The sequence below is a fragment of the Watersipora subatra genome, chromosome 9, assembly GCF_963576615.1.
Source record: "Watersipora subatra chromosome 9, tzWatSuba1.1, whole genome shotgun sequence".
Taxonomy (NCBI): Eukaryota; Metazoa; Bryozoa; class Gymnolaemata; order Cheilostomatida; family Watersiporidae; genus Watersipora; species Watersipora subatra.
Genome location: NC_088716.1, coordinates 15,815,259 through 15,876,740, shown reverse-complemented (window position 1 = coordinate 15,876,740; position 61,482 = coordinate 15,815,259). Strand labels below are relative to the sequence as shown.

The 61,482-nt window shown below is 34.9% G+C and overlaps 3 protein-coding genes and 1 long non-coding RNA gene across 6 annotated transcripts; all 4 read left to right on the top strand.

Annotated features, from left to right (window-relative positions):
* Positions 1-16,592: 16,592 nt before the first annotated feature.
* Positions 16,593-50,704, top strand: LOC137404698 (uncharacterized). Its single transcript, XR_010979737.1, has 3 exons — positions 16,593-16,634; positions 29,445-29,601; positions 50,545-50,704. It is a non-coding gene; the product is annotated as an uncharacterized lncRNA (long non-coding RNA).
* LOC137403692 (uncharacterized) lies at positions 33,233-38,652 on the top strand. 3 transcript variants are annotated; one of them, XR_010979609.1, is made up of 6 exons: positions 33,233-35,376; positions 35,524-35,583; positions 35,720-35,809; positions 36,335-36,417; positions 37,286-38,187; positions 38,325-38,651. XR_010979609.1 is itself a non-coding variant. In XM_068089699.1 (5 exons), exons 1-5 carry the CDS (start codon positions 35,195-35,197, stop codon positions 37,792-37,794), a joined length of 924 nt encoding a protein of 307 aa, XP_067945800.1. In that variant the 5' UTR covers positions 33,233-35,194; the 3' UTR covers positions 37,795-38,652. The 3 variants fall into 3 exon arrangements, 2 of the variants coding, with proteins under 2 accessions (XP_067945800.1, XP_067945799.1); XM_068089699.1 differs by having other exon boundaries at positions 37,286-38,652; XM_068089698.1 differs by lacking the exons at positions 37,286-38,187; positions 38,325-38,651 and having other exon boundaries at positions 36,335-37,204.
* LOC137403691 (uncharacterized) lies at positions 39,722-42,442 on the top strand. Its single transcript, XM_068089696.1, has 2 exons — positions 39,722-41,509; positions 41,619-42,442. The coding sequence occupies exons 1-2, from the start codon at positions 39,739-39,741 to the stop codon at positions 42,440-42,442; spliced, it is 2,595 nt and encodes an 864-aa protein (XP_067945797.1). The 5' UTR covers positions 39,722-39,738.
* LOC137404048 (uncharacterized protein F54H12.2-like) lies at positions 47,157-48,467 on the top strand. Its single transcript, XM_068090204.1, has one exon. The coding sequence runs from the start codon at positions 47,157-47,159 to the stop codon at positions 48,465-48,467; it is 1,311 nt and encodes a 436-aa protein (XP_067946305.1).
* Positions 50,705-61,482: the final 10,778 nt, after the last annotated feature.

Here is a 61,482-nt window from a genome sequence, read left to right as displayed (position 1 = left end):
CTGATTTGTGGTGTCTTTGCATATTCAGTTAGTCATACTTACTGCTTTTGGCAAGTCTGTTAATGACTTATCTATAGTGTTGCTTGACTTGTCTCATTTGTGGTGTTTTCGCATATTCAGTTACTCATAGTTGCTGTTTTTGGCAAGTCTGTTAATGACTTATCTGTAGTGTTGCTTGACTAGTCTGATTTGTGGTGTCTTTGCATATTCAGGTACTCATAGTTACTGTTTTTGGCAAGTCTGTTAATGACTTATCTATAGTGTTACTTGACTTGTCTGATTTGTGGTGTCTTTGCATATTCAGTTAGTCATACTTACTGCTTTTGGCAAGTCGGTTTATGGCTAGTGTTTGATTTTTTTGAGTAAGTCTGTCAGTGACTCTATACATTTCCCAGGAAAGAAAGGTCAGTAAGTGTGGACAGGTGGAGATGATGCGGAGGCCTTGTCACGAGGAGTGTACAATACGTATACAAGTAGGAATCTGCGATATTCACGAGTAAACTATTAGTTCATGACTTATCGTCATGGAAACATGGGCTTTTAATATAATCCTACCTTAGTTATAGCAATAATGGTTCAACATTAGGTCAGTCGAGTTTTGTTGTGATGACTTCTATATGTACCAGTTTAGAATCGTTTTAGGACGATTCAAAATACGATGATTTGAATCAAAACGCAATTTAGAACAAATTGTGTTAGAACAAGTTTATAAATTGAAGGTTTTTGCTGATGATTAGATTATGATGCAATGTAATGTTATTGCATTAGCTTTTTGCAATATACACTGCGTTTTCATGTCTCAATTCAAAAACCAATTTTGCAAATGTTCATAATTGGCTCCGTAATTTTGTCTTTGCAGATATTTTTCAAACCACAAGGATAAACCAGCGAATATTGTCAAACACTAAATTTTTTTGGCCAAAAAACCTTTATTACACAAGCGACTATGTCGTATTTTCACAACTATTTCTATTGAGAGTCTTTAATATCTAATCCCGGCTCATGAAAAGAGAGTCGATGGAATATATGTCAGAAAAAAGTGACACGTCGGCTTTTAGTGTAGAACACCTGCCAGGGAGTGACAAGACTATATTTAGATGTATATTATTGGTAGGCTTTGAAAAAGATCACATCTGAGGGTATATTTCTTGAAAAGCTTGAAACAGACATTTAAAATATATGCCTGATGTTACCTCACAGTCCCTCAGCTCTGATGTTGTGAAAGCAAAGATGCCCTATATCTATTTACTTCTATTTGTCATTAAACATATTGAGAGTCTGCAGTTATTAAGATATCATTGGGTATTGTTTGGTTTGAAGTAACTTCTTGTCGATCAATGGATATTAAATTCATAAAACTTTTGTTAAACAGAAAACCAAATTTAGTTAATACCAACAGATTTGGCTCAGCAGCTTTCCACAGCACTGACGCTTGCACAACATTTGTTATCTCCTCCTGCATGACCATGCTAATTGTAAGGTACTGCACACTTGAGTATTTCTATAAACACAACAATAAGATTTAGAATCAGATTTGATGATTGTGTTTGTTTTTGAAAAATTGTCCCAGAATATGATATTTGAGTAGAAGATCATATTTCATTGAATAATCATTGATTGATCAGAGTAATCTGCAGCTAAAATAATCATTCTAGCTGCAGATTACTCTTTGCGATTTGAGCATCTCTGCATGCGGTGTATCTATCTATATATATAGATATCAATCATATGTCTGGTTATAGCATTAAAGTTTTAGGACCAAAAATTCCACTTTTCACTGGATGTGAACTCTGAACTTAATGGTTTGCAGACGGACAGTCTATCCACTAAACCACACGGACTTCGTGGGTAGTTTATTGTTCTTACGCGTCTGTTTTATCGTCATAGTAATGCTGTCACTTTTAGCACTGATATCTTATAACTTACCGTGAAAATTTGTTAAACTTTTTAACCTTAGCTCGACGGAGTACATATCATTGTCTGATAATCATGACGAGCCTGTGTGTCACCTGTGATAATGGAAAAGCGCTGCAAAAATTATTGGCGAACTATTCGCTCACATGATCAGATTACGACTTGACGATTAGATAATGCCGAAACAAAACTGTAAAGTAGCGAGCATCTATATTTGATACAGAGTCTTCAGTAAAACCCGAAGTGTTTATCATAAACTAGTGTTATGATAAGTTTTATATTGAGCTTTTTATTGGCCTTTCAATGCACGTGAGAACATCACTTGACAAGACGATAACCAAACTGTAAGGAATACGTGAGAGAATTAAAGAGATTCCAATCTACAGTGGCTTTTCGTTTTTGAGCTTTTAGAGCACATAAATTACATAATTGTTTTATTATATATTTCAATACATCAGAGTCTTGGCTTTCGAATGAGCCTATATTCAATACACAAAGAATAATAGAACTATGAGAAACAGTGAGTCAAAAGTACATCCTGCGAAAAAAACACTTGGTTCAGGTTCTCAAAATGTGATGTCGCATTTATGATTTAGCCTTAGGTAGTCGATCCCTTCCGCTGCTATTGAGGCTGCGTTTTTCTGTGACAATCGGTGCTGTTAAACCCAGAGAGCGCTATTAATGAACTAGGATTCTAGATAATCAACAATGTCCGGGGATCGACCAATACAAACACATGTTATGTGTTAATTAATTATGCTTCAATAAATATGCTGTCGTTGATAAAGGTAATGAAATCACATCGATTAAATTGTGACCTGCAGTTGCTTGGCACTAGGATGATATGTCAATCGCACTTTCGCGAGATCACCCAATGCTTGAAATTAATTAGCCTCAGTCGTGACCCTCAACATCACAATAAAATAAGAGGGCTAGTGCATAATATCATCGGGAAAACATAGTATGGTGCTTGGAATCTGAGTTATTTATCATAGAAATAATCTGTACATAGAGAAATAATGACACTGATTCTTTTGTCATTTTTATTGGTTCTCTGGAGTTGTCCTATCTTCGCCTGACATAAGCGTAATTATCGTAGTTGATAAATATAAGCGGTAAGCAATGAAATAAGCGGTAAGAGCACACAACACCGCATAAGAAAATTGTCACGTCACAATTTCCGAGCCTATGCCGGTAAACATTTCTGCGGTAGAGCTCTGGGGAAATGCTATAAACACCAACCAATGTCTGTCTCATCATGGCAAACAATAGCTCATTCGAAAGCCAAGACTCTGATGTATTGAAATATACAATAAAAAATTATGTAATTGATGTGTTTTAAGAGCTTGTAATCACATTTCCACATATTTGGCACCTACAATACAACAGAGTAAGACATGGTGAGTCTTTTGATACCAAATAACTGTAATGTGAATTTTGTTGCAAGTCAACCTTTAAGTTAGTCAAATTTGCAAAGTTTTTCATTGGCAAATTATTGAACTTAGCCAATGGCAACTACATTCCCTGCCACTGTTTATAAGCTGGTTTTTATTACTGGCACAATGCTGGGCATTCATCCAGGATATGTATAAAACCGTGTCATACACTCAATGCAACAACTACAGATCATCTCTGATTAGAATATTTTTTTGTCTCTAGATCAACCTAAACAAGCCCATGTCTGAGATACTCTCTGATCTGAGCAAACATCCTGTCAAGACCAAGTTGAGTTTAACAGGAACTTTAGTGGTAGCCCGAGATATTGCTCATGCCAAGCTTAAGGAGAGGTTAGACAATGGAGAGGGCATGCCTGATTATATGCTGAAGTACCCAGTCTATTATGCAGGACCTGCTAAGACACCAGAGGTAGTTAATCTAGCCTAGTTTACAGAAAACATATAAATACGTCTGTAGACTGGGTTGGTAAAGATATCAGAAGTTTGGTTAGACTGAAATCACTCTCTGGAAACTCTTCTGGTAGTCTATTAAGTTATGTATGAATAATTTGTTTTTGTTTGTCTGTCTGTTTGTCCTCTCTAGAAATCTGCATGTGGTTTACTTTGATACTCCTTCAGGTTTTAGACACAAAAAGTTGTTTTAAAGAAAATAATGCTGAACGTAATTTCGCAAAAATTTTCTACACATATTTCTGGTGTACGTATTTTAAAAAAATTGCGCATGATTTATGTTATAATTATAAATACAAATCAAATTATATTTGCTATTGATACAAACGTGATATTCGTATTTGTGATTCAGGCTCGCTTTAGAAGGGGTCATAGGTCAAAAGCCCCAATCCAGTTAGATTCTTTAGAAACTCAGCTATATATTAACTGACCAGTTTTTGTCATAAGTAATGAGCAGCGAAGGTTTGCAGGGACCGAACAATAGAAGTGTTGGGTGTTCACCACCCCCTCCCCAATTAAAAATATTACCCCAATTCTTGGCTACATTAAAATAATATTTGTTTAACAACTGCAAGACAAGACTGTTCAAATTTAATTATCAATATCATTGCGGTGTCTAGTTTTATAATCTGTATAGTATATAATTTTATATTTTATAGTTGTATGCATATAGTTTTATAGTACAAAATGTATATATAAATGAATATAAAATATATGTTTTCGTTCACAGGCTGATGTCTTGTCTCACAGGCTAATATTTTTGCTCACAGGCTAATATCTTGTCTTACAGGTAATGAAGGCCTGTAAGATAATTGGAGGGCTCTATTTAGGGTCAATAGGAGGCACTGCAGCAGTCTTGGCTCAGAACAACATTAAGAAGGTAGAGGTGCTGGAGTGTCCAGAACTCGGTAGGTTTTTCTACACAAACAGTTTTCTAGGTGTTTGTATGTAGCACCATCCTTCCTATTGTCTTAGTTCGTTGTAGTACAGACTCTCCCCAGTTTACAGATGAGGTGCGTTTCAGACAGTCATTCGTTAAGCTAATTTGTTCGTAAGTTGTCTCAGACTATAACTTGTGCAGGGAGCCTGGGCTAAAGGGTTATCATTATTTTTTGCAAGAGGTTCTTCAAATAGAAGGGCGTAAGAGTTTTGCTCTGCTAAAATAATTGTTTAGACACTAATATCGACTAATTCAGCAGTGCAGAAAAGTTCAGGTTAGCACACACTATTTAAGATTTTGAACAGCTAGAAGATAAAATTCTTCCAAATAAAGCGACAATCAGAATGAAACCTGCCAAGCAAATGATGCAGAGATTTTTGGTTCAAAAAGTTTCATTTAGGTTTCTGCGTGTACTATAATGATTGGCTGTTTATGTCACTTGTTTTTGAATATATAGCATTTGATAGATTATCTATATGTGTATAACTTGTAAGCTTGCGGGTCTATAGCATGTTATTTGATTGCATCCTTGCGGTTACGTACACTTGGCTACAATGGATCGATGCTCCTAACTCATTTTCTATTGCAACTAAAAAGCCTGAACGGATGAAAACTGTAGCAAACATATCACTGAGTGTGATGAGCTTTAATGCAACACTGTTTAATATAGCTATGAAGGATTATAAGGTGGCGTGTGTATGATCAACACAATTGGTATCTACCATAGTTTGTAACACAAATGGTTATGTGTAGGATAGCATCTGTTAGTGCTGTAGGACCAATTTTGTAACCCTGTTAGTCCCCGATGTGTTTAACCATGTTAGTCCCAGAAGTGTTTAACCCTGTTAATCCCAGATGTGTTTAACCTTGTTAATCCCGGATGTGTTTGACCTTGTTAATCCCAGATGTATTTAACCATGTTAGTCCCAGATGTGTTTGACCTTGTTAATCCCAGATGTGTTTAACCTTGTTAATCCCAGATGTGTTTAACCTTGTTAATCCCAGATGTGTTTAACCATGTTAGTCCCAGATGTGTTTGACCTTGTTAATCCCAGATGTGTTCAACTCTGTTAATCTCAGATGTGTTTGACCTTGTTAATCTCAGATGTGTTTAACCATGTTAATCTCAGATGTGTTTGACCTTGTTAATCCCAGATATGTTTAACCCTGTTAATCTATGAGATTCATTTAGTATCTGACTCTAAGTACAGGTGTGCCCAGCAGTGAAATTATATTATGCTAATCCAAGTGTCAAGCTTTTTGACATGTATTCTCAAATTCTCTATACCGTTTTGTGCGTGGGGAATTTGTGCACATCTTTAGAGCTTCTGGCAAGTCTGTTAATAGCTCATATAAAAAGTCAACTTATTTTATATATACATTTCTCAAAGTTGGTTTGTCTGTGTAATTTCGTTCATTCGTTTTGTAATTTTTAAATGTATCGTTTCAATTGTGCCGGCACACTACTATTTCCAGTTTTTCTGAAGGCTTGACTGCTAAATCTGTGAAAACTAAATATTTTTCACATTGATAATTGCGTTACCTCGAGTAGGAATAACTTCTACATTCTCTCTGCAGTTAGAGTTGAGGGAAATTTGAGGTTTGGTAAATTTGAGGTTTTTGCTGATGATTAGATTATGATGTAATGTAATGTTATTAATTTAGCTTTTTGCAATATACACTGCGCTTTCTACACTTTTTATGTCTCAATTCAAAAACAAATTTTGCAAATGTTCATAATTGGCTCCGTAATTTTGTTTTTGCAAATATTTTTCAAACAACAAGAATACACCAGCGAATATTGTCAAACACTAAATTTGTTTTGCCAAAAAACCTTTAATACACAAGCGACTATGTTGTATTTTCACAACTATTTCTATTGAGAGTCTTTAATATCTAATCCCGGCTCATGGAAAGAGAGTCGATGGAATATGTCGGAAAAAAGTGACACGTAGGATTTTAGTGTAGAACACCTGCCAGGGAGTGGCAAGACTATATTTAGATGTATATTATTGGTAGGCTTTGGGAAAGATCACATCTGAGGGTATATTTCTTAAAAAGTTTGAAACAGACATTTAAAATATATGCCTGATGTTACCTCACAGTCCCTCAGCTCTGATGTTGTGAAGGTAATAATGTCTTTTATCTATTTACTTAGACTTGTCATTAAACATACTGAGAATGTGCAGTTGTTAAGACATCATTGGATTTTGTTCGGTTTGAAATAACTTCCTGTTGATCAATGAAAATGGAATTCATAAAACGATGTTATACAGAAGACCAAATTTAGTTGATACCAACAGATTTGGCTCAGCATCTTTCCACAGCACTGACGCTTGCTCAACTTTTGTTATCTCCTCCTGCATGACCATGCTAATTGTAATGTCCTGCATACTTGAGTACTTCTATAAACACAATAATAAGATTTAGAATCAGATTTGATGATTGTGTTTGTTTTTGAAAAATTGTCCCAGAATATGATATTTGAGTAGAAGATCATATTTCATTGAATAATCATTGATTGATCAGAGTAATCTGCAGCTAAAATAATCATTCTAGCTGCAGATTACTCTTTGCGATTTGAGCATCTCTGCATGCGGTGTATCTATCTATATATATATATAGATATCAATCATATGTCTGGTTATAGCAATAAAGTTTTAGGACCAAAAAATCCACTTTTCACTGGATGTGAACTCTGAACCTAATGGTTTGCAGACGGACAGTCTGTCCACTAAGCCACACAGGCTTCATGGGTAGTTTATTGTTCTTACGCGTCTGTTTTATCGTCATTGTAATGCTGTCACTTTTAGCACTGATATCTTATAACTTACCGTGAAAATTTGTTAAACTTTTTAACCTTAGCTCGAAGGAGTACGTATCATTGTCTGATAATCATGACGAGCCTGTTGGTCACCTGTGGTAATCGAAAAGTGCTGCAAAAATTATTGGCGAACTATTCGGTCACATGATCAGATTACAACTTGACGATTAGATAATGCCGAAACAAAACTGTAAAGTAGCGAGCATCTATATTTGATACAGGGTCTTCAGTAAAACCCGAAGTGTTTGTCATAAACTAGTGCTACAATAAGTTTTATATTGAGCTTTTTATTGGCCTTTCGATTCACGTGAGAACATCACTTGACAAGACGATAACCAAACTGTAATGAATACGTCAGAGAAATAAAGAGATTCCAATCTACGGCGGCTTTTCGTTTTTGAGCTTTTAGAGCACATAAATTACATAATTGTTTTATTATATAGTTCAATACATCAGAGTCTTGGCTTTCGAATGAGCCTATATTCAATACACAAAGAATAATAGAACTATGAAAAATAGGGAGTCAAAAGTACGTCCTGCGACAAAAAACATTTGGTTCAGGTTCTCAAAATGTGATGTCACAATTATTATTTAGCCTTAGGTAGTCGATCCCTTTCGCTGCTATTGAGGCTGCTATTTTCTGTGACAATCGGTGTTGTTAAACCCAGAGAGCGCTATTAATAAACTAGGATTCTAAATAATCAACAATCTCCGGGGATCGACCAATACAAACACATGTTCTGTGTTATTTAATTATGCTTCAATAAGAATGCTGTCGTTAATAAAGGTAATGAAATCACATCGATTAAATTGTGACCTGCAGTTGCGTGGCTCTAGGATGATATGTCAATCGCACGTTCGCGAGATCACGCAATGCTTGAAATTAATTAGTCTCAGTCGTAACCCTCAACATCACAATAAAATGAGAGGGCTAGTGCATAATATCATCGGGAAAACATAGTATGGTGCTTGGAATCTGAGTTATTTATCATAGAAATAATCTGTACATAGAGAAATAATGACACTGATTCTTTTGTCATCTTTATTGGTTCTCTGGAGTTGTCCTATCTTCACCTGACATTAGCGTCATTATCGTAGTTGATAAATATAAGCGGTAAGCAATAAAATAGGCGATAAGAGCACACAACACCGCATAAGAAAATTGTGATGTCACAATTTCCGAGCCTATGCCGGTAAACATTTCTGCGGTAGAGCTCTGGGGAAATGCTATAAACACCAACCAATGTCTGTCTCACCATGGCAAACAATAGCTCATTCGAAAGCCAAGACTCTGAGGTATTGAAATATACAATAAAAAATTATGTAATTGATGTGCTTTAAGAGCTTGTAATCACATTTCCACATATTTTGCACCTACAGCACAACAGAGTAAGACATGGTGAATCTTTTGATACCAAATAACTGTAATGTGAATTTGGTTGCAAGTCAACCTTTAAGTTAGTCAAATTTGCAAAGTTTTTCATTGGCAAATTAGTGAACCTAGCCAATGGCAACTACATAACCTGCCACTGTTTATAAGCAGGTTTTATTACTCGTGCAATGCCGGACATTCAGCCAGGATATGTAGAAAACTGTGTCATACACTCAATGCAACAACTACAGATCGTCTTTTATTAGAATATTTTTTTGTCTGCAGATCAACCTAAACAAGCCCATGTCTGAGATACTCTCCGATCTGAGCAAACATCCTGTCAAGACCAGGTTGAGTTTAACAGGAACTTTGGTGGTAGCCCGAGATATTGCTCATGTCAAGCTTAAGGAGAGGTTGGACAATGGAAAGGGCATGCCTGATTATATGCTGAAGTACCCAGTCTATTATGCAGGACCTGCTAAGACACCAGAGGTAGTTAATCTAGCCTAGTTTACAGGAAACATATAAATACATCTGTAGACTGGGTTGGTAAAGATATCAGAAGTTTGGTTAGACTGAAATCACTCTCTGGAAACTCTGGTGGTAGTCTATTAAGTTATGTATGAATAATTTGTCTTTGTTTGTCTGTCTGTTTGTCCTCAATAGAAATTTGCATGTGGTTTACTCTGATACTCCTCCAGGTTTTAGATATAAAAAGTTGTTTTAAAGAAAATAACGCTGAAAGCGATTTCGCAATAAAGTTTGGCTTAGTTGAGTTTCAGCTGACCCATGACCCTCAGCTTATTGGATTGACACTTCAATCCAAATTGGATCTAATCAGCCACCTGCCAAAACCACAGAATAATTGCATCAAGATAAATATAATAGATAGATTTCCCTTAGATAAATTACCTATCTGACATTTTTCAACATATTTCTTTTTTGAAGTTTATATAATGAGATGATCTCACTTTGCTACTCCCATTTATAGTTTTTTATTGAAAAAAAACTAAATTGCTTAATAATGTATCCAGAGATTAGTGTTATATTCAGTGAAAGTGATAATTATTATAGAATATGATGAGATTGATTAATAAAGTCGAAAAGTAACCACATGTGAATTTCCTTTCATAGAAGTAATCCTGGAAACATGAGGTATTTTTGCTAGTCGTATCAAAAAAAGCATTTTCACCATAAAGTTCCCCGGGTAAGCTTACGGTCACAGAGTATATAATACGCTGTAAACATTCAGCCTTAGGGAACTTTGTAAAGCGATATATAAACTATATAAAGCTGAATATTATTTACCATATACTATTGCTTGATGCAGATTTTACAGCTGTTAATATGCCTCAGTTTCTTGTTTTAAACTGTTGACATATTATGTGTACTGTGTAGCCTTGCTACATGTACCACATTCTCATTTGCTGATTAGTTAGAGTTGTTCACTCATGTTTTTAGAGTAAGACAATTACAAATGTGTGTGTAGGTTTCATTGTTTTTGAACTGATTAAAGCTGAAATCATTGCCACTATGGAAACTATTAGTGTTGGGCTGGTATATAATTATATAATTTAGTGCTGGATAAGATATTCTTGCACTTTATTATCGATTTTTCTGGTGTCGGTATCCTCGGTATTTACCATCTTCGGTATCCTTTGCCAATTAAGAAAGTTCGGTATTGTGGGTACTGTAGTTGTTATGTTTGTGTTGTGTTTTCAGAATGTCTGAGAAAAAAGGTTGTGATTGCCAATGTGCGCTGAGAGACTCTTTTTGATTGTCATATTCGTCAAAGAGGTGTTTTTGCAATTAACCATAACATCAATTGATGCACAATTGTAATCTCATTCCGTTACATGGCGATTGTGTGCGAGACGTCAAATGAGCTCTTTCATAAGCAGCTCATTTGTCGCATCACGTCGCTGGGAATGCTGTAGCCTGTCAAAAACAAAAATCTATCCGGATAACCATTTACCGATAGGCTTTTACGGATAAATACTGATCATATCAAACCGGCCGCGGATAACTAGCTGTCACCGAAAATGATTGGTTTTCTCGGATACCGGGAATCCCTCAGTGTCGGTAAGAGCAAATAACTCCTTACTGGCCCAACACTAGAAACTATGATGCTATTTTGTATTGCTGCTGACCTTTGCAGGATTATGCCAGTGTCTCATTCAGGCCAACAACAGCTGGGTGAATGGACTCATATGTTGAAGAATTTCAGGCTGCCGGCAGCGGCAGGTTCATGCTTGCCAACGGAACTGGAATGAAGGCTGTAAGTATGACACCTCCTGACAAGTGCTTGTGAATATATAAGTACAAGAGTTACAAGATGATCGTATATGTCTGATAATAAGATGTATTCAGGCAACACTCATCAGTAGGCCATGAATATGACAACTACTAACATAGGATTATTTATATGACAAATGATGACAAAAGGATGACAACTCATGAATGTCTCACATTCTAATATCTTGTCTCACAGGCTAATATCTTGTCTCACATTCTAATATCTTGTCTCACAGGCTAATATCTTATCTCAAAAGCTAATACCTGCAGGTATTAGCCTTTGCATGGTTTCACAGGCTAATGCTTTGTCTCACAGTTTAATGTCTTGTCTCACAGGCTACTGTCTTTGTTCACAGGCCAATATCTTGTCTCATATGTTAATATCTTGTCTCATATGTTAATATCTTATATCACACGCTAATATCTTGTCTCCCAGGCTAATATTTTGTATCTTAGGCTTGTAACTTGTTTTACAGGTAAAGTTTGTCTGAAAGACAGATGGAGGATTCTATTTAGGGTCAATAGGAGGCACTGCAGCAGTCTTGGCTCAGAACAACATTAAGAAGGTAGAGGTGCTGGAGTATCCAGAACTCGGTAGGTTTTTATACACAAGCAGTTCTCTATGTGTTTGTATGTGTCACCATCCTTTTTATTGTCTTAGTTCATTGTAGTACCAACGCTCAGATTCCAACTTTACAGATGATATGCGTTTCAGACGGTAATTTGGTAAACGAATTTGTTCGTAAGTTGTCTTGCACTATAACTTGTGTAGTGAGCCTCGGCTAAAGGATTATCATTATTTTTCCGAAAAATTTTTCAAATATAAAGTTTTAAAAGTTTTGTTTTGCTAAAACAATTATTTAGACACTAATACCTACTTGTTCAGCAGTGCAGAAAAAGAATTGAAGTCAGCAGACACTTTGAAAGGTTTTGAACAGCAAGAAAATAAAATGGTTCCAAAGAAAGCAATCAGAATGCAACCTGCCGAGCAAATGATACAAAGATTTTTGTTCAAAAAGTGTAATTTGAGCTTTTGCATGTATTATAATTATGGGTTGTTTATGTCACTTGTTTTTAAATATCTATTTGTAGCATTCGGTAAATATTAAAAAACTTATAAGCTTGCAGGTTTATAGCATATTATTTGATAGCATAATTGCTGTTATATAGACTCAGCTTACTATAGATCCTCTCTTATAACTCCTCTTCTATTGCACATAAAGAGTCAGTTGGGATGCAAACTGTAGCAAACATATCACTGAGTGTGATGAGCTTCTATGTAACACTGTTAAATATAGTTATAAAGAGTTATAGGTTAGTGTCTGTACAAACACTATTCGTATCTACCGTAGTGCGTAATATAATTGTTTGTATGTAGGTTAGCATCTGTAGGTCTTGACCAGACAGTTTTTTTAACTCTGTTATTCCCTGTTGTGTTCAACCCTGTTAGTCTCAGACGAGTTTAACAATGTTTGTCCCATATGTGTTTAACCCTGTTAACCCATCTGGTTCATTTAGTATCTGACTCTAAGTGCAGGTGTGCCCAGCAGCGGAATTGGATCATGCTAGTCCTTGTGTCATAAGCTTTTTGACATGTAAAAACAGGTTATTGGTCTCACAGTGTATAAGCAGAAAACAAAATGGTCTTAGAAACATTATATCAATTGACATGTTTACATGCTGTAAATCCATCAGAAGATGTCGTGTTATTGAGCAGCCAAAACAACAGCATTATGAAAGTACTTCAGTATTTCAGTCAGCATGAGGGCAGCTAATGTAACTTTATACAGTCTCATCACATTTAGTGATATTAAATATATTGACCTACACAATCATTATAGGTAGGTAATGGAATTGTTCATGCAGATGGAGCTCAATTTTACATTGACAAAAACTTAAAATTCACAATTAAATTAAATTTTATTCGTAAAGGTTTATAAAGACCCTTTTTGTTTACCAATCTTTCCGTTATGGCTTCTTATTTTGGAATAAATGTCCAACTCTGTTATGTTAAAAGTAGGCATATTTTCATATCTTATTATTTTCATCCAGTGCCAACGTCATAATATTAATAATTATATTATTAATACTTTTTCAACTTTTGATAATTTAAACTTTTAAATTTGTTAATATGTTATTTATACCAATAAAAGGGAATTGTTTTAATTCTTTTACTTAAATGGAGAACATGACAAATCATTTTAAAGTATGTTGGTTTACTACAGGTACAGAACTGCTAAAAACATGTTGATATCCTTGTTTAATGGGAGTTGTCTTATCTCGATTGTTCCAAAATCCATGTATAGTTTATATCAAGTCAACTCATTTAGTGGAATGATAGCTGTTTAAACTGGTTAAAGTCGGCCCTTTTTGCTATGAATGCAGGTGTATGTAAATACTTTGGAAATTACCATATTTACTTTAAAGTACTTGGATGTGTGCGACTGTTTCTGCATCTTCATACATACCAGCTGCTCAAGCAGGAAGTATTACTTTATAACCTTCTTTGAAAACTGGATTATTTTCTCAATTTATAGTTTTTATTTATCATTCTCTTTGACTTGTCCTTAGACAGACAGAAAGACAGACACACATTGTTCTTATTATAGTAAGGATTGTGGCAGCAAACAATACTAGTATTTTGTAATTGGCTTTCAAGGAAGAAACTAAATACAAATCATCAACCTCTGTCATCAAGTCCTGCCTTGGTGTAATTAAATAATTTAGCAGAGCTTTTTTTCTGAATGTTTTGCCAAAAAATGCTAGATTTTCATTATTTTCAAAAATGATGCACAAAGTTGAACATTTGTAGGACCTCCTCAGCCCGGTTCATTTTACTTTAGAGTTATCTCATCCTACACTGAAGGAATGCAATCCTCAGTTTTTACAATATTAATGAAAGAAGAACAGTAGAGTGAAAGAGTAGGATCCATCAAGTGGAGACAATAAGACTTGATACGAACAGGTTTGATTATGAGATTATATCTACTGATGAATGAATACTTATTAGCTAATCAATTTCATTACTTTATTACCCGTGCGCAAGTTTGATGAGAATTTAATAGCAAATAATATGTAAACTTTGTTTGACTGACATCAGTTCCCAATTTCTATCATGTACCTCAACTGGTATTCAAGTAGCACAAATTAACAACAAGAATTTTTACATTCCTAATATGTACAGAAGAACCAGCAAATCATACAATTTTCAAGTATAAATATTCAGGAGTTGTCTGTTCAACATCTGTTGTTTTGCCAGACAACACATTGGTTGGATACAAAGATTTTTTTAAATTAGCTGTTTGTTGGTAATAGTTTCTCTTATTTTTAATTGTGTACGTTTACTGAGGATGTATTGAGCAGAATATTTAGCAAAAAGCAAGCACAAAATTTCATCCGGTTTTGTAACCAGAAAAACCCAGAGGCTCAGCAATGAAGTCATGATTTTTTCTTCCAATTTGGAAATGAGTTGCCACAGCAATAGGATGCTGCAATTGAGTTTCAATCAATTTTTAGTTCGGTATAGTGATAATATTTAATTAGTACACCTGGTGTCACTAACCAGTATATTGGATGTCACCATTATAGGCCGAGTGTCACTATTATATACCGGGTGTCAATATTACATGCTGGGTGTCATGTACGCGCCCCTTGAAAAAGGTTTCTCAGTTCTTAATTGACCAGCTTTTGTAATTTTTAATGTGTATTTGAATGGATCATTTTCAATGTGAAGTTGCACTGTTTCCCCTGATAACAAATATCTCTGTAAAGTTGCCAAAGCTCCTCATTTTCATGGCTTAGAGTTACCAAATGAGACATAAACATTTCAGAAACCTTTTTATATTGTGTTATGATTTGTCTTCCCTTGCTAGAATATCTTATAGTGACCAATAAGAGCTGTTTATTCTGCAAATATTATATAATGTGATAATGAGTATGTCATGTTTGGAGTATACTATGGCATTTCTAGTTCTGTAAGTAACAGCTTGTGAGTAAATGGAGCTACTGCTGTGTTGGTATTTACAGGTTATGTCTCTGAAAGATATGATGATGCTCATGGTTCCTTCTTTATAAGAGCCTTTGTGGAAGCTTTCTACAAACACAGCTGTCATCGGGATGTAAAGAGGCTGTTTGAGGAGCAGGTACTACCTAATAATAGCTATAATAGTGTCACTAACCCTCATCTTTCATTTTTCACTTCTGACTAAACAGTATCTTAGTAAATATTGTTAAATTTGGTAAATTAGTAACCAAATTTAGTAAATTTGGTTTTATTATTTGATAAACCGTAAGAAAACTCTGTTAACTTTATGACTCAGGAAGTAAAATTGTATAGTGACATTTATCTGGTACACTGAAGTATCCTTCACCTTGTAGATAACAAAGAAGGTAAGAGCGAAAGGCATAGAGGTTAACAACAGATATCCAAGAATAAGCAGACAGCAGCCCACCTTGATGTGTTTACCAACTGATGGTTAAAAGCTCTACCTATATCCTGGCTACACGCCTCCACTACCTGAAAAACAATAGAACACTTTTCTGTTTGGTTATTTCATCACAAGCTCTTGCACAGGAGTTATTGTGTATAGAAGACAACTTCCAATTTATTTATATCCATGGGTTCTCATTTGTTTATAACGATATTGTGACTTGTCTATTTTAATATTATAATCAAATGGCTGATATCAACTATTCAATAAAGTTTTATTTGAATCAGCATCACTCTGATAATTCATCAGTACAGTATGTTATTTTTGTCTGTGATGTTGTACAGATAGTTTCAGGGAAAAGTTCAACAACTTTAAAATTCAATAAATTTTGCCAATCACACACGATTACTACTACACGGAGTTATGATAAAAAGTTGGCTCATAATCTACCATCTGTATTACTTGAGTAGTCAAGATTTTAGTAAGCAACTGTTGAATACATAGCAGAATACTTACGTTTGTGCCAATCAAGATTTTGTTTTAGGAAATTAGGACATTTTAGAGAAATTTTAGAAATTTGAGAGATGCTAAAAATAGTGTTTAGAACTCGGGTAGTTAACCACTTACATGGCTTCTCATTTAGACCTGGTATACTTGTATGTCATGTTTTATTAGAACCATGACTGAGATAATCAGAAATGGAGGATGTAATTATTGAGGAGTTGTCACACCTGTCACGTTATCAAAAGAGTCACTAAATTTACTTTTAGTGATTCCGTTTGACGCTTTTCATTTACAGTAACCCAAAATCCTAAAACTTTCCAAAGTTTGTTGCAACCCCGCTTTTGTAAATAAAGCTAAGCTAGAGTAAGGTCGATATTTCCAGTGTGTTTTTTCTGTCGCGCGCGGCGGTTAGTTTATTATGAGATTAAAACCGCATTTCTGAATTAAGGTATGGACTACTCTACTAATGCAGTGCTGATCATCTGATTTTTGCTTGTCATACAATTTACCGCCTTTAGAAGATATTTCAGGCTCATATAAAGTTGTACTAATGCAATGATGTTTGGTATCTAGCCTATATTTATAAGGTTTTTGACTATTGATAATAAAACAGTGTGTGTACTCATTTGCTTATGAGTGGTGTTCGAGTTTTTGATGGATTTGTTTTCTACCGAGCTCATACGTGTGAGAATTGTTCAGCGAATTGAGCCTGTTGGTTAGCACTTTTATCGTTTGGCATGGTTACGAAAAGGCTGACCTAACTTATCTCCAACTAATCATGGATCTCTAAATAAATATACATTGGAAAGCTGAGAAATTGTTCTACAAGTTGATTATAATTGCTCGAAATTAACCCATGAAAATCCTTTGGGCTGCACTGCAAAAATTTGGAGCTTTCAATTTTTATTTCGTTATTTTAAATGTGAATGCATATTTTTGATTTTATTCCATTGGTTATTTATAAGTCTTTGAAACATGACACGATTTATTTCAATTCTCATCGAAAAATTAACAATTCAATTCTCAATTCGTTTGCATCATATGCCCTGTAAGAACTGAATCGATTCTCAATTAAGTGCAAAAGCATCAATTCAATTCTTTAACTATCATCACTTCAATGACTCCCTTCAATTCAATTCTCCCAAATAAACAGAATCAAATTTCTATCAATTCTTACAAAAATTCACTTCTTGCAATATATCGCAATAACATTAAACCACAATTGCTAATTTAGCTACACATTTAGCTCAGGCTATTGACTGCTTGTGCAGCAAATATTAACTATTTCATCAGGGATTTCATTGCATTTTTGAGCGGAATTAAATCATGCCTTCCATTTTGTGCTGGCATACACTTGGTATTTTTGTGGCTAAAGCAGAGTTCGGCTAGCACAATAGTTCTGCACAAGAGTCAATGCATGTGTAAAAAGGAATGTTTAATGTTTTTTTGTAGTTTAGTGAAACTGCAAAAAAATTGCTATTTTTCAAGCAGTTTGACTAAAATGCAGACACACATTATTTATTATAAAAATGTAGTAGCCAAAAATATCATTGGTCCAGTGTTAAAAGTTGACTTGCAACAAAAAAATTTTCCTGTCTGTTCAATACCTTCCACAGTGTCTTCTGACCCCAACTCCTTCTCTGTACAGCTGAACTAGTCAATGAAGCGGTCAAACAATTTTTTTGCTGAGCTAAACTTTAACCCGTTGTCATTTAAAATAGGCTATACATTTTTTTTGTGTTATTTAAATGAAACTTCTAACCATGTGACCAGCTTGTTCATGTGCGCAAAGCACAAATTATATCTTTCAAATATTAATACAAATTCTGTCATACAAATCAAAACTAAATTGCTTTAATACAAATTTAAAAACAAATCATTGGATTCAAAAAACATCGATTGAATACTGAATCTAGACGGGTTTAGACAAGGGATTAGTACGATGGGACAAGTCCCTTACTACGATGTAACCGGTTTCCAAAGAAAAAGGTTAAACAGTTTCTGTGGTAAATGTTATATAAATTTATATATAGCCATGTCTTGTTAATTAGTTAACTTTAACAATTAGTTAATAATTTATATTTGTATATAGCTGTATATTTTTAATTAGTTAACTGGTCGTAGAACGCTGAGAGAATGTCGACGATGTAGCACATTAGCTTACCAATTGTGAAAGTTAGAGAATTGCTAGCATATATGAAAACTATGCTTTGCAACCGTATGGTATTCTATGAACAATTGCTAGACAAATACAAGACTTCATTTAGTATGCTAAGCACACTCTGAGTGCATTTCTATTTAATTTAGAATTTAGACCACATTAATTTACAAATTAATGTGGTCTTTTGGATTTTTCTGTTAAAGATGAGGTTGCATCAAATTTGAGTTGATTTTTACAGAAAGTATTTTTCTTTGTCTATCAGTTGATATGTTGTTTATTGTGTTAGGGGATTTCATTGTCAAGATATTTGAAGATTAAATTCGAAAAAATTCGATTGCGATAAAAACGCTCAGGCCAAAAAAGCATGCTCAGACTTGCCCAAAATGATGTAACGTGTGATACAGCCTGTCTCTATCTCTCGTATTCACATCGGCTATTGCGATAAAAGTCTAGTTCTACACGGCTTAATTGGCATATATTTTATCTTGTATTTGCTCGGGTTGGCTAGAATAAAATTTTAAATCCAGCTACAGATACATTGTTACCAATGTCTCGAAGGCCTCAAACAAGGAAAATAAAAAACTTGTCATATTAGCTTCTTCTGAATGCTGTGTAAACATCTTAGTACCGACTACCAATTCTACCGGTCTACGGTAATGCTGTCAAACAAACTATGTAGAATAAGGTCTTTGTATCGGCACAATTCCGTCGCTACCCACACTAACAATATACAGCCTCCCAAAAGCCCCGCCCACATTATGCCCGTCGCCTACCCTGAGGGTGGGGCTGTATATCATTGCCCACACCGAAAACTAGTTTCTTTCTACCGTAAGTAAAATAAGCAAACTGCGTCTTTGAAAAGAATATGTGGCGAAACCAACTACATCCCTAAAAGCTATGTACATTGTATAGTCAACGTTATCGAGTCTTTATTGGTGTCGATGTGTAGAAAAAATTCACTGGTCACATTTGATTAGTTGATTCAAGTACTAAACAAATGGTCGAGCTATGCAAAAGTGCCTGTCCATGCAGCTCTGATTGCACTTCATAAATCCATCTATTCGAAAAGATTTCAGCACAGGTGTCAACGGGGCTATAATATATTCAATGTTCTGCAAATCATGTTTTGCATCTTCAACAATATTATTTTAACATAATTTTTACAAGCAAAAGATTTTTCATCTCGGCATAAAGCTTTTATTAAAAATATTCATCAAGTCGTGGCCACTCACATAGTTTCAGCTGATACAATAAGACAAATTCATCTACTGCAGCAAACTCAAACAAAACATCATGGTTTATGCAGCAAATTGTCAAGTTTCTTTTTCCCATTTATGGCAGTTTCCACACTGACAAAGCTGCTTCGGCTGGTGGAACCACATAAACATCTTGTAATCAGTAAAACAAATGCAATAAATATATGTTATTCATAGATGTCATTCTAACGCGTGTCTACTGAAAGCTTTCAAATTGGGAGTTATATAGATTGCGAGTGTAATTTTAAAATGAATCAATGTTTAATAAAAGCATAAGTACGCCAAGCCAACGATTCGAAGCTTTGGTTCTGGAAGTTAAAGATTTGCATTGATCAATCGATTTTCTTCACTTTCTACAAGTGAGAAGTGAACATCTAAAGTAAATCATAAATCTAATTTACTAGATAAAACTGCCTCAGAAAATTTGAAGCAAATATAGCTTGGTGAAACGATAAATAAATTATCAAACAATGATTGGTGATTGCATAAAGTTATAAGTAAGTTAGTAATAGTAAGTTACTAATAGTAAATACTAATTAGTAAAGTTAGTAATAAGTTATAATCTAGAAGAAGAAGCCGTCAACAACTCACTGTACCTACGTATGTCGCACACGCAGGAAATTACATTATAACCTCAAACAGGGAAATATAATCTGAATGTAAACTCTACAGTATATCTATAGGAGACTCAAAGTAAAAGATAAATTTACCTCCATTCTCCTATCTTCCTCCGTAGCACTTTAACCACCTGATGCCCAGAAAACTCGAAATCACCTCCGCAGTAACTTTACGGCAATTTTTACAATTATGTTGCTCGCCAATAAAACGTGTCGATCGAGTAATTCATTAAAATAACGATGTTAATTAATTTACTAAATATCGATGCCCATGCGATTTAATAATGGAGTAACACCCCTAAATTTGAGATCACAGACAACGCGTTTTACGAGTGAAAACATTTATTACAACCTATATAAAAATTTCGTGCTGGTGATTGGCTATTGAAGCGACCTTATATTTATCGCTCGTGGACTCTTTTCAGATGTATCACTAGTTACGTCACGAATGAAGCACTCGTTGGAATGTGAGCTTTTTAAAAGATTGCCTCATTCAAACGCATACCTCTCTGGACAGGATTGGTCTACAAAGACAAAAATGACATCAAACTGTAGCTGAGGTTTTAGCTTTTTATTGGTTTTAATTTCTTTAAATCGATATTTTTGATGCAACCACATCTTGAAACGCTGTTTCATCACCCAACAAGGAAAAACAGCAGTCATCAATGATTTGGTACCTATAAAAGAAATCACACAGAGCTGTGTTTAGAAGAAGTTGATGGTAGAAATATAATAGTTTAGTTTTTCAAGAGCTATTAAAGAAGCAAGCATTACTAGTATTTATAACTAACCTTTAAGAAATAAACTAACTACAAATTATTAATATTTGTAGTCAGGTACTGCTGTGGGGTAAATGAACAATACCACTCTAGATTACCTTTCAGTTTAGTGCTAGTTTCTCCTCAATTGTAAAAGTAACATTCTCTGTTTTACTTATTAAGATCTCCATCAGGCTGTTCATTTAAATGTAGAGTTATCTCATCCTTCACTAAAGGAAGTTAAATGCAGTGGGAAGGAACCTGCAGTTTTAATAACATTAAAAGGAAGAGAATAACAGAGTGTAAGTAGAATCCATCAAGTAGACATCATACTTAGACTGATATCCAAGCCGCACAAAATGGTCTGATATTCAAGTAAGACAAAATAACAGAGATAATTATAACATTCCTAATACGTGCAGAGGAACTAGCAAAATTTTAATATAACAAAAATTGTTTGTCTGTCCGCAGTTGAAAATGAAAAAAGATTGCAACATGCGGGTTCAAACTCACTATGCTCTGCCTAGCACGCTATCACATGCGCTAAGCGTCGAGTTTCCTGGATTTTAGAATAGTTGTGCACAGACTTATTCTCTGTGATTTACTGGCATACTTAGCAATATCTCACGACACCACTACCAATGTACAATGACAATGAATAATGCCATTTGAGTCACATAAAGATTTGGATATGAATATTTAGGAGTTTTCTGTTCAGAATGATTGTCAAATTTATGTATTCCAGAAGCTGGTGAATAACATAATCGCAGCACTCTTTTTTTTGGGAAACAAGTTGCCATAACAACGGGCTGCTGTTAAAAAATCTGCAATTGAATTTGAATCCATATTTTACGTGTGATAAGGATAATATTTGATTGGTACACAAATACACTGGGTGTCACTAATACACAGGGTGTCACTAATACACTGAGTGTCACTAGTAAACAGGGTGCGACTAGTACACTAGATTGAATTGTAAAATAAATAGTTGCTAATCATATTGTATCTGATAATTACTAAACTGTGTGGAATCATTACGGTTTTTTTCGTCTTGTACTTTAGGAGACGATGCTGGGCTTCAGCTTTTCACCTTTGTGGCATGTGGCTTCTACCTCAACCATCTGACTTTTGCTTGTTTTATTAAAGGCCTGGAATTCTATTCTGTATGACTGAAGATGATTGCGAAGTGGGTGATGAGTTTCCTGATCTACATGTAGATCACAGGGTTAGGTGATTGTAAACTTAGTTGTTTTATGCTCAACTTATGAGATGAGTATTCCCATTGAACGTTACCACCATGAGTTGTCCGCTCTCTGTTGAGCGCTAATCTTAATGTCTGTAGCAATAGTTCCATCATTCACTAAGGTTAAGTGTACAACAGTTTATAAACAGCCTTTGAGAAATGATAAACGAATCCTAGTTAATTAAGAGCAATAACATTCCATAGATAGTCTAAAGCTCTTTCATATTTATCTAGTTGTCATTAGATGTCTCTCATGTCCCAAAACCCATTGCAAAGCTTAAATTTGCTTAGCTAGATCTGGCAGAGCAGCACCCTCCATACCTAGTCTCCACACCGATGACTTACTGATGCAGCACTCAGAGTAAGGAAGTCTAATGCCACTGACACAACAGACAGGAACACTCAACTGGTCACTGTGTAAGTTGTCCCACGACCAAACACGAACGAAGCGATTGTTTGGGAGATTGATGATAAATGCACATGTGCACACAACTCTTATACTTGTAATGTTCATCGTACGGGTGGGTTTCCTTGTAGAGGATACTGAAATTTTAGAGAATATTTTATAAACATTGTAACGCCTAAATTGTGGGACTTATTACAGCAAGTTGCAGATTTTGTACGCTGTACCGATTTTGTAGTGCGGCTCAGTACAGCGTTATCGTATGGTTAAGATTTATGTTGGGTGCCTTTTCTAGGCTTTGCATAATATATATATGATTAGTAACTAGTTGATCAGTTCATCTAGCGCTTCTGCGCTCAATCACCTTATCTCAGTGTTGATGCCTCAATAATTCGATGATTGTTGATGATATTGTGATGTTCACACTATCACAAACCCATCCGTATTTGCATCAGTAAATTCTCTCTCACGTAGTCTTCTCATTCTCTTTGTTATTTTTCGCGAAGAGTCTCTGTTGTTTTTGTGTCTTCAAATACTAGTCTTGCAGCAACCATCATAAACGGAAATAAATCACTCTCTCTCTGCGAGTTACTATTGTTGAAATGAATCATATTGTACAGGCTGTCGTCGATGCTCAGCGAAATATCTGGAAAGTTTGACTGCTGCAAACTTTCCTGATGCATATGGTTTGCTTCGTCGATGCTATCGGTCCTTTGCGCACATAGTCGATGATGAACGCTAGAAGGACAAAAACGACGTTTGGTGATATAGTGTAAACCAGCCTTAAACGAAAGGAAACGATTAGTTTTCTTGATTGAGCCGATGGAAAACATGCTTATAGTCTTCGCTGAGCTTAATTTCACATTGCAGAAACTTCGTTTTTTATCACAATTTTTTTCTTCATCGACTTCTGGTGATTATCTATTGAGTAATAGTACCAGTGTTGGTGATTATTTTATCAGTTATGATACAGCCATACCTCAACCTATGAGTACCCCTTCATATAAGAATATCCAAGTTTCTACACTGATATTCGAGAAAACTTTGAGATACGAGCATATGAGCTGGTTCTCTATGTGACCATGTATTTGAGGGGCTGATTTCAAAAACTACTTTGTCTTTTTTGTCGAATCAGCTTGAAAAAATTTTTTTTACTGTCCAACCGAAAGCTATAGTGAAAGCTAGACAAAAAGCACCAAGTTGGAAAAGGATAATATAAAATGAGAACTCAGACAAAAGTAGAAGAGGGTTTAGTAAAGGATTAAAACTTAGCTTTAAGTGCCCGTTTGGTTTAAGCTAAATTCATTTGAGTTAAATTTACAGTTTACACGTATGTTATGTTACGTAGCCTGACAAAAGTCTAGTGTACTGAACACATTGCTGTCAAGTCTTTCACACCTCCGTTAACCATTACACCTGTCTGGAAGTTAAGAACTCCATACAATACTGCACAGTATAATGCTACATTTTATAGCGGATCATAACCACAAAATAGGTATTCGTTATTTTGGGAGTGTAGGCAGTCCATTCCGGCAGTTAAAATACATACTTCCATCATAATATCCTGTTTTAGATGTTTTTATAGTATTAGACAACTTATTTCCCTTCTATTTATTTTATATAGGAACTATTGCTTTGAGATATGAGAAGAATTGACATACCCTAGGACACTTATGTATTCGCGGCATCTAACTTTCGCGTTTTCGCAGTGTAATCCTCTCGCGAAAATTTAATGAGCGAAACTAAACTATCATAACGAATGAACGAGCGAAAACGCGAAGTTAAATAGCTTTGTTCATTGATATCCACAATAAAATCGTAATATTAAAAATGCAGGCAACTTTCGTCTGTGGTTAGTATAAATGGGAAATTTCTGGTAAACTCATTATAGCTAATACACCAACTGAGCAGCATGGCAAAGCAATATCAGTTTAGTCACCGAATTTGTAACTGGTGAGGATGAAAGTCTGGTAGGTGAAGTCGTAAAATTGAAGAATAATTATTGCAGTGATGAATTTTATTACTATCCAAAAACAATATCAACCCTCATCAGGTCCAACCACATTATCTCTTTCACTGCCAATCATGTACAAACTCGTAACCGGCCTAGTGCCAGCCATTTTACCGAAATTGCCGATATTGCTTCATGATATGTATACAGTATTTTTCAAGTTCTACTTTAATCATCTGTATAATCACGAAAATCTAAATTGTCTGTTATGTTATCAACAACTAATTACCTGTTTTATGATTCGCGCGGGGTAGTTAATGAACTCACAGAAAAATGTTCGTTTTTAGATTAGAAATTCTCAAACAAAAGTTTAAAATTGCTTCGTTGTTTTAGGCTGATTTTATAGAGAAATCTTCGGACAACACAGTCAATTTCATAAAACACTTAAAGACCGTCGGTTATGTGGTCAACAAATAATAAAATCAGGTTACCAGACATTTGCTGAGAAAGTCAGAAAATGCGTTTATGTCAGTGGCCCCTAGAAAACGCATAAATGCGTTTATGACAGCGTAAAGGTTATACAGTTTTGGTTGTGAAGTTTGTTGTTACCTATCTATTTTCTTCTTCTTGGGATTCGAGTGTGAAAGTCACGGCGGGAGGGACGTAGACGTCCTTGATAGTCTAAGAAACAAATGGCAGCAAGTGATCAAATTGAATTGCCGATTTCACCCACACATTTCAACCTGTGGTTTACAAATACGAACTATTCCCAAATTGAATTTTTTTCTTATTAGTGAACTGGACCTGAGGAATGTAATGTTTTTCCACTGCATTTATTTTCACACCACTATATTTTCGCACTCATCAGAGCCGCGAAATTAAGTTGCAGCGAAATTTTACTCTGTGTGCTACTCACGAAACTAAATACTAGCGAAATATAAGTGTCCTAGGGTATATTAGCTCAGTACCAACACGCATTATGCTCGTATCTCGAGGTATGACTGTAATGTCATAAGCTATAGTAATAGTGACTCATCTGACTCAAAGCATACTCAACTTGTTACCTACTGTAGTAGTGACAAGGCTAAAAAGCATGTAACAGCTGCATACTTAGCATGGTTCTAGGTGCAGTTGTTGGAATTAAGTTAACATCATGTCATTTCCTTTGACTGCAGTCAGAGTTATGTGTGTATAAGTTGACCTTTCAGATTAGTAACATTTTTGGCTGTCTAGAATCGGCTTACATGCAAGAATCTATGGTAATACTGGAGTCTGGTGTCACTAAGAACCCTGTAATCAACATCAAGACAGGGATGTTTTTGAGGCTTTACAAATGACTCGATTCAAACCAATTCTCATCAGAAAATTAGCAATTCATTTCCGAATTCTTTTGCATTATAGATCAGCTAAAAATCAGTTCATTTCAATTCAATAAACAAAACATTACAATTCAATTCCCAACTCTGTAGCTATCCTAACTTCCAATGGATTCAATTCAGTTTTTTTGACAAAATCGATTCTTGTCAGTTTAGTTCACCACCCGTCCCCCAGCCAGCTTGTTCAGCATTTGCTCAGAATAGAAGTTGCTCAAACACACAAATGTTGTTTGGTAACTCATATGCAAAACAAGCTTAGAAATAAAATACACAATGATTGTTGCAGTTTTATTTTATCATATATCATAGGAAAGTTTTCAATGTGCTTCATGGTTACATCCACAAAAGACAAGTTTTTTGAAACTGCCTGGGTCATCCTTGATCTATCGGGCGCATGTTGATGCCCCCATGACTAAATACACGCTTTACCGAGGCGCTGGCCCCAAGTGAAGTACATAGAATGTCCTACATTCGAGCCAACTTTGGCATCTGCCTTTTGTGTTAATCCAACACTCTATACAAGGGCCAGTGTACAAGTTTTCATTGATGACAGTCAAATTGTTTTCCACAGTTTGTCCAGAATGCGTATTGAACAGCACCAGAGCATGACATTTATCATATATGGAAACTAGCTACCAGATTTGCATTATCACCAACACTTTAGTAATTTCATATCAGATTAGCCAACACATCATTACACATAGCATACAGCTGCGGCAGCAAAATCAACGATCGCCAAAACAATAATTTCCGCCAGCTGACATACACAAACAACCAAAATAGATTGTTGTTGGTGAAATTGCCTTTTCGTGTAGCAGCCAACTCATGACATTTAAGTAGTTCACCCTCTAAGCTAATATCACACACTGAAGGAGCAATGGCTCTCTTTTTCAGTTTGTTGAAGAGGCCTGCTCTGTCCTATACCCTGTGCTATATGTGTTACACATCCTTGATAACAACAGGTGCCACTGGCCGAGCAGAATGTGCTACACATTTTTTGAATTTTAAAATGAAATACAAGTTAGTGAAAGCTGTTAGTGGGTGGAAGAAAATAAAAAGCATCGTAGGTAAACTACAGCAAATTGAAATATTCAAATTATTAGGACTGCAATTGTTATTACACACAACACGCCCACCATCTGATATACACACTGTCAAAGGATTGTCAATATGAAATAAGTATACCTACCTTGATTAATTTATGTTACATTCTTGTTGTTTAGGAAAAATTATTAGTTAATCAATTTAGTCTACCAGTAGGTTGTAATAGAAAGTTTTACCATTTATTATATTATAATAATTATAGTTTATTTATTAATCAACACTAGTAGCAGACGGCAAATTACAAATGAATGTTGTGAAAAGCAAATAAATAGATAATAATTCAACCAATATTATATATAATATATAGTTTGAGATGCACTAAAATGAAAAGCTTAGAATAGATTAATAATAATTAAAGATAATGCTCTCTCTTATTCATTTACTACATTTAGACTCCTTCATTCATCTCATATTTAACTTATCACAATAATTACCTAAATAAATAGTCAACTACTTATCACTGCAGGTACTGCTGCGTCTGAAAAAAGGGTGGCGCTAGTCCTATCGCTGGTGTCCATCGTATTTATAATACAATTATAATAATAATGTAAAAAAGAATGGATGTTGTTGTTAGTAAGTTGATATAATTATTAAACATTGAATAAATTTGTGGAATCACCCGGCTAGTGAAACTGCTTATTCAGCGAAGGAAAATATTGTTGCCAGTGCACAGGCAAACCAAAGAACTACACTACATCATTGCGTGGTACATGAATAATAATACTACGTAATATCGAGCAACAAGACACGCTGTGATATTGAGGTTTATGAAAATGTTAAACGCGTACGGTGGCATGGCATTACTGGACTGCACTTATGATCAACTGATTGGTTCAGTAGCATATACCACTGTCCATGATGGGTTTTCCGTCAACACAGTAATAAATTACTAATCATAGAGATGCTGAGATAGTATAATAAAGAGAAGCATTCGCCCGAGTCTTCGTGCTTATTGAAAGCATGCAGAGTCGGGTCTATTTTTCTCCGGTGGCAGTAAAGAATCACTTCTATTCCATTCTTACTAACAGTAGGTGTCAAGCCATTTCAATTCTACAGTGAATAAAGGATACCAGAAACTAGATTCAATTCGCTTGTAAATTGGCGGTAAGGATAGCTCCAGTAAGCATGTTAACTCAAGTGCCCATCTCTGCATAAATATTGTTTTGTTTATCCTCTAAATCAATTATTTGTCAGCCTTTTAATGGGAATATTCTACTACTTGTAGGTAACTAACCAATCAAATCTTTCTAGCTATACTGTTGAGGGTAGAGTTTGTATGACTGCAGTATTAGAGTCCTGGGCTGTCAGTGAATCTATGCTGTTCCTTTCATTTATTCAAAGTTATAGATGTGTGAACAAGAAACAATGCAACTGCATTTCACTTTCCTAAGGACTTGCTTGCCTTGAATAGTCTCTAAGATTTACTAACAGTTGTGTAAGCTTATCGATTGCATTCATTTCTATTCATGGCATTGTTCATGTTCTGTTCACATTGTAAAATTTGCCTCTTTTCATCTTTAAAGCCTTTTATAACAAGTTTACACAAGCAGAATCGAGTTAGAGAGGCATCGTTGGGTTTGAAATGTAAACAGACTTAAAAGCAAACCATCAAATTATTTCAAAAGGCGATGCTGGTCACCATGGCTTTGAGATTTGCAAACAAAACCTCGTCTCAATTTCTCTTCAGAACATTCCGATAGGCAAACAACCTTTATGTATTGTTCTTGGTTAATATAGAGTTGTCTCCTCTCGTACTTGTAATGTTCCTTGTAACTGTGGGTTTCCTGTTAGAGGATACTGAAGATACTGATACGACAAAACAAGACCTTTACCCGTTGCATTTAGGGCAAATGCAATGCGTAAAAGTTTTGCTCCCTAAATGTAACCTTCACCCTAAAACTAGTCGTTCATCTACCATCATAAATGTAAACCGTTTTCATATACATGTATTTCGTAGGATCAAGACCACATTAGACACGGAAATACTATTAGCTTGAGATAGCTATTTATTATTTCTATGGTGTTTCTCTGAGAGTTCTAACGTAAACATACGAAAAGCTTTGGAGTGGCACAACGAGAGAATTAATTGTTATTGATGTAAATGATTCGTTATTAATACGATTTTATGGACACTTTTCTACTGATCAATTGATATCGAGTTAGTAAAGATCAAAGATTGTCAAGTGGCAGTCAAATAGAGGTGGCGTTCAATTAGAGAGTGGTGCTCTCTTTTTCAACCCTTCTCTCGCAGTGGCGGTCAAATAGAGGCGGCGTTTAGATAAAAATGGCTTTCAATTAGAGGGTATACGCTACTTTAAATTAGTGAAGAGTTGGGTTCCGGGTAGAGATTATTGAATAAGTTTTAAATTTTCATGATCTCTCATTATAGTGGTTCTACTCTTCAATGCTGAAGTAACATGGAAGAATATTGTAGCAAGTTTATGGATATTGACTTCACCGCTGATACTTGCTATTGATCACTGTGTTTCCATGACGGGGTTAATCCACAAGTTAGACTCATCTGAATGACGGAATGACATAAACCCGTAAGTCAAGTAGTGTTTTTACTCACAGATTTTTATCAAATATTTCATACTTGGAATTATGGAAACGGCACTTGCGAATGATGTGCTGGAAACTGCTGCGCAAGCTATTCCATTTTAAGCATTTTCCAGAACAGAATATTTTGCCTCGTGTTATCTTATTAGTTGTCTTTGCAAGACTTACTAGATGTTTTAGCATGAGTAAGACATTCGAAGGTAAAAAATGCCTCTAAGCAGAAGAAATAAAACAAATAATAACAGATAAATAACATTATAATTATTACACTTAGTAACTAACTACTATAATATATTTTAATATAATCTAAGAGATAGTCATTAGAATTCGTAATAATAGCTTGAACCATGATAATTGACAAGAAAAATAAATCGCTAAAAGCTATTAAAGATGTAGTTGCGTCAAAAATGAAATTAAGACCCATAAAAGGCTAAAATATCAGCTACAATTTGATGCCATTTTTGTCTTTGTAGACCAACCCTGTCCAGAGATATATGCGTTTGAATGAGGCCCTCTTTTAAAAAGCTCACATTCCAGCGGGTGCCTCTTTCATGACGTCACAAGCAAGGTATCTGAAACAAAACCATGAGCGATAAATAAGAGGTCGCTTCGTTAGCCAATCATGAGCGCGAAATTTTTATATAGGCCGTAATAAATGTTATCACTCGTAAAATGCGTTGTCTGTGATCTCGAAGAATCTCATCGTTAGAGAATTCTCATCGTTACTGATTCAACGTGTTTCAACAATTACTAAGTTATACATAGTTTTGTATAGCGACTGCGACTCAGAGTTATCTGAGCAACTTTTAGTGAAAGATTGGAGTAGACAGCCTATGGTCAAGCTGACAGGCGTCAGCAGCGTTTTGCTGCAGAGGAAGACAGAATGGAGGTAAATTAACTTAGAGTCTTCTATACTTAAGTAAATGTAATATTTTATAGTCATAAATACATATACTAATTAATAAAATGATAATTCTTTGCTATCTCCAATCATCGTTTCATAGCTTATCTGCCGTTTTACCTAGCTTTAATATTTTTTTCGAATTTTCCTTGGTAAATTAGAGTCATGATTACCAATTATTTTCACTCGTAGGAAGTGGGTAAAATCGATTGATCATTGCAAATCTTTAATTTCCAGAACCAAAGCTTCGAATCGTTGGCTTGGCCTGCTTGTGCCTTTATTAAATGTTTATTCGTTTTTAAAATTACACTCGCAATCTATTTAACTCCCAATTTGGAAGCTGTCAATAGATACGCTTTAGAATGAAATATCTATGAATGACATATATTTATTGCATTTGTTTTACTGATTACAGAATGTTTATGTCGTCCCACCAGCCAAAGAAGCTTTGTCAGTGTGGAAACTGCCATAAAGGGGAAAGAGAGACTTGAATGTGTGCTGCATAAGCCATGATGTTTTGTTTGAGTTTGTTGCAGTAGATGAATTTGTCTTATTGTATCAGCTAATACTATGTGAGTGGCCACGACTTGATGAATATTTTTAATAAAAGCTTTATGCCGAGATGAAAATATTTTTGCTTGTAAAAATTATATAATAAAATAATATTGTTGAAGATAATGCAAAACATGATTTGCAGAATATTGTAGTGAATTGGATATGGTATATGGATGTCCGCAGAACTGGAGAATGTGAGTTCAAATCCAGTTTGCAGCAGACTTCTCATCCTTAAAACTCTATCCCTGTCTATATTCTTTTTAAAGACGTGGCTTGCTTATTTCACTTCGGTAGTATTCGGTAAGAATACTACTAGTAAGAAACTAGTACGTAGACGGTGTAGGCAATGATATACAGCCCCGCCCCAAGGATAGGCGACAGGCATAATGTGGGCAGGGCTTATGAGAGGCTGTATATCGTTAGTATGTGTAGCTGCAGAACTGTGCTGATACAAAGACCGCGTTCTACATAGTGACTTGACAGAATTACCGTAGACCGGTAGAATTGGTAGTCGGTACTAGTGCTGGGCACGAGTACTTCTTGGTCAACGGGTTTAGACCCGCCCCTTCTGTTCGGGTTTTTCGAATATCGGGTAGCTAGTAGTGCTAGGCTCAGGTATTTCTTTGCCTACGGGTTTTTCGGGTATCGGGTTTATTGATATGGATTTAATGTTTAAATTTTCTAAACAAATATATCTTCAAATTTACAAAGCAATTATATTTCTTTTCAATTTATTTATCATTTTTCACAGTTTTTATTGACTGACATTCGTACTCGCACAGACTTGCCAACCCAAGAGTGGGGCAATGCGTGAGATTTGGTTTTGGGGCAATTGATGTATCAATGATAGTATATATAAAGTTGTGGAAATTGGGGCAAAAATCTCACGCATTTCTCACGCATTTTCATTTTTTCTTTGGGGTGATTGCGTGAGTCTCACGCCCAATGCCTGAGAGTTGGCAGGTATGTACTCGCAGCGTTAACAGGTGGATTGTTAAACAGTCAAAATAGTCTTGGGCTACAGGGCATTTTCGTGTCAACAGGTGGCAGAAGATAGGGTCTATGGTAGCTTAATACTTAAGCATGTTCTATGTACTTCTGACTTTTTGTAGATGGTGCTCCAAATATCATAAAAAACTTTGCATTATCGGCTTTTTCCGTTAGTAAGGCTTGTTGGCTTAGTAAAACTTGGTTATAATGAATTATGTAATCCATCATAGCTAGCTGTGGTAATCAATTTAAACAGAATTATTAAATTTTCACCGCTACTATCAACGCTGATAGCTGTTTCTAACAAGGCGATAGCGGAAACAGACTAAGGACCTATGTGTTATCGGTGATAGCGAACACGCACCATATTAAAAATGGCATAGATTTGTTTACGAAGCCGATTTGGCTAATTTCACAAATAAAATGTGATGTAAGTATTTCTTCTCACCTTTTAATGACAAGTAATCACTGCTTAACTACAATATTTCTAGTAGGCATAGTAAATAAGGTATGATATATTTTATTCTATCTATTAAATTAAAGACTAGTTAAACTCCATTGTCATGCCTCCTTAGCAAAAATGACGCAGAAATGCCCTGTGGTCCCAGACTAAGAGCGCTGGATGCAATAGACCGAGTTTTTGTTAACACTACCCGACGGATCCGTGTACCAAAACCCGAACTTGAAAGTCAAAACTTGAACCCGAAGGACCGGCATACCCGAAATCTCTATTACCCGATACTCGAGAGAAGATAAACCCGCGAGTTCAACGAGTATTACTACCCGTGCCCAGCACTAGTCGGTACCCAAATGTTTACACAACATTTGGACAAAGTGAATAGAACAAATTTTCAATTTTCGTTATTTGAGGCCTTTGAAACATTCGTAATAATGCATCTGTAGCAGGATTTGAAATTTTATTCTAGCCAACATGAGCAAATACAAAATAAGATATATGCCAATAGAGCCGCGTAAGACTAGACTTTTATCGCAAATAGCCGATGTGAATACGAGAGATAGAGACAGGTTGCCAAACGCGTGACATCATTTTGGGCAAGTCTGAGCACGTTTTGGTGGCCTAAGCGTTTTTTACGGCGATCAGATTTTTTCGGTTTTAATCTTAAATATCTTGGCAATGCGATCGCGTAACACAACAAACAACATATCAGTAGTTATGATACCGCCTCTACACTTAGATAATTCTCACTTTTGCGCACTTTTCTGTGTGCAGTTTTTGCTAGTGCAAGGCTGTTTGTGCGCATCATTAGTTACGTTGCTCTACGCTTAGATAATTCTGTGAGCAAGCCTTGACCACAACTATGATTAATTAGTCTCTTTCAGTATTCGTGCACAGGATCTACGCTTAGATAATTCTGCTAGCAAATCTTAGCCACAACTATGATTGACTCACTTCTATTCGGCATATTTGTGCATAAGATACCCTTCAATGATTTTCTTGAAGCCTAGCTTCGTGTCATTATCAGCCGTTCTGCTGCTGCTAAATTACCTTTGCTGTTTCTACGCTTAGATAATTTTCCCCTTGGCATAATTTCTATCAGAAGATATTCACACAGGGTCTTACCCTCAGTGCTCATGAGCAAATCCTCTATATTGAATTAATTGAGGAAAAACAATGTTTTTTTTTTATAGATGTTGATAGTCAGTGGTTGCCCCTGGGGCATTTATCAGTGCAGTGACTCAAACAGCTGAAAGGCGGTAGCTGTAAAATATTATAGTGATCAAGATTATGGTCCAATGTTCAGTATGGTATTGCAAAACAAAATAGTGAAACTATGGTTATGGAGCAATGTATAATGCGATGCACAAATAGACACCACCCTCCGCGCATTAATTGACAATGGGATATATAAATGATACGACCGCCTTAAAAATGGTTATAATACTATTAATTATAAAGAATGTTTATGTATCTATCATTTGAATACAGCAAGCCCACGCGTAACATTTACAGCTTACGTAGAATTGTCATCCATGTCTCCTACATCCAATCACAACAATATAGAGTTTACAGGCATAGGCCTTCGTGTTCCTTCCAATGCTTCAGCACTATCGAATGAACCTACTGATGCAGCTCGTACACTAACCACAGTGAGGATGAAACGGGAGCTAAAACTTACCGACCAAGCTAAACTATTTTACGCTACCAAATACCGAGCTAGTCTGTTTCTCTTGTGTATTTGTCTTGCCATAGGTTTTGGAATTTGTTTGAATATTCACCATAGAATCGTGTTACCTGCAAGTGATACTTATTACAATAACACATTATGTAACAAAGAAAGCTGGACAATAAACAATTCAAGAGTTAACCATTCATATAATAATTGTTTTGTACAATATGATCTTGGCGATAATATAAGAGTATCACTTTGTAACAATGAAAGAAAACAACAAATTTTAGATGTGAGATATTTTTCAAATGATGAAGCCTCCATTAAAGGCATAGTGATACCGTACTATTTAGTGAAGAGATTGTCAATGATTGTTATAAGAATAGTCAACTTGTATCCTGTGTAAGCTAGGTTGTGTAGATACACAAATGATGCTTATGGCTGAATTTTTACTGCATGATTTTTACAATAAATACATAATCTGATATGACCATGAAAGTGTTAGTGCAAAATGGATATCGTCACCAACAAAGCATAGCATTCTAAAACGAAATGAATGCTATCAATTAGTAGCGTGATCTATGCAAGAACAGTAGTAACATTAACTCACGTTATGTGTAAGGGGCTTCAGAGCATTTACATTATTAACTTGCAAAACAGGATAGATTACGTATAAAACAGGATGAATTACGTATAAAACAGGATGAACATCGGGTAGGTTGAGGATAACATCCGAAGATTGTATCACAAAATTAACATTTTGAGTGAGTAACCCCAGACGCGTTGGAGTTTACGAAAAAGCCTTTGGTTCAATGATTATATAATACACCCCTCTGATGACTTATAGTTGAACTAGTTGCTGCTCAGCTAAAAAAACATTTTGGAACTTGTTCTATGGTGTCTTGAAAACGCGTAGAAAAAAATACACCTGTTTCTGCCAACTTTAGCTGATAAGACCTAGACAATGCTAATTGATGAATAACACTGCGGAAATCACCAAGACCGATGCCAAATGGTTTGGCACTCGTATTAAATCAGTCAGCTTTCACTCGTATAAAAGCTGCAGCAAAAACCCTTCTCATCACTACTGCATCCATGGACGTTAGCAAGGAATCGATAGAGTCATTGCAGAAGGAGCTTTCTGAGAAACGAAAACTCTTTCGGAAAGAGATGAATCGACAGAGAATGTAAGTATCATTTATCAATGCTTTATTTATCTGTTTAACTGTTTTTATAGCTAATATAATTTCAGAGTTTGCAATATCATTCATTCTATGCGATGTATGGCATAGTTGAAAAAAAACGGTAGTGTATATTTATATTGTCTACTTTAGGAAGCAAAAAAGGGATGATGTCCCGACTACGAGTAAAAAACGAAAGATTGGTGATGATAAGTGAGTATACTTTTAAAGGTTATTCATTTGAAATTTCATATTATTGCAATGTGTTTGGTTTTTATCCCTAAGTAGTAAGCTAATGAATGTAGAATTTTAATTCTCTTTATGACATAAATATATGATACGTTTGAAGGGAAGAGCAAAGCAATCAAGAAAGTTTTGTTGGAGCCGGTGAAACCAGTGCGCCTGTTGATATTGAAAAACCTGCGAGAGATGACATAGAGTAAGTACATTATTAAGATGTACAGATGTCCATTTTTGATGTGTATAATACCTATTCTACATTGGTTGCTGCTGAACGAATTGAACACCATACCATGAGCACAAAACTGTATACCGTGCCTTGTACACAAAATTTTATACCCTGCTATGTGCAGAAAATCGTACAGAGTGCCATGTGTACAAAATTGTACACTGCTGTGTGCACAAAATTGTATACAGTGCTATATGCACAAAAATTGTACACCAAGACATGTTCACAAACTTATATACCGTGCTATGTCCACAAAATGGTACACAGTGCCGTGTGCACAAAATTGTACATGGTGATAATTCCAAAAAGATTGCATACGGTATTGTTGTTAGTGAACAAAATTGTGCAGAATATTGATTGTAAGCAAATAAAGTTGCACATAATTTTGATTAATATCTAATAAGAAACCTTGAGCATTGTTTTTACAAATTTGAATTGATAACAGTCATACCTACACTACTCAATGAAATAGTATGTATTCTATATATATTTTAGAATCATTGATGAAGATAACAAGGTGGAATCGAGTGAATCCTCGGATGAAAGCACGGAAGATGAAGGCGAGGAATTATCAAAAGGTGCATTCATTGAAAACAAACTGCATTTTCTGGCGAGCGAATTGACAATCTGTCAAATCGATGCCAATAACTTTACGATTTCTTACAAAAATGATACGCGAGTATTCATAAAGTCTGGGGAATACACGGGAAGGTTACAAACCTTCCCATCAAAGTATTCTCACTCGATATTGATCAAAAAAGGTGAAGTTCTAGAGCATATTAGAAATTGTATTGAAAAACTTCTTGGAAAAAACAAAAAACTGAAGTTTTTTGGAAAAACTGAGTCGACATGCATGAGTGTATTTCCGATTACTGTCGAGAATTCTGACAAAGCTAAATGCTTGAATGTCTCCGATAATGGTGTACCAAAACTCATACCATTAGCTGACCTGGATCAGAAGACTGGCATTTTTGAGGTTGTGTTACAATCTGGCAAAATTGTTAAAAAATCAAAGCATGAGTATGAATGGAAGGTATACATTGTTGAGGCACGACTAAAAGATTTGCCCGCAGGGTCTGAGGGATATTTTCGAGTTTGCAATGTACCAAAAATCAGATTTTTCTGAAATCGAAATCATAGACTTCACAGCTTGTGTTTTTAGATGATTGTAGTGGTGATGCAAGGCTTTTGGTATTGATGCGTGTATAATTTTATATACCTATTTTGCTTTATGTATTGCACAATATACAACGAATAAATAGTTTTTCTTTTTATGTGATGGACTATAACTTTATCAATTGATAATTTACTTATGATGTCTATATATGACAATAATCGTTTATCAAAATAAATGACTTAATGATAGCAGAGCTTGCATTTGATTGAAGAGAGATAAACTGGTTGTTAGCTAAATAAATAATGGAATGTTTAATCTGAATTTTGCAGAAAGCTACATGTTGTGGTACAATCTGAATGATGACTGCACCAATACATATTCTACATACAAGCTATTTATTGAGAACAAAATTAGAAACAAACCATTAACAAATGATGATATTCTGTCCATCCATAATCAATACCTGAAGCGATTGTATGATACGTACCAAGCTCAACCACAAACGCATGATGAGTGTGAAAGACTTCGCTTTGTGTCTTCAATGGTCACGCATTACCCATTGTATGCTGATGGTGAACTTCTTTGGAGAGTTATACCTCCAATACCTGAAAGCAAACCAAAATATGATCAATTTGTGTCGGGTGTATTTGACATTATTGAGAAAATTTATGAAGAGTTGGTGCAAGAGAAAATACCACTAGATGTCGTATCTAAAATGATTATACTTGCACAATTTTTTAATAGAAATCTGTTTACTGAGGCTTTACGCTGGGTTGTTAAAAACTCAAATGAGAATTGTGAGTCCATTCGCTTTGTAAAATTTTATGATTTTATCTAATTATAACACGGTTACATTTGAAAGAATTGTTATGCCAAAACTTTTACCATCTGATGTGTGTATTGATTCACCAACTATTAGAGGTGAAAAAGAATTTAGATGATATAGTTTAATGTGAACATTTGTAACACTACATTTTGCTATTTAATATTTGAAATAATAATGTAGCTTTGAAATATATATATATATACTTCTGAGAATAAATGTAGATCATGAATCAACAAAAAGATAATTATTTATGCTACAGATATGAACAACTATGACTGTTTCATGTGCACGAAAAAGTACAAGTATCAGTCTGGATTGTCAAGACACCTAAATGTGCATAAAGTAAGATGTTCAAGTTGCAATCAACTAATTTCTCCATGGAAGAAAACCAAGCATATGTGTAAGGTAACTGCTGTAAATATATACTCGCGTTGTTTTTCATGTAGTAAAGTCGATCAAATTCATTGAACAACTAAAATCTACCTAACAAATACAACGAGATAATAATCATGCCATATCATGAAATTATGTTATTATTTTAGACTGAAACTGGTAATAAGAATGGAAGTTTTCAGACTTTAGAAGATTTACCCAGTCTCTTTCACGACGAAACAGAATTTACCTCTAGTTATAAAGGAATCTACAGACACCAAACTAATAAAATTTTAAGGAGAAATTGGACAGCGATTCGTAGCTACACCATGCATCGTAAATATTCTAGACTCTACAATCTGAGAGTGGAAAACAACGATATACAAAAAACGCTCACAGGATTGAATACGATGAACATATTTTATGAACAAGCTGTCAAATTCAAGCTGCAGGCTTCAATCGGATTTGTGCTGTTAAACAATGAAACAAACAGATTACGATACTGGCATGCCAGTGCAGGGTATGACAAACTTTTTGATAGTCCAATGCTGGTTGAAAAAAAGGCCGACTATGAAGAATTTTTGGACCAACTTTCCCAGAAGGAATTTATTGAAAACGCAACTCGAGCGAGACCATCAACAGTTTGGTCACTACATTTGATTACCAACATTACATTCTACGTATATCCGATACCAAATCATTCCATCGGATGTCCAACAACTTTACCTAGCTACATCAAGCGCAATAAAGCGATAGTATCAGCTGATCTAGATAGTACGGGCAAGCCTTATCGGAACAACCTCTGCCTATTTCGAGCGCTTGCCTACATGCGAAAAGAAAAAAAAACATTGGAATCCAGTACAACCAAATATTATGAAAAGTACCTCCAATGCACTGGTTGTGAAGCAAATCGTTACAAAGGAATTTCATTGACAGAGCTGTCGGATGTTGAAAATGTATTTCACATATCTATAAATGTCTTCAAAATGGAAGGAACTGAAAACTCTCTCTCTGCTACGATAGTTTATCGATCGCAAAGCAATTACAGGGAAAAGCTCAATTTACATCTCCAGGACCAGCATTTTTGCTGGATATCGGATTTACGCCAATACACGAAATCCTACAAATGTACATTTTGCTCAAAACTGCTAACTTCACTTCGATTGCTAAACAGTCATACGCGTGGATGTTCTGGACAAACGAAACTGATATATCCTTCAGGCGCATACTCACCCCCCAAAAACTATATTTGACAAGCTCAATGACATTGGAATTCATGTAGATGAAAGTCGAAAACACTACCCGTATATAGCCGTCTTTGATTGCGAAAGCTATCTCGATACTACCAAGTTGCCAAAACCTACAAAAACCATACAATATGTAGCGGAGCATAAACTAGCATCAGTATCTGTATGTTCTAACATCGCCGGTTATAAGACTCCACAAACATTTCTTAATGACGAAGATGATGAGTATTCAGTAGTCAAAAACATGATGATGTATCTAGAAATGCTTTCTGACATTTGCTATGACAGATTACACCTCCGTTACAGAGACATATTTGATAAACTTGAAAAAGTTAAAATGTTAGCCATCGAAAGAGAGTTCCGCGCAATGGATGGAATTGGTGTAAGCGGAATAGAACTACGATATGACAATCTAGAAGAAGAATTAGACAAATATCTAAGAGATTTGATGTGTTTCGGTTTTCAGAGCAAATCTTTTGATATTCCACTAATGAAGAAGCACATCATTCGATATTTACTAGAGACTCGCACAGAAATTGATATCGTTATTAAAAAAGCCAACAAGTATATGATGATACAGACAAAAAAGCTACGATTTCTGGACATTGCCAATTTTTTGCCAGAGGGCATATCTCTAAGTGATTATCTAAAAGCTATGGAGGTAGATAGTGGAAAGTTTCATTGGATATATGAACGATTTACATCGATGGAAGTACTAAAACGCACAGACTTTCCAAAGAAGGAAGAGTTTTACAGTGAACTGAAAAGAAAACATATATCAGATGAAGAATATGAGCTCTGCAAGAATGTCTGGACCAAAGAAAAGATGACCACATTGCGCGATCTTCTGATTTACTACAATGAAGCCGATGTAACTCCGCTAGTCACAGCTATTGAAAGACAAAATGAATTCTTCAAGAGTCGAAACTTAGACTTCAAGTCAGCAATTTCAATTCCAGGACTTTCAATTCGATATTTATTTCAACTGAAAGATCCAGAGGCTCCCATATTCATGTTCGGAAATAGATTCAGTGATCTGTATCATTTACTACGCAGAAACATAAGAGGAGGTCTCAGCCTCGTGTTCAATCGTTATCAAGAGCGTGGAAAAACCAAAATCAAAAGCGAATACTTTGCTGGTAGAGGTAAACGTACACTAGCCTGCATGGGTTGGGATTGCACCTCAATGTACCTGCACAACCTAGCATTATGCGATATGCCCACAGGCGCTTTCGTTAGACGCCGGAGAGGAACGAACTTTAAAATAGAAAAAAGCCATACAACGGGTGAAAAAGCCACTGAGTGGATCGAATGGATGAGCAAGCAGCTTAATATACGATTACAACACCAGTTCAATGGTACAGAAAAAAGAATCGGAGGATTAAATATCCCAGTAGATGGATACGGCGTATCGGAAAAAGGTGAAGAAATAGTGCTAAACTACAGCGGATGCTGGTACCACAGCCACATGTGCCAACGCGCGCCTGTTGGAATACAAAAAAACAAACGCAAAGACAAAGAAAACAGATCTAAAGTGTATAAACATCTAAAATACTTTGTGGATTTAGGATACACGGTTTATCATGTATGGGAATGTACATTTGACAGGATGAAAGTGGAGAATCCAGAAATAGCAAAGTTTTGTAAGGAGCTACGCATTTCAGTTGATAGCCGATACAGACTAACGGAAGAGCAAATACTGAAAGAGATAGAGAATGGTGAGATGTTCGGTATAGCTGAAGTCGATATTTGCGTTCCAGATCGATATAAAGAGATATTTTCTGAGTTTCAGCCTATTACCAAGCATGCATTTTTGTCTAGAGATGATATTGGAGATCACATGAGAGAGTTTGCTGAGAAGCATAATCTGTTAAAACGACCAATGAAAACGCTGCTAAACAGTTATTTCGCTAAAAAGATTCTATTGGCAACACCTCTACTGAGATGGTACTTGAATCACAATATAAAGTGCACAAAAGTGTATCAAGTGATCCAGTATAAACCATCGAAATGCTTTACTCGATTTGGACAAGAAGTTATGGAAGCGCGTCGAGAAGGAGATGTTGATCCCACAAAGAAGATCATCTCCGACAACTGCAAACTAATAGGTAAGAGAATGAATCGATATATTACAAAGCATTTGTACATGGTATAGCATAAAGTAATTGTAAAAATGATTTATATGCATAGACCCAATATTATATTTACAAATTGTAGGCAACAGCGCCTATGGCAGAACACTCACCAACATTGAGACACATACAGATGTATCATTTCATGAAGCAGATGATATCACCGCGGGTAGACTGATAAACAATCAGCAATTCCGAGATCTACAACAAATAGATGAAGACAAAATTATTGAAGTAGAGAAAGCAAAACGTGTTGTTCGGTTGAACATACCAGTTCAAATAGGATTTTTTGTACTAGAATATGGAAAGTTGCATTTGCTACGGTTCTACTATGATTTCCTACTCAAGTTTATCTCTTTTGAAGACTTTTGTCTTATTCAATGTGACACTGATTCACTCTACATGAGCTTAAGCGAGGACACATTTTACTTGGCAGTTATAAAAAGCAAACGAGGTGAATTCATAGATGAGTGCGAAAATTGGCTATCTCGAGAATATTGCCATGACCACAAAGATGACTTTTTTAAAGCAGTCTTTGCGGGTCAATGCTGGCAATCACAACAATGCTGTACTCAGGCAGCGAAGTATTATCTTAGACAAGCTGGTCTCTTTCATTTAGAAAATGTGTCTGAAGGCATCATCGCGTTGTGCAGTAAGTCCTACTACTGTTTTGGGAAGCAACCAAAGTACAGCTCAAAAGGTATCAGTAAGAGGCACACTGAACTTAAGAAAGAAGATTATATGGATGTTCTGTTAGCTCGTAAAATTGGCATGGGAACTAACAAGGGAATCCGTTCTAAAAACAATTCGATGTTTACATATACTCAGCATAGAAAAGGGCTAAACTACATGTATGGCAAGAGGGTTGTATGCGCTGATGATGTAACCACTTTGCCAACGAAGTTGTAAAGCACTGGTTTGGTAGCTGTATATAAGCTTACTTCATATTCTATGATGTTTAGTATTTAGCTGACATTCTTTCAGTAACCATCAGTTATGGATGTTGCAATTTCTCATGGACAAATATATAGTAATCTCTATAACTTTGTATGGTTTCGATTGTCACGGTATTATAACAAGCACTTCGCTACTCACGAAGTCAACTCTACAATATATTCACTTTATGAACAACAACGAATGTGGAGTAAAGATATACGACGAGATCTACAAAGTATAGCTCTTGAAATGTATAACAATCAAGGCTTTGCAGCCTTTCAGGGAGTAGCATCCGAGTTGAAAAACCCTAGTGTAGAACATAATCGTATATTGATTATACTCTACATAGCAGTTCGATATGGAAAACTATACATTGACAGAGGAGAATTCTTTGCCGTAAAACATGTAATCAATGAACTAAAAAAATCCTTGGGGTTCTCTAGAAAGCAAGATCATGGAGGCAACCTATCAGCATTCCTTTAAACCTCTTGTATATATTACCGTACACCAACTCGAAATGGTCAGTTGTGTGAACTTGGTAAAACCCATCACAATTATAATTGATATTGTTCATAATTTACGATAGTCATGACATTACAGCTAGAACATAGTTTTTCCGCTATAATTGCTGGTCCTAGTAGAGCGGGAAAATCTACATTTATATCCAGATTGATAAGATTTCGTAAAGAAATGATATTGCCTACACCCAAGAAAATTTATTATTGTTATAGTGAATGGCAACCATTATATGAGTCTGAGTGCTTTAAAGCTGTTGAATTTCATCGAGGCGTCATTGATGCGGCTACTTTAGATGGAAATATAAATAATTTGGTTATTTATGATGATCTTTTAACGGAATGCGGTGAAAACATAGAAATGATGTTTACAAAATACAGTCACCACAGAAATGCTAGCGTTATCTTTATAACTCAAAATATGTTTCATAACAGCAAACACTTGAGAACTATGTCACTTAACACGTCGTATTTAGTAATGTTTAAAAATCCTAGAGATGTAAACCAAATCATGTATCTTTCTACGCAAATGTATGGAAAAAAGTCTAATTTCTTAATCGAAGCCTTTAATGATGCTACATCGGTACCATTTGGCTACCTCTTCTTAGATTTGAAGCAAGAAACTCCCGACCTATTGAGAGTTAGAACGAATATATTTCCTGATGAAAAAACATATATTTACACTAGCAGAGATGAAGCTATGTCATTACCACGATATGTGGTGAACGAGCAAGAACATGAGTCAGAGACTTAGAAGATTCGCTCCTACCTTGCACTGTTTAGCGAGCTGTGATAAACGTACAGCAAAGTCTATTATTGAAAAGGGATCACCGCAACTTATTGATTGTTTTTCAGATATTTGTCACAATTTGTTGCGAGGAAATATTAAGCTCACACCTACAGAGAGAAAACGATTAGTAAAATACAAAAAACATATAAGAAAGATCGCTGACAAATCAACTGTTAAAAAAACTAAAAAAGCTCTGATTCAAAAAGGTGGTTTCTTGAGTTCACTTTTAGCCCCTCTGCTAGGGTCAGTGATTACACCGTTATTGAGTGGTATTTTTGGAAAACGAAAGCAATGAGTGTGAAAAATATAAAAAAATTTTATTTAGTAGACGCTTCCCAAATTAAACATTTGACAGAAGGTTATAAGGAGAGAACAAAGCCATTGTTGTCTAAAGAAATCGAGAGCTTAGACAAAAACATGATGGAAATAATTAATGATTCATCGCTCTCTACTGATGAAAAAGTTCAGAAGTACAACAATTTACTGTTACAGTATCAATCCGTATCGAGTCAAAGTTCTCAACCCTCTGAAGAACTCGCTGTCTCCAAAACAAATAACCTCGATAAAAGCCAAGAGAGTATTTACAACCCAATAGAAATAATACCTAAACCGTATAAAAACAAGGCTGACAATTTGTGGTCTATACTGAAAAAAACCACTAGTCTGAAAGTTTTTGATAATGGTAAAGTAAGCATCAAAGGCGAACCAATTCCAAACAGTAACATTTCAGATATGGTAAACAAGGCGGTAAATCCAAGACAGCTAAAGAAAGACATACCGGGATGGGATAGATTTCATCAACTCCTGACCGAAATCAATGTTCCTAAATCTCTGTTAACGAGTGAGAGCAAAATACCACTACCATCAAATCCGGTTGTATCTGAAAATGAAAGTATAAAGTCTCACTCCGATCATCGAGATTCGCAGAAGAAAGCAGGGCTTGCTAATTGGGAGTCACACGATCGCAAAAAATATGCGAAAAAACAAAAACGGAAGGCAAACTAATATATCAAATGTATACTTTAACCCAAAGCACAAAGCGGGATTTACTGGAAGAACAAAGCTACAAGCTGCCTTAAAAAACAAAGTATCATCAGCAAACGTTGATAAATGGCTGCAACAAACTGATTCGTACACTCTACATAAACCGGCTAGGAAAAAATTCAAAAGAAGAAGCTATATCGTTGCGGGTGTCAATCATTTAATACAACTAGATCTAGTCATTTTTTCTCAGTTTGCAAAGTACAATGATGGATACAAATACATATTGCTTATCATCGATGTCTTTAGCAGAAAGGCGCATGGTATTCCGCTAAAGTCGAAGTCTGGTTTAGAAGTTAGCAAAGCAATTGATAAATTTTTACAAAGTCAAATTGAAGATGTATTATATTGTCAAACGGATAAAGGTACAGAGTTTCTAAACACTTACACACAAAATGTATTCAAGAAATATAATATTCATCATTACACCTACACCAACCAAGAAATCAAAGCTAGCTATGTCGAGAGGTTGATACGTACGTTAAAGCAAAAGATATATCGGTATTTCACTCATACCAATAGCTACAGGTATATCGATGTGTTACAAGATTTGATCGAGTCATACAACTCTACAGTTCACAGCGCTCACAATAGAGCTCCTAATGATATAAATTACGCTAACCAAGAAAAGGTATGGCAAAGTATGTATAATCCCGATAAGCCAATCACAGAAACCCAACCAAAGTTTAAATTTCAACTCGGTGATAAAGTGAGAATATCTAAATACGCCACTACTTTTGCTAAATCATACTTACCAAATTGGACTGAAGAAATCTTTACCATTTCCAAAAGGCATAGCACCACCCCACCTGTATATTCTCTCAGCGATGACCACAACAATGAACTCATTGGAACGTGGTATGAGCCAGAACTGCAAAAAATAAGAGTTAAAGACAACACATACAAGATAGAATCGATTGTGGGTCAGCGAAAAGTAAATGGAAAAAAACAGTATCTTATCAAATGGTTAGGATATGATTCTAGTTTCAACTCATACATAAACAAATCAGATTTGATTAAAGACTATAAGAACTAATGTTCTCGAGTCAATCGCTCATTGTTCGCAAGATGAGGGTTGTACTACCGAGTAACGCCTCTCTAAAACACTTTCCGAGCAATACGATAGCAGAGTATACAGTTAAATTACCTCAAACTATTGACCTAGCAAAGGGAAGATGGGAAGTTGGACTAGATGAAATATCATTTTACAAGTCGTGGCATAATGTTAAAAACGCTTATGTAACCATTTCATTAAATGGGACTGATCACAGAGTAACTATTCCCGATGGATATTACGAGTCAGCATCAGATTTAATCAAACAGCTCAATGATAGCGTAACAGAAAATGTCAAAGAAGAAGTAGTTTCGTTCGAATACAACGATATAACAAGAAAATGTAGCGGCTTGATAAAAGCTGTGGCTAGAAGAAATATGGGAATAACTTACTCAAAAAGTCTGGGTGATCTGATTGGGATGGAAAGAGCTTTTATAAGTTTTGGAACATCTATTAGCAACAATCCAGTATTAACGACAAAGGGAAATGATCACTACATGGTTATAAAAGGAACGAGTGTAGTTCGTCTTCATACAATATTTGAACTGTTAGTTTATTGCGACATAGCATCTGAAACCATTGTCGGGGATGTTGAAACGCGTCTTTTGCGATCAGTCGTCGTAGAAGAAGGTCACTGGAAAATGCAATCTACGAATTTCAACAAGATCCAATACGTTCCCGTTTCTAAAAAGAGTGTGAGCACTATATCTATCTATATATACACTGACTATGGAAAGCGTGTACCATTCGAAGACGGACGTGTCATTGTTACACTAGATATAAGAAGAGTATTACCTATTTATGAATAATTACAGAATGCATCTCGTACCATTCGATTGTAATCACGCTGAACAATCGTACAAACATTTCTATAGTCAAACTGGTTCAGGCTCAATACCTATATTTAGTGGATCTAAAACGCAAGTTGGCTATGGTCTCGGTGGAGTCTTTGGCGGATTACTAAAAGCCGCGCTACCAATAATAAAAAAAGGGGCTTCTAGCATTGGAAAAACTGCTCTAAAACACGGTATAAATGTTGTTAAGGATGGTTTGACCGGCAAAAATGTGAAAACATCGTTAAAAACAAATTTGAAAGCCGTTGGTAATGATATACTGGCTAAAGGTCTAAACAATGTAAGCAATATAGTTGGCGGTAAGTCGGTTAAACGAAAGAATAAAAGAAAACGACAAAGCAAAACAACAATCACTTCTTCACTACCCGTTAAGCGTAGAAGACTCAAGCAAAAACCAGAACCTAGAGATATCTTTAACGCCTAACAAAGAAAAATGTCACTTATATTCGAGCATAGCTGCTTAGCCGCTAAGCCAGAGCTAGATATATTTTCAACTCCACCAACAATGGCTGCGTTAGAAGATAGTTGGAGCACTGAGTATTTACCCACCACATCTTTAGATGATACGAGTCCAATCAAATTCATGATTTCGGGAGACTCAAACCACTACATAGACCCTTACTCTAGTTACTTGTATTTAGAAGTAAAAATTACCAAGCAAGATGGAACCGACATCGATGCTGGAACTCAGATAGGTCCAGTTAATCTGTTAGCTCACAGCTTGTTCCAGCAAGTAGACGTATGGCTAAATGATACATTGATCACATCGTCATCAAACCTGTACCACTACAGAGCTTATCTCGAGACTTTGCTGTCATTTAGCGATGAGTCTAAAAAATCACAACTGACTATGAGTCTATACTCAAAAGATACACCAGGCCAAATGGATGATATCGCTGACGCTAATACAGGGTTAGTCGCGAGAAGAGAATTTACCGATGAAAGCAAAACGGTACCCCTCATATGCAAACTGCATTCGGATATTTTTCTCCAAAAGCGGTTGCTACTAAACGGGGTAGATATGAGAATAAAACTCATCAGAAATTCTGATAAATTCGTTTTGATGGGGGCAAACAACTCAACTCACAAATTAAAAATAACTGCTGCATCGTTTTTTGTGAGAAAGGTTAAGGTAAACAATGGTATACAGTTGCAGCACATCGAGTTGATGGATAAAAAAATGCAACCGGCTATTTACCCTATTAGAAAGGTTGATATGAAAACCTATAATGTATCCACAGGCTCACTGTCTATGAACGAAGAAAGTCTATTTAGCGGTATTCTTCCAAAAAGAATAGTTATTGGTTTTGTAACCTCTAAAGCTTTCGAAGGCGGGTATGATAAAAACCCGTTCAATTTTACTCATCAAAACCTGTGCTATTGCACTCTACTAATTGATGGAAAAATGGTTCCACAAAAACCGTTAGTGAGTAACTTCACTAATGGAGAAACACTGAGAAATTATTTCATGCTCCTACAAAGTACAGGACACATATTTAACAACGGTGGCGTTGATTTTGATAGATCGGATTTTAACCAAGGTTATACGCTGTTAGCCTTTGACCTTACTCCAGATCAAGACGAATCCGGTTGCTACCACGTACTTAAGAAAGGAAGCATTAGACTGGAGTTAAAGTTTGCCAGCGCTCTTACCGAACCAGTCAACATTATCGTGTTTGCTGAAAGCGATGCAGCGATCAAGATTGATAAAAACCGACAAGTTTTGACAAATTTCTCACGATGAATACGGAGCAAATATACAAAGTACTCAAAGCTGATAGAGATATGGACAAGCTAAACTTTAGGGGAGTATTCCCTATCGACAAGATTCCTGACGAAGAGTTCACCTTTCCATCATGCGCCGTGATCAACACAAAACCCCATACAGACAAAGGCGAACATTGGGTGTGTTTTATCAAAAACAGAGACAGAACTGGTATATATTTTGACAGCTATGGATACCCACCTTACAATTTACCCGAAGTGGGAGATGTACTGGCTAATTGCATAGACTGGACATATAATGCCAAATCACTTCAGACTCCATTCTCTACAGTATGCGGAGAATATTGTATCTTCTTTCTAACGCATATGGCAAAGGGGTTCACTCTAGATCATATTATTAATCTTCTTGACGATAATGGAGATACTTTTGCAAATGATGCTTTCGTCTATAGCTATACAATACACAAGTACAGAAATGTTATCAACACCAGCAGTTTAAATGTCATTGATATTCCTCTGATCATTCAAAGCGTAGCCAATGCCCAATACTAATCATGGGTATTCTTATTTACAACATAGACAATATGTTATTATATTCTGTTGCAATTGCTGTATTAATAAATATGATATACATCAAACACTCTTTATTCTCTTTACTGTTGTGCCGCATCGAGGAATGAAGATAGCATTCTAATATACACATAGCCTAGAAAAGCACCATACAAAGAATGTAACTAGTAAAAAAATAGTAAAAACTTATTTAACGAAAGAAAGGCTAAAAAGAATAAGTATACTCACATAACGAAATGATCAAACTCTGAGCTGCACTGAAGAGACCTCAAAGGTCGAAACAAAAATTGTCTGCAGATTGAGTCGAGTCTTACAAACAGTTCCATCATAAGTAGTGATGTTATCCGTGCAATACATAACCTAGAATACAGCCTGTAATGGCAGTGCTAGATTTCATGACTCAGCAGTGCGATAATCACTGATGCGGATCTTGTGAACGTCTTGAATAAAATAGCTATTATGAGCATCAATCATAGTTGTGGTCAAGGCTTGCTCACAGAATTATCTAAGCGTAGAGCAACGTAACTAATGATGCGCACAAACAGCCTTGCACTAGCAAAAACTGCACACAGAAAAGTGCGCAAAAGTGAGAATTATCTAAGTGTAGAGGCGGTATCATAACTACTCATATCAACTGATAGAGAAAAAAAATGCTTTCTTTTAAGATCAACTTCAATTTGACGCAACTACATCTTATTACGTGTGTCATAGTCTGATAAGTTTAGTCTAACTTGTCTATTGTGGTTTCTATGCCTCTTGAGCAAATCAATAGGAGTTTGTAACATTTGTCAATATTATGTATTCAATTCAGTTTTAACAATGGTAATGATTATTATTGACTGTATGATGAGGTCTGTAATAATAAACAAGTGAAGTCAGTAAAACAGTTGAAGTTGTTCTCTCTTCTTATGTATGTATTCTATGACAGTGGTGGTATATTATAGTCATCAAGTGCCTGCTAGCACTGTGAGGGTCATGTTATGTCAGGTTTTAATAGACACGAGACACTGTTACAATGAAGGCAATGTGATTTTTGTTTCATTGTTAGTTTGAATGCCTACTCTCATGTGATTGGCTAGTCACAGCTCATAGCTTAAACAGCTTCTGTTGCGCCTGAATGACATTGAGCATGACTGAAACTCGTCTGTAGCAAGTTTGTACACTTTGGCCGCTTCACGCAACTCAAGCTTTCTTTGCAACAATTCGGTGGGGCTGCACCTCAAGACTCTGTCACCATAGTAGCAACTTTTTAGTTTCATTGTCTCTGCAAATGTCTGCTCTTGTGTGATTGGCTAGTCACAACTCATATCATAGACCTCAGCTTGTTTAACAGTTGGGAGTGTAACTAAGGGTAGTCAGACAGTTACAGCCTGTGAAAGCAGCTGCTCTAATATCTGGTGAAGAGCTGACAGATAGATCATCTCCTAGTATAATCTGATAGTATATCTCTGTTCATAACTTGAACTTGTTTGATGAGTTACAATAACAATTTAGTAAGTAACTCTCTACTATAATTTATCAAACAGAGCTCAGAATAACTTACCAAGTACTGGGCTGTTACTTACATCAGATCTCCTCTGAATGTAATCTCTGACGAACTCTCAGCTTCACGTATCTGCATATGACATAGTTTACACGAGTCAGCGTTGAAATTTGACCATCAACCAATCAGAGACAGTATCTTGAAGCAGGTACCTTATTTATTCCTTTATTAGACATGAAGTAGTCTTCATTATATTTATTGTTGGTTTCCTCAAGTTTCTCATTAGATATATTCAATGAAATGGTACTCAATATGTGATAGTATTTATAGATATTTTATATATATAAATATGCCTCCTTCGTCAGACTCTGTATCAACACATTAATAAAAATCATTAGCATTCCTCTGTTTGTTATTTCAAAACATCATTTTGATAGATGCTACTGGAACATCTTAACTTCACACATATTACTTTAACATGTTAATTATCATCATGGCGTGGTAAGCTGACCTTTTAGTTGCGGAGTTCAAAGTCAGAACATAGATCACATTATCTTACTATATTTACATGTAGATCACATTATCTTACTGTATTTACATGTAGATCACATTATTTTGCTGTATTTACATATAGATCCCATTATCTTACTGTATTTACATGTAGATCACATTATCTTAGTGTATTTACGTGTAGATCACATTATCTTACTGTATTTACTTGTAGATCACATTATCTTGCTGTATTTACATATAGATCCCATTATCTTACTGTATTTACATGTAGATCACATTATCTTAGTGTATTTATGTGTAGATCACATTATCTTACTGTATTTACATGTAGATCACATTATCTTACTGTATTTACGTATAGATCACATTATCTTACTGTATTTACATGTAGATCACATTATCTTACTGTATTTACATGTAGATCACATTATCTTACTGTATTTAAATGTAGATCACATTATCTTACTGTATTTACATGTAGATCACATTATCTTACTGTATTTACATGTAGATCACATTATCTTACTGTATTTAAATGTAGATCACATTATCTTACTGTATTTACATGTAGATCACATTATCTTACTGTATTTACATGTAGATCACATTATCTTACTGTATTTAAATGTAGATCACATTATCTTACTGTATTTAAATATAGATCACTTTATCTTACTGTATTTACATGTAGATCACATTATCTTACTGTATTTACATGTAGATCACATTATCTTACTGTATTTACATGTAGATCACATTATCTTACTGTAATTACATGTAGATCACATTATCTTACTGTATTTACATGTAGATCACATTATCTTACTGTATTTACATGTAGATCACATTATCTTACTGTATTTACATGTAGATCACATTATCTTACTGTATTTACATGTAGATCACATTATCTTACTGTATTTACATGTAGATCACATTATCTTACTGTATTTACATGTAGATCACATTATCTTTCTGCATTTACATGTAGCTCACCTTATCTTACTGTATTTACATGTAGATCACATTATCTTACTGTATTTACATGTCGATCACTTTATCTCACTGTATTTAAATGAACCATCTGAATAGGAACGGTTTACGATTTCTTACTCAGAGTTTGGAAATTAACTTCTGAAGGTAGATGAGTCATCAACTATGAGTCAATAAGAGTAAAAAGGGTTTTACTCAACTTAACAGAAATTACTACTCAGCTGATATATGATGATGATTCAAGTATAAATATTTGTATTTTTAACATTTTACTGAAGATAGTGGTTAATGAAATGAGTTTTTAATTATTTAAAATTATAATAGTGTCGATATTTATAAGAACATTTTGGAAGTGTTTAATTACCAGCTGGTCATCCATTATTCTGCACATGACTGTCTTAGTTCAGTTGAATAACTTCAGATGCAACTAAATGTTTATGTTGGCTTTTCTTATCCATGTCAGAGAATATGAACTTTACTATAATTTCTGAGGTGATAGTAAATTATTCTCTTTATGATAGCTTTTTGTTGGTCACCTTTAACTGTTCTATAATTTTGTACTATTATAGTTTTTCAATGTTAAATGTTGCAAGTATATCATGCGTTTGTTTCAGAATACTTCAAGAATACTGACTCCCACATGCTGTCTTCTATCTCAGCAGTTAAAATTTATGAGTGTAAAGTACAGCAAATTTTTGTTTATTACAATGTTTTATTTTATATCTACACTCTAATGGTGCCAACTTTAAATTATTCTCTTTATAATAGTTTCATGTTGATCATCTTTAACCTTTCTATTATTTTTTATTATTATAGGTCCTTATTATTAAATGGTGAGAAATATATCAAGCGTAGTGGAAGCTTCAAAATCCTGACTCCTATTTGAGCGTTGTCTTCTATCTCAGAGAGTAAAATGTATGATTGTATGAATGTGTAGCAAGTCGTTGTTTATAACGATGTTTATTTTAACCATCATTTTTTGATTCGGCAAACTTTAAAATTGTGGTTTTCTGCGGTGTTTATGATATATTAAATCAGATTCTAAATACTGTGGTTTATGTTATAGTTAGCTGCAGTCATTCAGGAGTCCCACTGAGACAAGTTTAGGAAACAATGGGAGGCAAATCCAGTAAAAATGCTGGTAAGATAAAGTGTTGTTATATTAGAGAGTGTGCGCAGCACTGAGTTGGAATATGCTCACCGTCATTTTATAGTTTTAATAAAACTTATTATTATTCTTTAGCAAAATAATATTGTTTAGTTTGATACGAAGTAATTATGTTAGTATATTTTTGTTTGGTTGATGGTCTATAAGCTGATCAGTTGATGTTTCTAACTCCAGTCTTTCCGACATCTGCATAAAACTATATTGTATTGTTTGATGCAAAATAAATAAATTAATATTTTTCTGAAAAAAGACTAGCAATAAAAGATAAATATGATGTTTGTAAATCACGAAAATATCTCATATTATTATATTTTTGTACTGGTAAGCGACTTTTTGAAAAGAAATACCTTCTTTAAAATTTAATAATGTTAACTCTTTTTAAAGGGTTTGACTGTAACTATCAATGATTTAAAGTGTTATTAAAACTATTGCCGAAAAATCAATATTTGAGTGGCCTGTGTTATAAATGACCACCCAAGTTGAAATAAGACTTGACAGAACCAAGCAGTTCTTTCTATTATCAATGTCCTAGTCAGAGACTGAGTATCCCAGCCTCTGAATAGGGAGCTGGTAATCTAATAATTCCTTAGAATATATATAATTCCTTGTAATATATGTATAATTCCTTGTAATATATAATTCATTGGAATAGATATAATTCCTTGTAATATCCCATTATGCTCTTTTTAATTTCTAGTAGTAATCAAAATTGAGTTAAAAACAATACTTTATGGATTCATCTTCCCTGAAACAAAGCTACTGATGAACTACCATATTTTGCTATTACTGTCTATCAGACTTGTGTATAGTAAAATGATGTCCAAGGTTGTATATGGAGTATGCAACTTTAAACTAAGTACAGTATGTTGTTGCAGTATCATCTACAAGTAGCATCAGGTATGGTGTGAAAGTCAGTTTCAACACCAATCTTTCACTTTTTCAAAATTTTTAACAAAACTAAAAATTAAATAGATTGTCTGTAATTAAAAAGATGTTTTCATAGTTTTGAGTTGGCAAATAATTAAAAATGTCTTTGTTTTAAAACGAGAATTTCACTCTAAAATTTTTAATGCAAACTCTCTGTTTAAAGGCTTTGACTGTAGTTGTCCATCAGGGTTGCTTCTTTATAAATAGTGCCTGGAAATGGACACATGACTGGCCTGGATTATCAAAGACCACCCAAGTTGAAATAATACTTGACAGATTAAACCAGAACGTCTTATGATAGGTGCAGTCAGAGGCAGGTGATAGTCAGAGGCTGAGGATTTCATTATCTCTAAGTTTCAGTTTCCAATAGCAATCAAAATTAAAACCAACTTTATTAACTTTAAACCAACTAATATTACACTCGTGTCTCTTACCTGGTTGACTCTCCGCTGTCTCCCTCAAACACAACAAGCTACAGTGTAGATGGTATGTTTATCTGTATATTTGTCATTTAATAATCTTCCTTACTATTGTTATAGTTGTTCTTCTACAATACTCTCCCTTATTAACTTGTTAACTTCCATCATAAACTAATGGTAACATGTACAGTTATACTAATCACCATAACATTCAGGGACTACAGTCGACCCTTGCTAAAACAGTATCCGTTAGTCTGGACATTGGATAAGATGAACAAATTTATACATGAGTTGCAATCAAACTGCAGTTATATTTAAACTATTGATAGGCTTATAATGATTTTAATTAAATAGATTAGAGAATTATTGAAGGTAAGTAGAACTTGGGTGTTAGCTGTTTATATAAGTGACTCACTACAATGAAATACATATCATATTGTTTGTGTGCTATTCTACATTTATGATGGTGAAATATAATTTTGTATGAATTATAAATATGTTAAAAACAACATAAGTTTGAAGTAGTAACTGATTCTACAATCATGAGAGCAACACAGTTGTAATTTCTATGGCTAATTTATCATTATAGCAGTTGTCTTCCCTTGATTGTTTTCTTAAAAATTTCAAAAACTGAAATTTTGCGGAAAGTTCTGTTTATTCAAAATATTACAAACTCACATGCTAGTTTTGTACAATTTAAAGGAATATTTCTGTGTTTAGATTATAATTCAGCCTTCATATTTTCACTATGTTTTCACAAGGCCACATCACATCGTAACATTTCCTTTCATAGATATTAAAGTTGAAGGTATAGTAAGGGTTTAGGTAGAGATGAAGGTGGAATATCTAGTAGAGACATGGTCAATTATCAAGGGGTTAACCTGCAGTGTGTGTCAGTAATTTACTAGTAGTCAGTCTACTGGTTGCGTGGTGCTAGCGTGATAAATATTGTGTTTCATTTTGTACAAATATGCCAGCTTTGACCTGTAAGAGGTAAACCAAATGGCTTCTAATAACCTTGTTTACATGAGTCTCTGCAGTATCAGCCAGCTATTTAACCCAATATGGCTTCACTGATTGACTGAACCATGCTCACCATAGTCAAATGTGTGACAGACTTGAAAATTGAGTCACACATACTAATTATGAAAATACATAAGTTTAGAATATACACGCACCATGAAGTCTCCATTAGAGAATGAAAATGTCATGGGCCTGTATATTTTAAACTTATGTATTTTTATAATTAGTATGTCTGCCTCCATTTTCAAGTTCAGACAAGTTTTGTGTTGTAAAACCTCTATTTAATCACCACCTTTAAGAAAAATGTTGAAAATGGAATCGCCACTCTTTAATTAACCCTTTCGTAGGCAAGTTTTTTGAGCTATTTGAGACCCCCTGAGCAAATTAATTTTTCGAAAATCAATTTTCAAAAAATTCCTGTTACACTCTGATTTATGATATTGTACATGTGTATTATGTGTTTATGATACAGGTAAATACGAATAACTGTGTTTCAAGTCAATTCTTCTCATAACTGTTTCTCTAGCTATGGTACTTTTGGAAGCATTTGCCCTTGCAGAGGCCTGATTAGTATATAAATTTCTGATGGTAGTCCAGGCACTAGCATCACTGCCACCTCCATGAGTATGAAAACTTACTAGCTTCTTCATCACTTTCACTCTCAGATTCTGATGCAAAATCCCTCCAGTCACAATCTAAACCAGATTCACTGTCATTGTTAGTTCTGGCTACGAACTCTAAAAAGTTATCACAATCAGCTGATATTATCCTATTACTGCTAGCACTAACACTACTACTCCTTGCAGCATTAGAGAGATGTGGGTAATTTCGTTTGGAGGTCGCCATGGCACTAAAAGAAAGTTGTTACACTCTCGGAAAACATTCAGAAAGCAGAAACAAAAGCAGAAACAAAAGCAGAAACAAGCCACAAACAAAATTACCAATTAGATGTTTTTATTTCTGATTTTTCGTTCGTTTAATATAGGAAAAATGATCGATTTTCTTACTCAAAACGGCTCTTTTTTAGTTTCTAATAAAGACCAATGTATTGTAGTTTATTAGTAGTAACAAAATTTAACAAAAACAGGCATTAAGCCAACCAAAAATCGATTTGATAAAACGTTCATGTGGCGACAAAATAGACGCTCTGCCCATTGTCGTCAGTATCGCGAAATGACAATAATGTCGCTCTGCCTGCAAAAGGGTTAAATGCCACCTCTATTTGACAGCCGCTTTGACATTCTTTAATTTTAACAAACCCATAATAGAAAGTTATCAGTAGAAGTGTCCATAAAATAGTACTAATAATGACTTGGAAACCAATAACAATTAACTCTTTGGTATGCTGCCACAAAGTCTGACTTGCTGTGACTGATTACACTGCTGACGCTAAGGGTTATATATAAATAATAATGATCAAATGTTATTGGCTGACTTTTCATGAGAGAATTCTATGGAAAAGATGTCTATGCTTTATCTTCAAACTATAAAATCTCTCAGAAACATCTAGTAATTATCAACCTTTGGTACAGAACAAGAGAGATGATGGTTGTCTTTTATTTTAGTCAAGAGCTTACTGTTGTTGATATGACAAAAATATGGTTGTAAGTAGTAAAAGAGGTTTATTATGTTCTCACAACTTATTTTATAGTCTACAGAGTTCACTACAGACTGTCTACACAGGAGTCTGATAACTGGCTCAGTGACTCACTGCAAGACAAAACAGTAGATGAGGTATTTAATGATGTTGGTGAAGACTCCATTACACACTTTAGATGTGAAGGAAAGATTCCTCCACTGAATATACTTTGTCCTTTGGTGAAGGAGCTGAAGTTACAGAACATTCCAGAGAACTGCCAGTTGGAAAGGTAAAACTCTACAGAGTTACCTTCACTTATACTACCAGAGTAATGATTATCCTTCTAACTGTAATAAACTAGGTGAATAAATAACATACCATACCTTAGTATGGGAATATCCTGTTATATCATCAGTCTGCAGTTCATACCAAGTTATAGCCCTTACATTTTTTTCATACACCAGATATCTTATCTTATCATATATCTAACTAAATTGTTACAGCAACTTGTACTTTAGGGAAGCTCTGATGGCAGATAGTTTGATATCTTACATTTTTGAATACTTTTAGATTATGTAATCTATCAAAACCATTATGGTAAATCATCAAGTATTCTATGAGTATCTACTTGTTCCTTTTACTACTGGACTATCTCTATGTACTTATATCTACTCCTGTATCACATGTTTAATACTAGCACTGTTCAGGTAGGCATCACTTTATCTAAGTCAATCACAGATAGTTTGATATCTTACATTTTTGAATAGTTTGAATACTTACACATATTCTGATGCATGATAGTATATTACTCAGTAATAAATCAACACACAGTATCATCAAACAACTTTTACTATCAGTGAGTGGCTTCAACTGAAGATTTCTTATCTGTGATAACTTCATGAACACATGTACAATAATAAATCATGGATTGATTCCTTATCAGTACATGTGATAGTTTGGTTTATTTTAATAATTCATACAGATTATTATGATAACTGAACATTCAATTTAGCTTCCCATCTGTTCTGTAATTTTTCATTTAATAGTAGAACAAATTCATTTTATGTACTGAGATACTTTATCATAGCCTGTGAACCTATACTATTATACCTTTAATTTATCACATGTATATATTACAGTCTATCCTCTCTGACTCAACTGGAGGTGCTATGGCTGAGTAGAAACAACTTCAAAGAAGGCCTCCCTGAGGTCGTTGGTGCTCTCACTACTCTCACTGTGCTATACTTGACCAGCTGCCAACTTCAGGACCTCCCTGAATCGTGAGTATAACTCAGTCTCTCTGTAGCAAGTTTCTGAGCAAAAGAAGTATATTCACTACCAGAGCATTTCAGGATCTTTATTGCTCTTGTTACCACATGCAAAGATTTATTTGAATTTTTAAAATTACTTAAATATTTTATGTTATGTAATAATTTTTTGTCAGTAGATTTTCTATACAGTCATACTTCAACGTACGAGCTTAATGCGTTCCGAGACTGACCTCATATGTCAATTTAGTCGCGTGTTGGTGCAACTTATTTATATATAGAACAATTAAATATATATTGATTGGTTTCTATACTCTGAAAAATACAAACAGAAACACTTCAAACAAAATATTCTAACAGAAAAACATGTTGGTAATTGTCCTAACCTACCACATGTTTCCAAAAAGCAACAAATAAAAAATAATTCAAGGAAATGTGATTATTAAAATTAAAAATTAAATACATACAATAGCAGCTAATGCTACCATTAACAAGGAGGGAGAGATAATTTATTCTGCATTACAACATTTGACTTTGATGAGTTTGGATTCTGATGCACAGACTTGAAAGCAAACTATTATTTTAAACTATTATTGCAGACTTGACGCCCTTAATATTATCCTTCTGTTTGATAATTGGGGATATTGTGAATATATTTCTGTCATATTGGCGAGCCAGCTAAATTACGTGTATTTACAATTTCATTGTACCTTATCTGTACTGGTTAACTTACGGTCTACGAACAGTAATTTTAATTCACTTAATTCTGCACTGATAAACGTGCACAAAAAAACACGTAGCGAAAGTATTACCAAGTTAAACGCAGTACCGAAGTATAAGCCTGGGCAGTTGAAAAATACAGTGATTCTGTTCCCATAAGACACCTCTGACATACTTGGCCACGAACTCCCGTGCTCGTATTTCAAACGTGGCTCGTATGTTAGTGCTATAAAATTGCTTAAGAACTGGCTCGTATCTCAAGTTTCTCCTATGTTGGGGCACTCAAAAGTCGAATTATGACTGCGTTTAATTGAAAGTTTTATTTCAAGTTTAAAAACAATAAAATGATTAATTAATCAATATATTACATGTACAATAATAAATCATAGATTGATTCCTTATCAGTACATGTGATAGTTTGGTTTATTTTAATAATTCATACAGATTATTATAATAACTGAGCATTCAATTTAGCTGCCCATCTGCTCTGTAGTTCTTCATTTAATAGTAGAACAAATTCATTTTATGTACTGAGATACTTTATCATAGCCTGTGAACCTATACTATTATACCTTTAATTTATCACATGTATATATTACAGTCTATCCTCTCTGACTCAACTGAAGGAGCTATCGCTGAGTAACAACAACTTTAAAGAAGGCCTCCCTGAGGCTGTTGGTGCTCTTACTACTCTCACTGAGCTAGACTTGAACAGGTGCCAACTTCAGGACCTCCCTGAATCGTGAGTATAACTCAGTCTCTCTGTAGGAAGTTTCTGAGCAAGTTAAGTATATTTACTACCAGAGCATTTCAGGATCTGAGTAAAAGACTCAACGGGATTTAACAATCATTTTAAGTCATGCCTTCACATGTAGACATTCGTATAAATTGTAGAAAATATGATGATATTTTATGTTATAATCTTTTTCTGTGTAGTTTCTATACTCTAAAAATTAAAACTAGTATTTGCACTATCAGGTTTCATATATTTAAAATTACAATAATGTTTTATGTTGCGTAATAGTTGTTTTTCAGTGAAGTTCTTATACTCTAAAAGTTTCAATTAATTTATGCAGTATTTGTGTATCAGCTGTCATATATTTAACTAAGAGTTTCATTTCAAATTTAACACTAACAATATTGATGAAATAATCAATACATTACATACACAATAATAAATCATTGAATAATAATCATGGTAGTGGATAATAATGGAACAAAATCATTTTCATGTCTACAAACTATGGTGGTGATGCATTAGAACTGCACTACGTCATTGCAGTACATTTTAGTGCATTACATCTCTCTAATGCGCAGTAGACATTTACTGCAACTGCACTCCAACTGGCAATTACCCACTACGGTCTACTACACATTTATTTCCATGATGTATTACCTGAAACCCAGCATTTCATGCATACTGTGAATATGCATTCTTCAAAACTTTAAACTGCATACATACTGCAACTATGCATTAGTATGAAGTCGATACTGTGGATAACCTGACACATATCATATATATATATACAGTCAAACATGGATAACTCGAACTTCACGGGACCGAGCAAATGTTTTTGAATTATCAGAGCGTTCAAGTTATCAGAGCACTGTCACAAGTCCATGTATTTACTTATTCATTAGTAGATACATGTACATATACAAACTATAATATAAATCAAAAGCACAAATGGCTTGTTTCAAATTAAATGCTTCTAATGTAAAGTTTAAAACGTTTTTATCAAAAAGTATAGAGATTTTTCTATCACATGAGATTGGTTTGTTGTTTGAGGTGATGTTATTGCCAGGACGTTTTTTTAGATTGACATTGGCAAAACTTGATCGTTGTTGAAATGCTCAAAAGAAAAGACATCTTTTTCTTTTGAGCGTTTTACCCACGATCAATTTTGCCGATTTTTCTTGAAGTTTATGCAACTTCAAGAAAAAGTTACCAAAGAAAAATCCCTTACTTTACCTGGGATTCATTAAGAGCAACACTCCGAGGCAGTTCAATTAAAAGTTTTACGAGGTTTAACGGTACATTGTATATCACTCACACTTTTTGAATGGATACTTATTGAATGTACACACGTATTCTGTGTTTAGGTCAAACGATGAATAGTTTTTTTTAGCTAAGACAACGTATACGTTTAATAAAGACAATTTTTAAGACGTTTTAAACATTCAACATTCCGACGTTGATTCAACACGGAATCAACGTCGGAAAACTATTCGTCACGGGCTAGCCGGGTCACGCACTCAAGGATTTTCGCCACGCACATACAAAACAACATGCTGTTTTTGTTTTGTATGTGCGTGGCGAAAATCCTTGCGCGCGTGACCCGGCAAGCCCGTGCTATTAATCGTATCGCAG

Coding starts and splice junctions, on each gene's coding strand:
- LOC137403691 (XM_068089696.1), top strand. CDS start 39,739: ATGTTAGCCATCGAAAGAGAGTTCCGCGCAATGGATGGAATTGGTGTA. Junction 41,510..41,618: donor CGACAACTGCAAACTAATAG/GTAAGAGAATGA, acceptor TACAAATTGTAG/GCAACAGCGCCTATGGCAGA.
- LOC137403692 (XM_068089698.1), top strand. CDS start 35,195: ATGCCAAATGGTTTGGCACTCGTATTAAATCAGTCAGCTTTCACTCGT. Junction 35,377..35,523: donor GAGATGAATCGACAGAGAAT/GTAAGTATCATT, acceptor TGTCTACTTTAG/GAAGCAAAAAAGGGATGATG. Junction 35,810..36,334: donor CCTGCGAGAGATGACATAGA/GTAAGTACATTA, acceptor TATATATTTTAG/AATCATTGATGAAGATAACA.
- LOC137404048 (XM_068090204.1), top strand. CDS start 47,157: ATGTCACTTATATTCGAGCATAGCTGCTTAGCCGCTAAGCCAGAGCTA.